At 28.2% G+C, this 69243-nt stretch overlaps 1 protein-coding gene, 1 long non-coding RNA gene and 1 other non-coding gene across 3 annotated transcripts; 2 read left to right on the top strand and 1 right to left on the bottom strand.

Moving 5' to 3' along the window:
• Positions 1 to 16599: 16599 nt before the first annotated feature.
• Positions 16600 to 17039, bottom strand: LOC124816301 (uncharacterized). The gene is made up of 3 exons (XR_010641422.1): positions 16908 to 17039; positions 16720 to 16772; positions 16600 to 16643 (listed from the first exon to the last, which is right to left on the bottom strand). It is a non-coding gene; the product is annotated as an uncharacterized LOC124816301 (transcript).
• Positions 17040 to 26837: 9798 nt separating this feature from the next.
• Positions 26838 to 27277, top strand: LOC136086556 (uncharacterized). Its single transcript, XR_010641421.1, has 3 exons — positions 26838 to 26969; positions 27105 to 27157; positions 27234 to 27277. It is a non-coding gene; the product is annotated as an uncharacterized LOC136086556 (long non-coding RNA).
• A 184-nt stretch (positions 27278 to 27461) lies between these two features.
• LOC136086272 (uncharacterized) lies at positions 27462 to 46580 on the top strand. Its single transcript, XM_065808563.1, has 8 exons — positions 27462 to 27520; positions 28090 to 28161; positions 28252 to 28314; positions 28490 to 28707; positions 28808 to 28830; positions 44206 to 44258; positions 44495 to 44672; positions 46488 to 46580. Exons 1-8 carry the CDS (start codon positions 27462 to 27464, stop codon positions 46578 to 46580), a joined length of 759 nt encoding a protein of 252 aa, XP_065664635.1.
• Positions 46581 to 69243: the final 22663 nt, after the last annotated feature.

Genomic DNA, 69243 nt, shown 5'->3' with positions numbered 1-69243 from the left:
GAACGCTCTGTAGGTTCAAGGTTTTATTATTATAAAAGATAAAGACAAATAAAATATTTTGGTTAGAACTTTCTATTGGCCTCTATCAAACTACAACATAAATGCAGGTATAGAAGTCAGGTATATTCAACACACCTCAAACTATGATATACATATACATTTTTTTTTAGGATACGCAATGAACAATCATTAGAAATATTTTATAATTTTTAACTTTTATAATTATTCATATTTTATAGATGTTTTTTTCATATTCTCATACACTTATATTTTCAATTCTTAAAATTTTTTCTGAAAAAATACGAGTATTATAGTTATGGCAAAATGATAATGAAAATCTTTTCACCTTTCTTTCATCGTTCTTAAATTAAGTTGAATAAGCTTTTTGATTGTAAAATAATAGAGGTTATCAAGTCACTTCTTTTTTACTATCATCGCGAGGGGACGTTTTTTTTCAAACGACTTTGTTAAAGCTAAATTTGTTTATATTTATTTTTCTAAAGAAAATAAATAATTTTTTACAATATGGCAGTTACATTATTAGAAATAACAAAGTTGTTTGAAGATTACAAAAAAGAATTTGAACTGATGTTAAAGCAACAAGAAAAAGTTCTTATTAGTATTATTAATGGAAACTTAAAAATATTTAATGACAGATTAGAAAAAGTAGAAAAAGACATCGACGATTTAAAACTTAGTTTGAATTTTCAAGAACAACTAATTGATAAAAAAGTTATGAAAGCAAAAGTTTGCAGTAAAGAAAACAATTCAGAAATATACGCATACAAAAAAAATTAAGGGAGATAGAAGATCGGTCGAGACGTAATAATTTAAGAGTAGATGGAATTGATGAAAATGAAGGTGAAAGCTCGGAGGAAAGCGAAATAAAGCTAAAAAAAGTTTTTGAAGATATCTTATCTGTTAATAATGTCAAAATTGAGCGGGCCCATAGAACTGGCAGCAAAGAATTTAAAAAGCCAAAAACAATAGTAATAAAACTTTTAGATTAAGTCGAAATTTTGAGGAAGTCGAGTAAACCAAAAGGGAAAAATGTTTATATAAACGAAGACTTCTGTTTCGAAACGACACAAATCCGGAAAGATTTAAGGGAAAAAAAGAAAATCGAAAGAGCGGCTGGTAAGTTTGCCTTCATATCTTACGATAAATTGATAATTCGCGATTGGGATGCAAAAAAAAAGCAGTAAGTTTTATAATAGTTGTCAATAATTAACGCAATTTTATTTTCATTATTACTTTCCATATTTAATTTAAACCGTTTTAAAAATGGAGGAAAATTTCATATTTAAATCTTCAAATGAAAATGACATCATCGATGATAACGGCACTGATTCAAATTATTTTAGTCACAAAATGCTAGAAAGTCAATACTATTCAGTTTCTGAATCATCACAATATCTAAGAAAAACTAAAAACACCTTTTCAATTTTAAATATCAATATTCGAAGTTTAAATAAAAACTTTGAAAATTTAAAAATATTATTGGATACAATTAAACACGATTTTAAAATTATTTGTCTGACAGAAACTTGGTGTAAATGCGGTGAAACAAATTATGAATTTGAACTAATTAATTACACATCAATTCATCAAGCACGTGAAGTAAATGCAGGTGGGGGCGTTTGTATTTATATCAACAATTCAATAAATTTTGTCTTACGTAACAATCTCTGCGTCAATGAAACAGATTGTCAGTCTTTGTGCATTGAATTAGTAAATAATGCAGAAAGAAACACAATTATAAATACTACTTATAGACCGCCATCTGGAAACTTAAAAAAATTTAAAACTCATCTTAAAACATTTCTAAACAAAATTATAAATTAAAAAAAAAACATATTTATATGGTCGGAGATTTTAACATCAACCTGATTAACTATGCCTCAAATATTAATGCTTAGAATTTTATAAACACTCTTCTACAAAATAACCTTATCCCAACAATAAACAAATCTACAAGAATAATAAATAGGTCTTCTACTCTTCTTTGATAACATCATAACTAACAACTTTCATAATAACCCTCTTTACACAGGTATAATACAGACCGGATCATTTCCTACATTTTTAGCTACAAATAACCTTTTAATAAACAATATTTCGGATCATTTTCCTACATTTTTAGCTACAAATAACCTTTTAATAAACAATATTTCCACAAAATCCACCTTAATTTGGCGACAGATCAATGAAAACTCCTTAAAAAAATTTAAAAACTGTTTACAAAACTGCGTTGATTGGGATCTAGTACTGCAATCAAATGATGCTAATAATGCATATGAATTGTTTCTTTATCAATTTTGCAAACAATATGAAATAGCGTTTCCAAAAATAAAAAAAATTATAAATAATAAGTCGCACTAAACTCCCTGGATGTCTAAAGGTTTACTAAAATCTTCAAAAAAGAAAGAAAAATTATATATGAAATATCTTAAAAAAAATCTTATAAAAATAAAATAATTTACAAAGATTATAAAAATATATTTGAAAAAACCAAAAAATACTCAAAAAAACTTTATTATGCTCAGTTATTAGATAAACCCAAAGGAAACACTAAAAAAATATGGAATGTAATTAAGGATTTAATTGGAAGAAATAATTACAACAAAAGCATGCTGCCAAAAAATCTTTTAATTAATGGAAAGTTAGTTTATGAAAAATCAATTATAGCTGAAGAACTAAACAATTACTTTGTTAATATTGGTCCAAATTTGGCCTCTAAAATTCCTAATAATTCCATTCCATTCGATTCATACTTAAAAAATTATGATACATTTATGGATGAAACTGATTTAAAACTGAGTGAGTTGAGAACTGCTTTAAGCAGTCTCAAAAGTAAAAAAAGTGAAGATTTTGATAAAATTAGTGTCGATAATGCAAAATCAGTATTTGACGTCATTGAACCTTCTTTATTTCACATTTTCAATCTCTCATTAAAGTCAGGTATTGTTCCTGATAAGTTAAAAATTGCCCGTATTACACCAATTTTTAAGTCTGGAGATAAGTCAAATGTTTTAAATTACAGGCCTATATCAATATTACCATGTTTCTCAAAATTGCTAGAGAGAATAATGTATCACAGACTTTATAATCATCTAACTGAGAATGATATCTTGTATTGCAAACAATTTGGTTTTAAAAATAAACATTCTACTGAACACGCAGTAGTTGAAATTTCCAATCAAATATCTAACGCCTTAGATAATGACTGTTTTACATTAGGAGTTTTTATAGATCTGTCCAAAGCTTTTGATACCGTAAATCACTATATTCTAATAAAAAAACTCAAAAACTACGGAGTGAAAAATAAAAACTTACTTTGGTTCAAAGATTATCTGACAAACAGAAAGCAATTTTTATACTATGATCAAACAAATAAAATTCCATACTCCATAACTTGCGGGGTTCCTCAGGAATCCATCTTAGGACCCCTTTTATTCCTGTTGTACATAAACGACTTATACTTATCAACAAATCTTTTAGAAGTAATTTTGTTTGCTGATGATTCTAATCTTTTTTTTTTTTCTCACTGAGATGTTAAATCACTTTTTAAAATAGTTAACGAACAGCTATGTAAAGTTAGTGAGTGGTTTGAAAGTAATAAACTTTCACTAAATGCGGATAAAACAAAATATATACTTTTTCATAAAGTAAGTAAATCTGAAAATATTCCTCTTAAATTACCAGATCTTAAAATTAATAACACTTTTATTAAAAGAGAATCATTCATAAATTTTTTAGGAGTAAAATTGGATGAAAATTTACAGTGGTATTCACATATAAATAGTATTGAAAAAAAATCTCAAAAAATATTGCTATGATGTTTAGGGCTAAACCTTTTCTAAATACATCATCCCTGAAAAAATTTTATTTTGCCTTAATCCATAGTTATTTGTCTTATTGTAATATTGTGTGGGGTAGTACTAATCATACAAAGTTAAAAAAACTCTACAACAAACAAAAACATGCGTGCAGAATAGTATTTGGAGCCAACAGAAGGGTTCCTTGCGAACCACTTCTACGTGTGCTCAGTGTTTTAAATGTGTATAAACTTAAATTACACCAAGTTTTATTATTTATGTTTAAAACAAAAAATGGATTATCTCCAAAAATACTTCAATCTTATTTTAATAAAATTAAATACTCAACAAAGTTTTCAGATAACAATTTTATTGTTCCAAAATATAAATTAAAATTAACTTCCTATTCAATTAAATACCGCGGACCTAATCTGTGGAAAAAGTTTCCAGATGTTGTTAACAACAATCAGACTACATTAGAGCAATTTATGGACGAATCAAAATGATTATTATTATTCATGGATATATCCATACATATACTTTAAATGTTTATTTTAAACTAAAAACAATCATATAAAAAATAGATTTAATTGTATCAGTGATTAATATAAATTAATACAAAATATTTAAAATAAAAAAATATATATATAAAATATCACTGATGATGTTCATAATTTATCTAGTGATTATATTAATTATGAAATTTCATTTCTTGTTGTCTTTTATCCTCAAGAAATTTTATTTTTTTGACTTTTTATTTTTTATTTCGAATTATTATATGACTTTTTATAGAAGCAAAAGAACTACGATCAAAGGGTAAGTTTGCCAAAGTCATTTATAATAAACTAGTTTCACGAGATTTTTAAATTTAAACAGAAATTCTTTTTTTTAAATATTTTTATGCTAATAATACTTTTAAAATGGATTCAAACAATTTTGAATCAAAATTTTTTAATTTTTCTCATACAAATAATTTTGAAACTAACGAAAAATTTGATCAAGATCTAAACAATTTTTTTAATACAGGTGCTCAACAAAGCAACCCTTTTTATTTTTATAACAATAAAATAAAAGAATTTCTGGAGCGGGATCGTATTAATGTTATTCATTTCAATATAAGAAGCTTAAAAAAAAACTTTGAAACATTTTGCAATAACTTGGAGGAAACTTCAAATATTTTTAACATAATATGTGTGACAGAAACGTGGTGCAGTTCTGATGATGCTACGTCAAACGCAAATCTCCACCTTTCAGGCTTTAATATGATCCCACTCGCTCGTAAAACAAATAAACGAGGCGGTGGTGTTCTTATTTATTTAACCACAAGCTTGCAATTTATTATCAGGTCTGACATGAGTATTTCCGATGGCGATAAAGAGGTTTTAACGATTGAAATTACAACCAAAAATAATAAAAATATACTTTTGAGTTGTTGTTATCGCCCACCTTTAGGCGTAATTGAACAATTTAATAGTTTTTTAATTACTGATATAATAAAAAAAGGTTTTCAAGAAAAGAAATTAAATTACATAATTGGTGAAATGAATTTAGATTGTTTTGAATATCACTCAAATAAAAATATTAAAAAGTTTTATAATGACTTGTTTGAAAATGGAGCAATTCCTTTAATAAATAGACCAACAAGGGTAACTGCAACATCTGCCTTGTTAATAGACAATATCATAACAACTGACACATCTTATAATTTACTAAAAACAGGAATAATTAAAAGTGATACCTCGGATCATTTTCCTATTTTTTTATCTATAAATATTAATACAGATTCGATATTACATGAAAAACAGGTCATTATCAAACGCTATATTAATGATAAAAATATTTTATCATTTAAGGAACAATTATCCTTAATAAACTGGAATTCAGTAAGTAATTTGTCAGAGGCAAATAATATGTATAATGCATTTTTTAAAGTTTTTTATGAAGTTTATGATGTAAATTTCCCAAAGTGTAAAATTAATAAAACAAAAAAAAGTTTAAAATCACCATGGGTAACAAAAGACCTTAGAAAATCCTCAAAAATAAAACAAAAACTATATATTAAATACCTTAAAGCAAAAACAATTGAAAGCAAAACACTCTATAAAACCTTTACCAAACTATTTGAAAATAAAAAAAAAACCTTAAAAGAAATTATTACAGCGACTTATTTGATAAATATAAAAACGACTATAAGCGAAAATGGCAACTTGTTAATGAAATCACTTGTAACAATAAAATGAAAATATGCTCTTTGCCAAAGGCAATTAAAATAAATACTGAAGTTTTTTATAACCCTACCATACTAGCAAACGAAATAAACAAGTTCTTTGTATCAGTTGGACCAAACTTAGCCAAAAACATCCCCATAATTAATAATTCAATCAATTCAAAAAAATATTTGACTTCCCCTGAAATATCTTCTCTAAACAAATTTAAAGTATCTTTTGATGAATTTGAGACTGCTTTCAAAATGCTTAAGACTAATAAAGCAATTGGTCCAGACGATGTAAACGGAAATATTGTTATTGGTTCATATGACATAATTAAAAATATTCTCTTTAGGGTCTTTACGTGCTCAATAAACTAAGCAGTATTTCCCGACAAACTCAAAATAGCTAGAGTTACCCCAATTTTCAAAGGAGGAGAACTTACAAACCTCAGTCATTATCGCCCAATATCAGGTCTCCCAGTTTTTTCAAAAATTCTAGAAAGAATATTATATAATAAAATTTTTAACCACTTATCAGAAAACAAAATATTATATAATAACCAATATGGATTTAAAAAAAATAATTCTGCAGAACATGCAATACTTCAACTAACAAGAAATATTGGTGATTCATTTGAAACATCGAAATACACATTGGGTATTTTCATAGATCTATCGAAAGCTTTCGATACTATAGATCATGAAATTCTTTATAACAAACTAGAACATTATAGAATCACTGGAAATACTTTATTATTACTAAAGAACTATTTAACTAATCGTAAACAGTTTATTCAAATAGACTCATCATTATCATCAAATTTATTAAATATAACTTGTGGAGTGCCACAAGGCTCAATACTAGGCCCATTGCTGTTCCTGATATACATCAATGATCTCTACAAAGCCTCAAACTTAATGACAATTATGTTTGCGGATGACACTAATCTTTTTTTAACCAGCAATGATCTAACAACATTATTTAGAAATGTGAACACTGAGCTTATTAAAATCTCTGACTGGTTCAAATCAAACAAATTATCAATTAATATAGAAAAAACTAAATGGATGCTTTTTTACCCAAATTCAAAAAAAAAATTAATTCCAAGTATTACGCCACTTATTTTTGTTGACAATATTGAAATAAAGCGAACAAAAATTACAAAATTTTTAGGCATTTATATTGATGAAAATCTTAAATGGAAACACCACGTTAACAACCTAAATAACAAAATTGCTAGAACTATAGGAATATTATATAAATCAAGAAGTTTCTTAAATAAACATACTTTAACTCAATTATATTATTCCTTTATTCACTGCCATATTAACTACGCTAACATTGCTTGGGGTAATGTGAACAAAAGTATACTAAAACCTCTTTATCGTCAACAGAAACACATTGCACGTCTTATAAACTTTAAAGACCGTTTTACTCATGCCAGGCCTCTCTTACTTGAAATGAATATTTTAAATATATATCAGTTAAACGTTGATAATATTTTATGTTTTATGTATAAATGTAAAACCAACGATTCCCCTTCTTCCTTTCATAACCTATACTCAATAAAAGAAAAAAACAAGTACAATCTACGAAATGATAATTCTATTCGACTACAATTTTCGCATACAAATTTTGGTAAATCTTGTGTTTCTTTCCGAGGAGCCTTTCTTTGGAATAAAATAGTTTTGAAACATTTTGACTTTTCTCATGAATGGACTTATACCTCTTATAAAAGGAAACTTAAGAAAATCATTTTTTCTATTGATAATATACTTTTATACTTTTAATAGGAAATTTATTTGAAAATTTCTATTTTTTATTTAAATTATGTTTTTTTTTCTAATATTGTTAAACACAGTTTTTTTTTTATTTATTTTAAAATATGTAACACGTAAATTTGTAACGAATTTGCAGCGGTTCTCGACGACAAGACCTTAAGGTCTTCTACGAGTCTCCGCATTCTTTTTTTTTTATTATTTATAGTAAAAATCCTTACTTGTAATTGTTTATATTATTATATCTTAACTTGTAATTTTATAAATATTGAACAAATGTAAAAAATAAAAAAAAAAAAAAAAAAAAAAATTATATTAATTATTTTCGGTTTTCATTTCTATTTGTTATTTTATATATATTTTTACGTTAGGGTAAAGTAGAATTTATTGCTATTATTTTTTTTAAATGGGGCTCGGCGATAAGGCTATATACGCCTTCTTCTTGCTCCAGCCATAGTTTATATAAATGTTCTTCTTCTTGCTCCAGCCAATAGTTTATATAAATGTTCTTCTTCTTGCTCCAGCCAATAGTTTATATAAATGTATTTGCAATGTAAACATTTTTAAACTGCAAAATAAATAATTACAAAAAAAAAAAAAAGTTGTTGAATTACATTAATATCACTGATAAACAAATTAAATTTTTGTGTGGAAATCTTGTTAGCTAGGTGGTTTTTTAAGACAAATTAAATATGCTGATTTCAAATATGCAAACCATTTCTTTCTATCACTCTCAGTTTTTGAGATATAGGGCATAACGCATTTATGCATGTTAAATCAATTTTAATATGATATAATACATGGAAATCTTTATATATAAAGATTTCCATGTATTATATCATATTAAAATTGATTTAACATGCACTATAGTGACATATGTAATATGTCACTATAGTGACATGTAATATGTCACTATAGTGACATATTACTATAATGATTTACATGTATAATTTAATATAATTTTAAGCAATTTAAGTTATTAATATATCATTATTTTAATATTATATTTTATTTTTTAAAAATTACGTAAAATATTATAATTGTTTTAAATAATTTATTTAACTTCGTGATTATAAATTTAAAACGTAGCTAGTTAAATCCTAAAAGTGGTTTTTTAACTATAATTGTGTTATATATAAACTTTTTTTTATTTTTAAATTTGATTAAAGACAAATAAAAACGCATTTTTTTTTATATTAAAAATAATTTTTAATATTAATAAATATTGTCTGGTTTAAATTTTTTGGCTTTGGATTTACACTTGTGACGAACATTCGGCAAATCGCATTGAAGTGTCCAGCAGTAATCCGCTAACATTGTTGCACTCCAACGACCTTGATAACGCGACTCCATTACCATTATATCGTGATGAAAGCGTTCACCATGTCGCTTACAGAAACAAGATTTTTTGGAAAGAAATTAGGGTGCGAACCAAGGCGATGAATTATGAGTAACATGTTGCATCCCATATCTCTATTGGCATTTATGCAATTTCTAACCACATCTTCAAAATTTGCAGACTTGTTATTTGCTTTATTAATTTAATGGACGTTTTTGTCATGCTCATTGTAATCAGAGTCTGAGCTAGACGGAAGACTTAATTTAAAATTCGTCTAACATTTCTACATTGATATTATATTCAGTAGGTGCAGTAGGTATTGGTAAAGCGGCAGGATTATGAAGTATTAGCTTTGAAACTGGTGCCACTTCAGGATATTTAACAGACAATCGAGTTCTATATGAAAAACCAGCAATATTTACAGAACAGAAATAACAATCCGTAGTATGGTTGCTAGACTCCCGCCATATCATTGGAACACAAATAAAAAATGATTGTTTTTTTTGCTTTTCTTATCCAACCACACAAGTTGCATGCACATGCTGAGCAGATAAAATTTGGTGCCCAAGCCTTATCCAAATTTACTTTTGAATCAAATATAATTCATACGCTTTTTTTAGAAATGATGTAAACGTTTTCCGATGGTTTTTTTTTGTTAGATATAACAAGACATAACAAAACATATCTTTTGAATTAATACAGCCTCTGAAAGCCATGATATTAACTTGTAATTCAATTTAAATTTAAATAATGATAAAAATATTTAAACCTTTTTAGAATATATATATAAACAAAAAAAAAAATAACAAAAAAAAAATATATATATTTCTACGCTTTGTAATAACATAGAAATACAATTTTACGAATATCTCGAAAACCTGACGCGATACAAAAAAATGGTTTTCATATTTGAAATCAGCACTAAAAACTGCATTAGAATATATAAACGACATATAAGATTTCCACAGCTTGTTTATCAGTGTATTTTTGTAAATTTCATTAAAGTTACAGTTATGGTCGGATAAAAGACCATTGGAGTTTTATGTGTGGAATTTTTCCATTGGGAAAAATGGGACCTTCGAAATAACTGACCATCGTTATTTGCTTTATTTTTTTAAATATTCTAGTTAAACAAGCTAACACTTCTTTGTTTGTTATTTTTATAACCGTGTTATAAATAAGCGTCTTTATTATAAGACGGGATATTTCACAGCGCGGGGTATAGTAACAATCATCCCAATAATGCATTTACCAGCATTATAATGAAAACTTTTTATGATAATTTTCAATTCTGAATCAAAAAACATTAAAAATGGCTCACAAAATTACGAAAAAATACTTATTTGCTAAATGATATTGTCCATTTAGTCAAAGACATTAGAACTAACTTCACGGAAAAAAAGTTTGGTTTTAAGAAAATTCTTAAACTTACATACGAAGTACTACACCCAGGAAATCATAAATATAATTATTAACACTTGAACATAAAAATAAAATTGTGGTTTGAAAAAGCTGTTATTATTTAAGCTAAAAAGATCTTTCAAAGTTTTTGACTATTTGTAATACTTGGAGGTCATTTGTTAATACTTTAAAAAAAATGCATATATTATTGTTGGAAATGCCATAGAAACAAATACATTATACATAGTACAAGGCAAGATTATTACATTCTACTTAGCTCTGGCTTATTGGATCGATCAGTGGACTTTTTTTTAGCTGCGTTCACCCTCATAATTCAAACTGCATCAGAACTTGTAGTCACTCTATATTCTCAAACATTGCTGATTTAGAAGCTCAAGAATGACAGGTATAACAATCTTACGATTCAGGCAAATAAGTATCAAAGGTTTCTAAAAAGTTTAAATTAAGCTTTAAATTAAAAAGAATCTTTTCATATCGTTTTTTGTTTGAAAAACATATCGCAAAGAACTTTAGAAGAAAACATTATCTTGTTTGCGTTTTTTAATTAATAACAACAAAAAAATAAAAGATAATCAGAGGATTATTAAAAAATAAACAAATAAATTACTTAAAAAAGAAAGAAGAGAAAGAAACAAAACTATAAAAACAGTTGTTGCAGGATCATTCATGTTTCGTAGACTATTAAAAATTTTTCCTCAAAAAATATTTAACTTGATATTTAAGTTAAAGTCAGTTTCAACCAAACATATTTTGTTTCTAATGAAATTAAGAGCACTTGTTGGGCTAACTTAAGGCCAAAAAAAGCATGCTTTAACCAACCTAAAAATCTATACAAAAATTTCAATCGACCTACATAAGCACTTTAAAGGGTTCACTGTAGTTTTGCTTATCGGCTACTTAGTAAACAATAGTGGCAGCCTCAATGTTCCATGTTTAAAGGTTGTCTAATGGCCACTACTGGCGGATCAAATGATCAACTAAGCAACCAATAAGCAAAACTCCGATGAACATGTTTGCTGGGTATACATTAGTATACCCAGCAAAATTTTTTAAGTAAATTTTTTTAAGTAAAACTTTTATAAAAGAAACGATTTAAAAAACACCATCAATTGTTTTAGAAACATTACACTGGTTTGAGAAATATACAATCATTACACATGTTTCATTAATGTAGAATCATTACACGTGTTTGATAAATATAGAATCATAACACATGTTTGATAAACACACTAACCCAAAAATATTATTTTAATTCTCCTCGTGCAAAGCTAGAAAGGTTGTAATGGGCTAAGCTGAAAAAAAAACTAAAAACGGACTAACGTAACAAATTAATTGGGTGTAAAAGCAAATAATATTAATAATAATAATAATAATAATAATAATAATAACAATAAAAACAATAATAATAATAGTAATAATAACAAATAGGGATACCAAAAAATCTTTGTCATTAAGAAAATATTTTCAATGCACGAGAATAGTAATCGAAACTATATGACTGATTCTAAATTAAGATGTGCCTTAGTTTTTCACTTTTTAAATTTTTTTTTTTTACTGTATTCACCGAAGACCAATGCGGTTAGTTAAACCCAAGACCAATGCGGTTGAGGGTGTTATCGAAAAAGATCTATAAGTTTTTGTTAAATTTCTAATTTAAAAGAAATTGTCATTATATTTGAATGAAAATCGCTAAAATTATATTATTACGATTTACTTTCTTGAATTCATGATCATATTTATAAAAGCTTATATTTTTTTTATTATATTATGAATGTAAATAGTATTTTTAACAATATTATTTTATTTAAGTCGTAAGGGACTCTATGAAAAAACTGTAGTAACTTTAGTCACCTGTACCATCTTTAAGCTCGTGCATTTTTTTTTTAATTATTCCAAAAAAAAAAAAGGTTTGCATTTCATAACTACATAATTAATAGTAAATAATAGTACATATTGTTAAATGTGTTTGTTTATGCGACACAATGGTCGCAAAAAGTGACCAACGGAGCCGTCCAGTCACGTAGACCTGGGAGATGTGAAAATAGAAGTAGATTGTAGATGATGTGATTGGGTTAGAATCATAAATGAATGTAAAGACTATTTTGTAGGAGGATGAAAATTTTAGGACTCAGGGATTAGGTGAACAATAACTCACGCTATAGTCATACTAAACAAATGTTAAAACAATGGTCTATGAGTAAACAAGTCAATATCGATCCGCTGGTTCATTAAAGGCAACCATGGCTAATATTATCGCACCATACAAAATCAATAAAATAAGTAGATAACAAAATATAAAGTAAAATGATAAAAAATATAAGTACGAGCAATATAAAAAGAAAAAATAAGCTAGTAAATGTGCTACTATATATGGTCTAAACTCTAGATAACTAACTGAAAACTGATAATCACCTGTGTGAGATAAAAGTATATAAATGTCGTACATAATAATAGTATATATTGTTAAATGTTAATATGTATATAATTGTATAGAACTTTTTAAAAACATATCAGGGTTTGCTGGGATCCTAATAAACCTCTCACTGCTTAGCAACTGCGGTCCCCTTGATACGCATTAGGTACTAAATTAAATTTATTACAAAATTTTCCAAAACTTTGATAAAAACACAAAGATAAGTAGAAAAAAAAAAGCTGCCTCGACTTGGGACAATGCGTCCCTTAAAAATATCACGATAAAATATTTTTGATTGAACTTACGTTAAAGTTCAGTTTATTGAAATAAAAAACTCCTCAAGAAATGTTGTTCATAAAAAATTAAAGTGTAAAAAACAAATGATTTAAAAATTTAAAAAACTTCTGAGTGATCAATACCTTATTTTACGGTGACAAGATTCAGGGATTAGGCTACAATATAAACAGATCTAAATCCTGCATTTAAATATATTACCTTCATAATAAAATCAACATTTTAAGAAAATTTAAATAAACTTTTCTAAACGGGAAAATTAAAACTGCATCATTTCGACGAAATATCAGATGAAAAACGAGGTCTTGGTGTTTTTATTGCTGTATTAGTGTGTAATTACAACATTTTGTTATGGTTCTACAAATTAAAAAACAGATCGCGCATACTCACTACCTTTCACTCTTGGGTAACAGTTATTAACTACATGCTATTAGGTAGCTAAGGTGCCAGCAAAAACAATCGCTTGGATCTCTTCACCGCCAAGAAGGTCTCATAACTCATTTTTTTCGAATATATCACTTGGACCTCTCGACCTTTAGCGTCCTATATATAAATTTCTGCTTTCTGCTATGTGATTATTTTTATTTACTAAATATTTTATTTCATGTTACTGCACAAACCACGTTAAAGAGAATGGCAATCATATTGTCTTATCAGTTATAAAGATCGATTTGCTTATGCCAAACCATTACTATTTCAAAAAAAAATTCTTAATATTTATCAGCTGAATATTTTTAGTATACTTTGTTTTATGTACAAATGAAACACCAACGCATCTCCTGTTCCTTTTCATAATCTATATACCTTAAAAGATAAAAACTTTTTATATTTTACCTTTTCTATAACTAATATTAAAAAGTCATGTATCTCATTTCGAGGAACTTTTCTTGGAAACAAAATAGTTTTGAAAAACTTTGATTTTTCCCATGAATGGAATTATCTTTCATTCAAGAAAAACTAAAAGAAATTATTTTATTTTTTGAAGACATTTTTTTATATTTTTAAATTCTTCTGAAAAATAATATGAAGCTTATTACATAAGGTAATATATAATTGTATATCTGATCCGCATCTTATGCATATATAAAAACAGCTCTTATTAAAATATTTTTGTATTTATATATAAAAGTATCATGAATTTCTATATGCCAACTTTATTTATAAATTCTTACGAAATTTATGCTCTCGCTAATTATTACTAGGACATTGTTTGTTTTTTAATTTTATCTTTCATATAATTTAGCGTATTTAATATTCTCGAGCAGTTCTTGATAATTAGATATGAAGGTCTACAGCATGTCTCCGCGTTCTTTTATTTGTTTTATATTTTTATACCTGTATATTTTGTTATATTTTTTTTATTGTATAACGATTTTAATCTTAACTATCTTATTGTATCAATTTATTGAATATTTAAGAAAAGAACGAAAAAGATCGTAAAAAAAAATCGTAAACTGGAAAAGACATGTTAAGAAAAAAGTTTTACCTTCTTAGTCTAAACTATCCGCCAAACGTTTTTATAATCTTTTTTCTAAAATTTAGCGGAATTGCTATTGTTTAAAGTTGATAACGAGTAAAAAACTTCAAAGTTTATACGTAATTCAAATCAAACTTTAAAAGGTATAACTTTTTGTAAAAACCTTGATTCGTAAAGAAGCAGAAAATACGTAACTCTTGGAAATCCTTATTCTAAGGCAATAATAAAGCAAAGTTTAATTTGAAAATTATATTATATAGAATAAGATTACAATTGTTTCTTGCAAAATAAACTTGAATGCTGTCTTCTTTCAACCCTAAAACAAAAAACGTTAAAAATATTAGAGAACTTACCGAAAGTTTAAATAACAAAAAAAATAAAGTTTTTAAATAAACATCGCTTACGTTATTATTTGCCTCTGCCTCTGCTTCTACTACCACCACCACCACCACCACCACCGCCTCCTCCTCCACTTCTGCTACCGCCACCACCGCCACCGCCACCGCCTCCACCACTTCTGCTACCTCCACCACCGCCACCACCGCCTCCACCACTTCTGCTACCGCCACCTCCGCCACCGCCACCGCCTCCACCACTTCTGCTACCACCTCCCCTAGGATCAGCTACTTCATTTCTAAATCACAAATAAAACTCAATTGTTGGATTCTTTTAATAACCCAATTATTACATAAAATATAGGTAAAAGTACAATACAAGGCAGCAAAGTACGTTCCAGCATTGTTCTTTAAATGTTATGTCGATATTATTACCAATAATATAAAATATAGCAGAATGTAATAAAAGCTTACATCTCTTTTTTTCCGTAACCATATCCACCTCCGTATCCGCCTCCGTATCCCCCATCTCGTTCTCTATAATAAGGTAAAAAAAAAAAAAAAAATATGCGTTACTTATAGTTTCATTCTTCCTAAGAATTAGTCAAAAAAAAGTTCTCAAATTCTTACGTTTGTCTTTTTCCGTAACCATATCCACCATATCCTCCATATCCACCTTCACTTTTATCTTCGTCTTCATTTCTAGATCAAAGATATAAAGACGGTTTAATTTTTGAAATAATAAAATACATACAATTCCGTGTTATATAAATAATATATACATGACCGTAGCAAAAAGAAGACAATATTTGGTTTTTCACTATGCCCCGTTTGCTGTAACGTGCTACCATTGTAACAAGTCATCAAGTGTTTCTTACAAATAATTAAAATGTAAAAAAAAAGTTATTTTGTTCAAAACTTGAAAATTAAAGTTACGTTAAAAGAAAAAGAAAAAATAACTTTTCAGTTTGTTTTTAATAAAGCGAAATTTCTGATGGCAACAGAAAACTCGGTAACCAATTAATGTATTTTAGGTTGTTAATAATTGCAATTTGACAATCTTATAAGGTAAATGTAACTAATTTTATTGAAAAGTGTGTTAAATATTCTAGGAATTAGTTTATTACGAAGTTGATACATAAAAATAAGAATTTGATATAAATTTAACTGAAAAATATTGAGGGTGATGAACTTTTAATAGATTTTTTTTTAAACTTTTTTATTATACTTAATTTAGAATAACAAACATGTAAACTTAAAAGAATAAAACCTACATCTCTTTTTTACCATAACCATATCCGCCACCGTATCCTCCATATCCTCCACCATAATCACTCAATTTGTTTGAAAATAAATCCTTGTTTTCCTAAATTGAAAAACTCATTTATACTTCCTAACTAGTCTATTTGAAAATAAAAATAAAATAAAAATTTAACTAAAATTAAAAGCAATAAAAACGTTTGAAAAATAAGAAATAAGTCATATGAAAAAAGAAATAATAAAAAAATAAAAGTTACTTTGCGATTAGATTCATCTTCGTCATCATTGTCTCTATTTCTAAAAGAGATAATAGAATTAGAAATTTTGCAAATTTTGAAATACCAAGACTTTTAAAGTAAAGGATAATATTCACTTTGCATCGGCAATAATATCTTTTGCATGCTTGAAAGGAGCTGCTTCGCCTAGCTAAACAATAAGCCACATATATTTCAAAAGTAACTTATTATTAAATACGCGTAGCGTTACATTATTTAAAAAACTATTATGTTTTACAATAATATAAATATATAAATATATAACATAATCGTTAATTTTACTCACAAAAACTTGAAAAGAAATCAGGAACGTAACAAAAATACAAAGATAAACCATTCTCTCTGAACTTCAACTAACTTTGTTCAATGTTGATTTTTCACCCTTTTTATACAATCTACTAACTAATTACAAAAACACCCTGAAAGTATTTATGAAACCAAGAACTCGCGTCATTCGGAAAATGATAATTTGCAAACAAAAGAAAGTTACCAGTTTTAATTATATACGAGTAGGGAGTAATTAAAACACCTACAAAATACATCACTATTCAAATACGTATTTAGGGTTGAGTGCGACGTATTACGGCAATTTAGTTTTATGCATTTAATAGCATGGTAATTAATTTAAAAAAACATGATTTACTGAAAATCGCCCAACTGTTCAATGTTTTGGGATAAGGAAATTTCAAACAAACGAAGTTTCAGTTTTTTGGTCTTTTTAAATTTGCCAGGTTTTAAGAAGCAATGCGCAGAGAACTCAAACATAAAAATTAATAATTTTCTCAAACACAGTGAAATACACTAAAAGTCTGCATGTAACATAAATACATTTATGTTGCATGCAGACTTTTAGTGCAACTTTTTCTACATGCAGACTGAAAATTCATGAAGACAGTTAATCATTTAAAACGATATCTTTTAAAACAAAACAAAATTGTGGGGGTTGATAGTATTAGTATTAATGTAATGAAAAAGTTGATAAAATACAAAACAATTGTTCTTTTACATCTTTTTAAGCCCTATTTAAAATAAAGTGTTTATCCTAAGTAACTTAGAATTGCGAGGGTCATACCTATTTTCTAATCAGGAGACATTTCTAATCCTGTAAATAACAGATTAGTTTCAACTCTCCCTTATTTCTCTAAACTCATATTGCAATATATTTATAATCGAAAGGTAATTTTTCTTTGTTTTAATAATATTCTATACAATAAACGATTTGTATTTCACCCAGGTAATTTAACTGACAATGCTTTTAATAAGCTTGTTCGTGATATTTTTAAAGCATTAGACGAGAATAAAAATAAATAATAAATGTTTTGCACTTTTCTCAACTTTTCTATATTTTTATAGATATTTATCGATAAATTGTTAGTTTTATAGAATTACCTCTCAACGTTTTTAAATAATGATTATATAAAATTTAAAAATTTATATGATCATAATTTTTGAACGCTGAGAGATAGTACAATGAAACTAAAAATTTATTAATGAATATAAGTCTAGTTGAGAATTTAAAAAAATTTTTTTATCGACTTGTTGCCCCTCACGTTTGGGAAGGGAGGGGAGGGAAGTTCTCAAAGGGCTTTTTAGTTCCTTGCCTCCAAATAATGCAACTTTTTGCCTAGCCTCATAAATTGACGTATGTATAAATATAAAAACGTTTGCAGTTTGCTCCATGTCTGAAAGTTTGCTATCTCAAACACCAAAAAATCCTCGATTCGTCACTGTCGTCATTGGTTGACTTTTAAAGACGACATACAAAAAGTGTTCTGATCACATTTCTGTCAAAAACGATTTTTAATAAAGTCATTGATGCAATAACAACATCATTAACAAGCATGATTGTAATATAGATTAGAGAAGCTGGTTTGTTTAGTGTTTTTTTAATTATTATTTTTTTAGGTGCCCCAAGAAGGCAAAACGGTCTTGTCACAGAGCACCGCGAAAGTACATTTATCCAGGAGGTTCACGCCTCCTTCCTTACCGTGACGCGAAATATGCCAGAGCTTGTTTGGAACCTGGATTTCCTGCTTATAAAGCAAGCGCTATAACCACTGCGCCACGGGCGCTATGTTCAAATTGATACCACATAAGACAATAATGTACAAGATCAGTGTTCTAATGTAGTTCAATATGTAATAAAAGCTGTACATAAAAGTGTAATATCGATAGTCATTTGCACATCAACAACTGTAAAATAAATGTTTGATTCGGTTTTTGGCGTTTTTGAAATATAAGTAGTTAAGTTGATATAAGTAAATGTATCAGCAATGCCCCCGATGGAGCTTTTAACATGGAAGGATTCAATATCTGGTTAAATATAGTTTCCTCGGGTTTGATTCATGTATTGTAATATGCCTATGTCTCAAATTTGGTAATGGTTGACATTACCAGAAAAGCGGTTGAAATTGTTACTTTATTTGGCGTTTTGAACACATGTGCAGTATTTTTACTGGAATCATATTTACGGTTCAAAGTTTAGCATGAATTTAGCAAATTAAAATATATATCTGTAATAAGTAAAACCCGTTCGTTGGCAAAACATAGAGCTCTTACTAAAATATTTGGAAACTTCTTTATTCAAACTTCCGATCAAGAAACACAAAGTAATTATTTTTTTTGCTTTGACATGTTACAAACATTTGATGATACATCAATCAAATTCAATGATGTCTGTTACTGAGCAAAAGCTCTTTTAGGTTCCTTGATAAGCTTTAAATTTATTTTGACAGCATAATTGTTTTTGAAAGTGTTTGGGCTCACAACCCCATTATCTAAATATTTGAAGACAACGAGAATGGATATACTTCGAGCCTACACGTAGAATATAAGTTCTAGTTATCTTCAAATAATCAGATATTGGGGTTTTATAGATTATACATAGATGGATGGATGGATATACATAGATGAAAGAGATAAGAATTAGAGCCAACCAACTACTTAAAAGTGCGAAAGATAAACTTCGTTTCAATCTTGAAAATATTGTAATAAATCAAGAAACCAGAAGTTTAAATTATATCTGAGCATGGTAGTCAATATGCTAATTTATCTTATTTAAATTAAAAAAATTTTGCAGAATTTTGCAAAAAATGCTTAGAATCGCATTGCAGCACTTCAGTGAACTGCTCAGAAAGTTTGATGTCAGCCCAACAAAAGACCAGCTTCAAACTTTGCTAGGAAATGGAAAAGTTTTGAAAGAATTCTTGAAAATGAGTATAATTTGCTAATGGACACGGAAGTATCTGACTCTGTCTCTGAGAACATCCGACATTCTAAATCCATAGAATTTGAAACTATCTTTCCAACCCCAGCGGTAAAAAAGAGCTAAAGTCACAGAAATAAATGCTAATCTCGCAAAACAATGTATTGCTTCTTGTTATTTTCTTCTCTAAAAGTTCAATTTGTATAGTCTTGCGTATTCAAACTTGTTTATGGCGTACAAATTTGTGATGAAGTTTTCCTCATCACAAGTTGCTTGTGAAAGATCATTCTCAAAATCGAAATTTATTTTGAACAGATTAAAAAATTTGATGAGCCAATCAAGTTTACAATCATTCATGCTGATTTCTTTTTGAAAGGATACTCTTCCAAAAATTGATAAGAATGCATTTGTTGATGTTTTGTCATCGACTAGTCAAACGATGAAAAAGTTGCTATACTAGTCAATAGTGAATAGCGATTGTGTCTACTATTTCGAAACTTCAACTTACAGCAGTGTTTTATAAATATATATTTTTTATCAATATTTAGGCTGGAAAGTTTAAAATTTCTTTTTTATACATAAAATAAGAATCAATACTCAAGAAGGCAACTAAAAACAAAAAGTTTTTTTATACTATGTTTCATATAAATATATATTAAATATTTATATGGAACAAAAGATGAAGTGGGCTGCGATGACCAAAACCCGGGCCGTTTTTACAAGCCAGTCCAACCCTAAGCCCATTTCATATATAAAATCTCGAATCATTTTATTTATATTAAAAGGATATACTTTTGCTTATTTATTTGGTGATAAAATTTATTTTGTTATTATATTTATCATTATTATTTTTTTATTTATTTATTATTATTATTATTATAGGCATTGTTATTATAACAAATGTAATAAATTAAAGTCATTAATTTATATAATATTATACATTATTCACTTTATTTGCATCATTCCGTCAAAAAAGTCCTTTTTCATTGTCCCTTCAAAATTGTTCATTTGCATTTTCCGCTCATAAAATTAGTATTGAAATAGTTTTACTATATTATAAACAGTATTTTTTTGTTGGTAAATTATATTGATTGATTTATATTTCAGCTTATGAAACTGCCAATGATGATTACTAGGAGACGGGGCTCCAGAAAATATGTACATTATTCTCAAAAAAAAGCTCAAACAGTACCTTTCTGCTATTAATGAATGCCAAATGAGTCAGAGAGTAGCATCTAACATTTTGGCATATGTAGAACTACTATCCAATTTAAATTAAAGCCAAAACACAATCGCAGCAACATTTACTGCTTTGGAAGAATCTTTTTTAGTTTTCCATATGTTGGCAGTGTCTGAGTTTGGATTCTCTGTGGATAAAATAGATTTTAGGTTCATTTTAAAGGTTACCTTTCTTTTCAAAACAAAACTATTCCACAGTTTAGAATTAAATTTCCAGGGCTAGAATGGTGTAAATTATTTTTAAAAAGACATCCTATGCTCACTTTGCAATTTTAGTTTTTATTTTTTTATTTTGTTTAGGTGCCTCAAAAAGTCCGTACGCTCTTATCACAGAGCACCACCGAAGAGCATTTGAAAGGAAGTCTACACCTCCTTCTTTACCAATGGAATAAAACTTACCCAATAGTGGCATTCAACTACGGATCTCTAGCGTCTAAGGCTTTAACCACTGTGCTACAGCCGCTGTTGCCGAAAAAACTAGAGCTAGTTTATTTAAAGTTTTACTCAAGTAGTTACAAATGTGTGGTTACAAATTGCACAGAACGTAGATGGTTAGAAAGCGTCACATTTGAGGATTGGTTTTTGCTCACCTGCTTCCTATATTGAAAAAAAGTTCTCATTGGGAGATAATTTGTTATCATACATTAGTCAGAATGTTTTTAAACTGTGTCAAGTAAAAAAAAGTCTTTTAAAATAAATTGTATTTGTGTGTTTACCACCTAACTCATCACATTTGACACCACCTCAAAATGTTGCCTATTTTAGGCCATTAAAATGTAAGTGGAAAACCGTTTTGTCTTTCTGGAAAGAATCACCTGGAAGTAAAATATCCTCATCATTTTCAAAAGACACTTTCCACTACTAAAAAATGTGCCGGAAATAATAAAATACATTTTGTGAAAATATCCGATTTTACTCAGTGTTTAATTTTTTCTTGCGATAAAGAATCGCTTGCCACTGCAAGATCGATTATCTGTTGATCTAAGTCATATTTCTAAAGCATTTATCAGTCATTTGAATGACAATTGTGCAGACCTTCAATATTAAAGTGATAATTAAATATTCCATCAGGGAAAGGAATCTGTCCTGACTCAGAAGAATCAGATGTTATACCAATCAAAAAGATAACATTAGGCCAAGTTTTGAAGAAAGTAAAAAGTATTTCTGTTTTTAATCTGTTTTATAAATCAATTAGCTTGAATTGAAAATATCATTATCAATAATTTGAATAAAATTTTTTTTTTCACAGTTTGAATAGAGCAAGCCTGATTGTTAAAACTAAAAATCGCATTAAAGTGGATTAAAGTAACCCCATGTTACGGTACATATTATATGAAGAAAGAAAATGACTATAAATTGCGAAGTTCCACAAGCTTTAATTTTGGCTCCCTTTTTGATTCTTGTTTATGTAAATGATTTTCATAAGTTTTCAAACATTTTAAACTCAGTTCTATTTGCAAATAACATGAATTTATTTTTGGAGATGGAACATTTTATTGGAGATATTAACATTTTATTTAAAATAGTAAATTAGGATTTTTTAAATCTAGCGGAAAGCAGGGGCGGATTCAGACCATCTACTCAGGGAGACGATTTTTATTATTTTTGGTTTTTTTGGTGCATTTAGGCAATTTATGAAAGAATAAGGGGGAGTTTTTTTTTCTTTCATTTATTTTGGTGTTTGTTAAAAGCTGCAAAAAAAAATTACAATCATAGAAAATTCTGGCCGAAGCAAGAAGAAGACAGACTTGTTTTATCATCGAGCCCCCGTATCGGTGTTTTTAAACGTTTTTAAAAATTTACATAACTAATAATTGTTAAATAAAACAGTTTAAGTACATACAAAACTTCAGCAAAAAATTAAAAAAGAGATAATGTACCTGACAGCCCAAATACAGTTGTTTGCGAAAGACACTTTCTACCTAGATATCCAACAGTTACCAAATTTGGCCATAAAAGGCCTCGCGTTTCTCTATGAGTTTTTACATGTGTCAAGTCTAGTTTGATATCTACTTTTCCACCACTATTAAAAACAACTTTTAAAGCATTTTCATCTGTCCGGAACATTATAGCCGATGAATTTGATATGTTTTTAGCTGCTGATAAGATTTCATGTTTTAAATCATTACATCAGAAGCTACGAAATAAAGAAATTGATTTTGGTGTAGTTGATGTAACTTGGTATTTTGCTGGTGAACATTTGCTAATCAAGCATTCAACAGACTTTGAAGAAAGCTCTTTGATTGTCAGGTTTATGCTTAAGATTAGGAATGATCTTATTTTTGAGGGATACTTTTGTGGAGTTAAGTATAAAATTGCATCTCTATCTCAAAATAGGATTTTCATAATTGACTCTTGCTTGAAATTACAAGAAGCTATTAATTTTTTGAATAACTTAACAAAAGGCAGAAAAATTACGAATCTTTTGCAGCTCATCCGTGACATGAGCTCTACTACAATTGGGAAGAAAAAATACAGCGCAGAAATTATTGTTAGAGCATTTAATTATTTTGCGATTTCAAGATCATTATATGAAAGATTAAAGTAAGATTTTGAACTTCCAAGTATTTCCCTCTTAACAAAGCTAACTTCAAAACTGGATTCTGCAATGGACAATATAGAGTTTTTAAACTCGGTTTTTTCAAAGCTTGACAATGAAATGCAAAAAAAGTGTATACTTTTAATTGAAGACCTGAGATCAAGAACGTCCTAAGTCCAAAATAATCGAAAATTGAGATAATGTACAATAATGTTGATAGACATGTTACGCATATTGTCTTATAATAACTTTTTATAAAATTAATGTTGGAAGCAGTGAAATTAGCACTTTAAGAACAATAACGTCCTGAGACCAAGAATGTCCTAAGTCCAAAATAATCGAAAATGGAGATAATGTGCAAAAATGTTGATAAGCAAGTTACAAATATTGCCTTATAATAATTTTTCATAAATAATAATTATTTAATTAGCACTAATATAATATAATATAATTATTTATTATTTCAACCTTTCTTTAAGAAAATGATTATGGCTAATAAAGAAAAATTCGCAGTGAGTAATTATTTTATTTTTGAATATTCCAATTTGCACAAAGATATGGTTGCAGTTTTGTTATTGAAAAACCTAATGTCAATACCTCATTGCCAACCGTCTCGATGTACACTGCCAGTTTGCTAACTAAATCTGCCAAATTCAAAGATTTGCAAAAACTAAACAAAGTTATTAGTGATGAGGCTAAATCGTTTTATCAGTCGTTACTTTCCATCCAAAATAGTGAAGGTAAAGACTCCAATGATGAGATTGAGTTGGAAAAATAATCATTTTGATAGTCTAAACATTTTTAACAACAGTTTCTTAGCTGATATTGTGTTAATATTCTACCAGCTTTTATTACATTTTTTTATTCTTCTTTATATTACATTGCTATTGAGCTGATTTATATGTTTTGTAGACATTTATTTCTTATTTTTCGTTCCCCCTTGACATATGAGATCAAGAACGTCCTAAGTACCGCATTGTTTATTAGCCTTCACTGAACAAGCTTCAATGGTTTATCCTCTAGAAAATCTTTTATCTCTCTAGACTCACTTAATTAAATTAGAAATTTCCATTTGTATATTTTTTTGAATAACTTAAAAAAATAAATTATTTTTTGTTTTTTTAATCTCCTGAAAAATGTTTATTTTTTGACGTTCTTGATCTCAGGTCTTCAATTGATGAAGTCTATGTTAAATCATCGCTTATTTATCATGCTGGCCTCAGTCTTTAGTAAAGCAGTAAATAAACCAGACCCAACAGCAACAACTGTTTCAAGTTTAGTCTCACTTTATGGGGGCCGCAATATCTGTGCAGAATTTTACTAGTTTGTGAGCTTGATTCTGAATTTCTTTTCGAACAAACTCAATTTGTCTTAGAGCGCTGGAAGAGTACCTGTAGCCCTAATATGCGACAATAATCGATCAAACCAAGCACTATTTAAAAAGTTTGATTGTGTTGATCCATGGTTGACTAAAGACAACATATTCTTGTTATATGACTTTTTGCATTTACTTAAATCTGTTCGTAATAACTGGATCACAGAAAAAAGTCAAAAGTTATATTATGAATATGATGGGAAAACGAAATATGTATGCTGGTCTAGTATTTTAAGCTTGTTCAAACTCGAAGGAAATAGCATTGTAAAATTGTCTAAACTTAGAAGTGTGCCTTTTGCACCAAAACCTATTCAGAGACAAAAAGTGTCTACTTGCCTACAGGTGTTTTGTGATAAAACTGCAACTGCTCTAAAATCCAACAGTAGCATAAAAGAAGCAAACGATACCATTACTTTAATTAAAATATTTGTAAGATTCTGGAAAATCGTCAATACAAAAGGATCTTATGCTGATATTCAATATAAAGATCCAGACAGAGCAGTTATATCAACTTCAGAAGATGCTAGACTGGCATTTTTACTTTCTCTTGCAACAATGGCAGAATAAATGTCCAGCAAACAGGGAAACAGACAATTTCAGTTGACTGAGATACAGGTGCAACTTTAGTTTATACCTGTCGTGGTTTAGTAGCCATTACTAAATTTTTGTTACAATATCCTTTTAAGTATGTAATACTGGGAAAATTTACAACTGATCCACTATAAAAAATGTTTGGAAAACTTCGACTAGGATCTGGAGGCACATATTTTATCAATTTGCAAAATGTCATAGAAAAAGTTAAAAATCAAAGAGCAAAATTAAGTCTCCATATTGGTATAGATATTGATTCTTTATCTGCAGAAAGTGGACATAACTGCCAAAAATGTGGATACTTTCTTAGCAGTAATGCTATTGATATATTTGACAATTTGTCTGAGTTAGAAAAGAGTTTGCAAATAGATACAAAGCAGGATTAGTATATATTGCTGGATATATTGTGCGAAATGAAGTGGAGGAGAAAAAAGAAGCTAAATTTTACTATGGAGAATTTGGTGATTATACTGCAGAAATAAATCGTGGAGGTTTGAAGATACCAAATGACATAGTTTGTCAGTAGACTATTTTCTCTTATATATTATTTCATGAAACTGTTGGTAAAGTCTGCCGAAAGTCACTCTGCAATGTACTAATTTTGATATCGGAGTCTTTTAACTTTAATATGGAAAGAAAACATGCTATTTCACTTTCAAACATTTTTTTAAAAAACTATGTTAATTTATATGCACCAAGGTCGTATAAAGAGCCACAACAAAATATTTTAAAACTTTAAAAGTAAACCTATCGATTTTTTAACAACTTTCATGTTACATAAATGTTTTGTGTATTTTCTACTTAATATGTGATTTTGGTAAAATACTGTATTTGAGATAATTTTAGTGTATTTTGATAAAATACTGTATTTGAGATAATTTTAGTGTATTTCACTGTATTTGAGAAAATTATTAATTTTTATGTTTGAGTTCTCTGCGCATTGCTTCTTAAAACCTGGCAAATTTAAAAAGACCAAAAAACTGAAACTTCGTTTGTTTGAAATTTCCTTATCCCAAAACATTGAACAGTTGGGCGATTTTCAGTAAATCATGTTTTTTTAAATTAATTACCATGCTATTAAATGCATAAAACTAAATTGCCGTAATACGTCGCACTCAACCCTAAATACGTATTTGAATAGTGATGTATTTTGTAGGTGTTTTAATTACTCCCTACTCGTATATAATTAAAACTGGTAACTTTCTTTTGTTTGCAAATTATCATTTTCCGAATGACGCGAGTTCTTGGTTTCATAAATACTTTCAGGGTGTTTTTGTAATTAGTTAGTAGATTGTATAAAAAGGGTGAAAAATCAACATTGAACAAAGTTAGTTGAAGTTCAGAGAGAATGGTTTATCTTTGTATTTTTGTTACGTTCCTGATTTCTTTTCAAGTTTTTGTGAGTAAAATTAACGATTATGTTATATATTTATATATTTATATTATTGTAAAACATAATAGTTTTTTAAATAATGTAACGCTACGCGTATTTAATAATAAGTTACTTTTGAAATATATGTGGCTTATTGTTTAGCTAGGCGAAGCAGCTCCTTTCAAGCATGCAAAAGATATTATTGCCGATGCAAAGTGAATATTATCCTTTACTTTAAAAGTCTTGGTATTTCAAAATTTGCAAAATTTCTAATTCTATTATCTCTTTTAGAAATAGAGACAATGATGACGAAGATGAATCTAATCGCAAAGTAACTTTTATTTTTTTATTATTTCTTTTTTCATATGACTTATTTCTTATTTTTCAAACGTTTTTATTGCTTTTAATTTTAGTTAAATTTTTATTTTATTTTTATTTTCAAATAGACTAGTTAGGAAGTATAAATGAGTTTTTCAATTTAGGAAAACAAGGATTTATTTTCAAACAAATTGAGTGATTATGGTGGAGGATATGGAGGATACGGTGGCGGATATGGTTATGGTAAAAAAGAGATGTAGGTTTTATTCTTTTAAGTTTACATGTTTGTTATTCTAAATTAAGTATAATAAAAAAGTTTAAAAAAAAATCTATTAAAAGTTCATCACCCTCAATATTTTTCAGTTAAATTTATATCAAATTCTTATTTTTATGTATCAACTTCGTAATAAACTAATTCCTAGAATATTTAACACACTTTTCAATAAAATTAGTTACATTTACCTTATAAGATTGTCAAATTGCAATTATTAACAACCTAAAATACATTAATTGGTTACCGAGTTTTCTGTTGCCATCAGAAATTTCGCTTTATTAAAAACAAACTGAAAAGTTATTTTTTCTTTTTCTTTTAACGTAACTTTAATTTTCAAGTTTTGAACAAAATAACTTTTTTTTTACATTTTAATTATTTGTAAGAAACACTTGATGACTTGTTACAATGGTAGCACGTTACAGCAAACGGGGCATAGTGAAAAACCAAATATTGTCTTCTTTTTGCTACGGTCATGTATATATTATTTATATAACACGGAATTGTATGTTATTTTATTATTTCAAAAATTAAACCGTCTTTATACCTTTGATCTAGAAATGAAGACGAAGATAAAAGTGAAGGTGGATATGGAGGATATGGTGGATATGGTTACGGAAAAAGACAAACGTAAGAATTTGAGAACTTTTTTTTGACTAATTCTTAGGAAGAATGAAACTATAAGTAACGCATATTTTTTTTTTTTTTACCTTATTATAGAGAACGAGATGGGGGATACGGAGGCGGATACGGAGGTGGATATGGTTACGGAAAAAAAGAGATGTAAGCTTTTATTACATTCTGCTATATTTTATATTATTGGTAATAATATCGACATAACATTTAAAGAACAATGCTGGAACGTACTTTGCTGCCTTGTATTGTACTTTTACCTATATTTTATGTAATAATTGGGTTATTAAAAGAATCCAACAATTGAGTTTTATTTGTGATTTAGAAATGAAGTAGCTGATCCTAGGGGAGGTGGTAGCAGAAGTGGTGGAGGCGGTGGCGGTGGCGGAGGTGGCGGTAGCAGAAGTGGTGGAGGCGGTGGTGGCGGTGGTGGAGGTAGCAGAAGTGGTGGAGGCGGTGGCGGTGGCGGTGGTGGCGGTAGCAGAAGTGGAGGAGGAGGCGGTGGTGGTGGTGGTGGTGGTGGTAGTAGAAGCAGAGGCAGAGGCAAATAATAACGTAAGCGATGTTTATTTAAAAACTTTATTTTTTTTGTTATTTAAACTTTCGGTAAGTTCTCTAATATTTTTAACGTTTTTTGTTTTAGGGTTGAAAGAAGACAGCATTCAAGTTTATTTTGCAAGAAACAATTGTAATCTTATTCTATATAATATAATTTTCAAATTAAACTTTGCTTTATTATTGCCTTAGAATAAGGATTTCCAAGAGTTACGTATTTTCTGCTTCTTTACGAATCAAGGTTTTTACAAAAAGTTATACCTTTTAAAGTTTGATTTGAATTACGTATAAACTTTGAAGTTTTTTACTCGTTATCAACTTTAAACAATAGCAATTCCGCTAAATTTTAGAAAAAAGATTATAAAAACGTTTCGCGATAGTTTAGACTAAGAAGGTAAAACTTTTTTCTTAACATGTCTTTTCCAGTTTACGATTTTTTTTTACGATCTTTTTTTCGTTCTTTTCTTAAATATTCAATAAATTGATACAATAAGATAGTTAAGATTAAAATCGTTATACAATAAAAAAAATATAACAAAATATACAGGTATAAAAATATAAAACAAATAAAAGAACGCGGAGACATGCTGTAGACCTTCATATCTAATTATCAAGAACTGCTCGAGAATATTAAATACGCTAAATTATATGAAAGATAAAATTAAAAAACAAACAATGTCCTAGTAATAATTAGCGAGAGCATAAATTTCGTAAGAATTTATAAATAAAGTTGGCATATAGAAATTCATGATACTTTTATATATAAATACAAAAATATTTTAATAAGAGCTGTTTTTATATATGCATAAGATGCGGATCAGATATACAATTATATATTACCTTATGTAATAAGCTTCATATTATTTTTCAGAAGAATTTAAAAATATAAAAAAATGTCTTCAAAAAATAAAATAATTTCTTTTAGTTTTTCTTGAATGAAAGATAATTCCATTCATGGGAAAAATCAAAGTTTTTCAAAACTATTTTGTTTCCAAGAAAAGTTCCTCGAAATGAGATACATGACTTTTTAATATTAGTTATAGAAAAGGTAAAATATAAAAAGTTTTTATCTTTTAAGGTATATAGATTATGAAAAGGAACAGGAGATGCGTTGGTGTTTCATTTGTACATAAAACAAAGTATACTAAAAATATTCAGCTGATAAATATTAAGAATTTTTTTTTGAAATAGTAATGGTTTGGCATAAGCAAATCGATCTTTATAACTGATAAGACAATATGATTGCCATTCTCTTTAACGTGGTTTGTGCAGTAACATGAAATAAAATATTTAGTAAATAAAAATAATCACATAGCAGAAAGCAGAAATTTATATATAGGACGCTAAAGGTCAGAGGTCCAAGTGATATATTCGAAAAAAATGAGTTATGAGACCTTCTTGGCGGTGAAGAGATCCAAGCGATTGTTTTTGCTGGCACCTTCGCTACCTAATAGCATGTAGTTAATAACTGTTACCCAAGAGTGAAAGGTAGTGAGTATGCGCGATCTGTTTTTTAATTTGTAGAACCATAACAAAATGTTGTAATTACACACTAATACAGCAATAAAAACACCAAGACCTCGTTTTTCATCTGATATTTCGTCGAAATGATGCAGTTTTAATTTTCCCGTTTAGAAAAGTTTATTTAAATTTTCTTAAAATGTTGATTTTATTATGAAGGTAATATATTTAAATGCAGGATTTAGATCTGTTTATATTGTAGCCTAATCCCTGAATCTTGTCACCGTAAAATAAGGTATTGATCACTCAGAAGTTTTTTAAATTTTTAAATCATTTGTTTTTTACACTTTAATTTTTTATGAACAACATTTCTTGAGGAGTTTTTTATTTCAATAAACTGAACTTTAACGTAAGTTCAATCAAAAATATTTTATCGTGATATTTTTAAGGGACGCATTGTCCCAAGTCGAGGCAGCTTTTTTTTTCTACTTATCTTTGTGTTTTTATCAAAGTTTTGGAAAATTTTGTAATAAATTTAATTTAGTACCTAATGCGTATCAAGGGGACCGCAGTTGCTAAGCAGTGAGAGGTTTATTAGGATCCCAGCAAACCCTGATATGTTTTTAAAAAGTTCTATACAATTATATACATATTAACATTTAACAATATATACTATTATTATGTACGACATTTATATACTTTTATCTCGTAATAGGAAAAGTTTTCAGTTAGTTATCTAGAGTTTAGACCATATATAGTAGCACATTACTAGCTTATTTTTTCTTTTTATATTGCTCGTACTTATATTTTTTATCATTTTACTTTATATTTTGTTATCTACTTATTTTATTGATTTTGTATGGTGCGATAATATTAGCCATGGTTGCCTTTAATGAACCAGCGGATCGATATTGACTTGTTTACTCATAGACCATTGTTTTAACATTTGTTTAGTATGACTATAGCGTGAGTTATTGTTCACCTAATCCCTGAGTCCTAAAATTTTCATCCTCCTACAAAATAGTCTTTACATTCATTTATGATTCTAACCCAATCACATCATCTACAATCTACTTCTATACACATCTCCAGGTCTACGTGACTGGACGGCTCCGTTGGTCACTTTTTGCGACCATTGTGTCGCATAAACAAACACATTTAACAATATGTACTATTATTTACTATTAATTATGTAGTTATGAAATGCAAACCTTTTTTTTTTGGAATAATTAAAAAAAAAATGCACGAGCTTAAAGATGGTACAGGTGACTAAAGTTACTACAGTTTTTTCATAGAGTCCCTTACGACTTAAATAAAATAATATTGTTAAAAATACTATTTACATTCATAATATAATAAAAAAAATATAAGCTTTTATAAATATGATCATGAATTCAAGAAAGTAAATCGTAATAATATAATTTTAGCGATTTTCATTCAAATATAATGACAATTTCTTTTAAATTAGAAATTTAACAAAAACTTATAGATCTTTTTCGATAACACCCTCAACCGCATTGGTCTTGGGTTTAACTAACCGCATTGGTCTTCGGTGAATACAGTAAAAAAAAAAAAAATTTAAAAAGTGAAAAACTAAGGCACATCTTAATTTAGAATCAGTCATATAGTTTCAATTACTATTCTCGTGCATTGAAAATATTTTCTTAATGACAAAGATTTTTTGGTATCCCTATTTGTTATTATTACTATTATTATTATTGTTTTTATTGTTATTATTATTATTATTATTATTATTATTATTAATATTATTTGCTTTTACACCCAATTAATTTGTTACGTTAGTCCGTTTTTAGTTTTTTTTTCAGCTTAGCACATTCCAACCTTTCTAGCTTTGCACGAGGAGAATTAAAATAATATTTTTGGGTTAGTGTGTTTATCAAACATGTGTTATGATTCTATATTTATCAAACACGTGTAATGATTCTACATTAATGAAACATGTGTAATGATTGTATATTTCTCAAACCAGTGTAATGTTTCTAAAACAATTGATGGTGTTTTTTAAATCGTTTCTTTTATAAAAGTTTTACTTAAAAAAATTTACTTAAAAAATTTTGCTGGGTATACTAATGTATACCCAGCAAACATGTTCATCGGAGTTTTGCTTATTGGTTGCTTAGTTGATCATTTGATCCGCCAGTAGTGGCCATTAGACAACCTTTAAACATGGAACATTGAGGCTGCCACTATTGTTTACTAAGTAGCCGATAAGCAAAACTACAGTGAACCCTTTAAAGTGCTTATGTAGGTCGATTGAAATTTTTGTATAGATTTTTAGGTTGGTTAAAGCATGCTTTTTTTGGCCTTAAGTTAGCCCAACAAGTGCTCTTAATTTCATTAGAAACAAAATATGTTTGGTTGAAACTGACTTTAACTTAAATATCAAGTTAAATATTTTTGAGGAAAAATTTTTAATAGTCTACGAAACATGAATGATCCTGCAACAACTGTTTTTATAGTTTTGTTTCTTTCTCTTCTTTCTTTTTTAAGTAATTTATTTGTTTATTTTTTAATAATCCTCTGATTATCTTTTATTTTTTTGTTGTTATTAATTAAAAAACGCAAACAAGATAATGTTTTCTTCTAAAGTTTATTTGCGATATGTTTTTCAAACAAAAAACGATATGAAAAGATTCTTTTTAATTTAAAGCTTAATTTAAACTTTTTAGAAACCTTTGATACTTATTTGCCTGAATCGTAAGATTGTTATACCTGTCATTCTTGAGCTTCTAAATCAGCAATGTTTCAATATAGAGTGACTACAAGTTCTGATGCAGTTTGATTCTGAGGGTGAACGCAGCTAAAAAAAAGTCCACTGATCGATCCAATAAGCCAGAGCTAAGTAGAATGTAATAATCTTGCCTTGTACTATGTATAATGTATTTGTTTCTATGGCATTTCCAACAATAATATATGCATTTTTTTTAAAGTATTAACAAATGACCTCCAAGTATTACAAATAGTCAAAAACTTTGAAAGATCTTTTTAGCTTAAATAATAACAGCTTTTTCAAACCACAATTTTATTTTTATGTTCAAGTGTTAATAATTATATTTATGATTTCCTGGGTGTAGTACTTGGTATGTAAGTTTAAGAATTTTCTTAAAACCAAACTTTTTTTCCGTGAAGTTAGTTCTAATGTCTTCGACTAAATGGACAATATCATTTAGCAAATAAGTATTTTTTCGTAATTTTGTGAGCCATTTTTAATGTTTTTTGATTCAGAATTGAAAATTATCATAAAAAGTTTTCATTATAATGCTGGTAAATGCATTATTGGGATGATTGTTACTATACCCCGCGCTGTGAAATATCCCGTCTTATAATAAAGACGCTTATTTATAACACGGTTATAAAAATAACAAACAAAGAAGTGTTAGCTTGTTTAACTAGAATATTTAAAAAAATAAAGCAAATAACGATGGTCAGTTATTTCGAAGGTCCCATTTTTCCCAATGGAAAAATTCCACACATAAAACTCCAATGGTCTTTTATCCGACCATAACTGTAACTTTAATGAAATTTACAAAAATACACTGATAAACAAGCTGTGGAAATCTTATATGTCGTTTATATATTCTAATGCAGTTTTTAGTGCTGATTTCAAATATGAAAACCATTTTTTTGTATCGCGTCAGGTTTTCGAGATATTCGTAAAATTGTATTTCTATGTTATTACAAAGCGTAGAAATATATATATTTTTTTTTTGTTATTTTTTTTTTGTTTATATATATATTCTAAAAAGGTTTAAATATTTTTATCATTATTTAAATTTAAATTGAATTACAAGTTAATATCATGGCTTTCAGAGGCTGTATTAATTCAAAAGATATGTTTTGTTATGTCTTGTTATATCTAACAAAAAAAAACCATCGGAAAACATTACATCATTTCTAAAAAAAGCGTATGAATTATATTTGATTCAAAAGTAAATTTGGATAAGGCTTGGGCACCAAATTTTATCTGCTCAGCATGTGCATGCAACTTGTGTGGTTGGATAAGAAAAGCAAAAAAAACAATCATTTTTTATTTGTGTTCCAATGATATGGCGGGAGTCTAGCAACCATACTACGGATTGTTATTTCTGTTCTGTAAATATTGCTGGTTTTTCATATAGAACTCGATTGTCTGTTAAATATCCTGAAGTGGCACAGACTTTTCAAAGCTAATACTTCATAATCCTGCCGCTTTACCAATACCTACTGCACCTACTGAATATAATATCAATGTAGAAATGTTAGACGAATTTTAAATTAAGTCTTCCGTCTAGCTCAGACTCTGATTACAATGAGCATGACAAAAACATTTCAATTTTACTTTAATGAAATCTCTCATAAATATTCTACTAAATTTTCAGTGAACAACCTTGTCATTCCCATGAACCATCTTAAATAAAGCTCGTACCAAGTTTAATATCGGGGATACCTTTTGCTTGCAAAAAATTTCTTTATATTTTTAAAGAAAAATATAAAGAAAATTTTTCAAAACGGCATTTACAAATAATGGTGATTCAAAAACGGCATTTACTAACAATAGACTTCGATATACTAGGTTTTAAATATCTTTTTTAAAAACAATTTAAAAGGATTTGAATAAAATAAATAGTTTGAAAATAATTTTGCTTTTTTTTACTAATTATTTTCGTTTTTAAGTTTTAGGTTTTTGTTGATATTTATTAATCAATCCTAAATACTTATTAATATTGCATTATTTTTAATAAAACATAACGCATTTATTTATGATTGATAACTTTCACGATTATCTCACTTTTGTCTTATTCTATTTTTTTAAAATTTTTCCGCTAAAGGATTGTTTGCAAATATTTAATTTGTTGCTGAAGTTTTGTATGTACTTAAACTATTTTATTTAACAATTATTAGGTATGTAAATATTTAAAAACGTTTAAAAACACTAATACGGGGCTCGGTGATAAGACAAGTCTGTCTTCTTCTTGCATCGGCCAGAATTTTCTATGATTGTAATTTCTTTTTTGTAGTTTTTAACAAACAGCAAAATAAATGGAAGAAAAAAAACTCCGTCCCCCCTCATTCTTACATAAATTGCCTAAATGCACGAAAAAAACCCAAAAATAATAAAAATCGTCTCCCTTATTAGTTGGTCTGAATCCGCCCCTGCTTTCCGCTAGATTTAAAAAATCCTAATTCACTATTTTAAATAAAATGTTGATATCTCCATTAGAGAAAAATAAATTCGTGTTATTTGCAAATAGAACTGAGTTTATAATGTTTGAAAACATATGAAAATCATTTACATAAACAAGAATCAAAAGGGGAGCCAAAATTAAAGCTTGTGGAACATCGCAATTTATAGTCACATTTTCTTTCTTCATATAATATGTACCGTAACATGGGGTTACTTTAATCCACTTTAATGCGATTTTTAGTTTTAACAATCAGGCTTGCTCTATTCACACTGTGAAAAAAAAATTTTTATTCAAATTATTGATAAAGATAACTTCAATTCAAGCTAATTGATTTATAAAACACATTAAAAACAGAAATACTTTTTACTTTCTTCAAAACTTGGCCTAATGTTATCTTTTTGACTGGTATAACATCTGATTCTTCTGAGTCAGGACAGATTCCTTTTCCTGATGGAACATTTAATTATCACTTTAATATTGAAGGTCTGCACAATTGTCATTCAAATGACTGATAAATGCTTTAGAAATATGACTTAGATCAACAGATGATCGATCTTGCAGTGGCAGACGATTCTTTATCGCAAGGAAAATGTCAACACTGAGCAAAATCGGATATTCTCACAAAATGTATTTTATTATTTCCAGCACATTTTTTAGTAGTGGAAAGTGTCTTTTGAAAATGTTGTGGATATTTCACCTGAAAGTGATTCTTTCCACAATGACAAAACGGTTTTCCACTTACATTTTAATGGCCTAAAATAGGCAACATCTAAAGGTTGTATTAAATGTGACGAGTTAGGTGGCAAACGCACAAATACGTTGTATTTTAAAAGATTTTTTTTCTTACTTGACACAGTTTTAAAACATTCTGACCGATGTATGATAAAAAAGTATCCTCCAATGAGGACTTTCAGTTCCGTCTGTTTTTTCAATATAGGAAGCAGGTGAGCAGTAAACCACTCTTCAAATGTGACACTTTCTAACCATCTATGTTCTGTGCGATTTGTAACCGCACATTTGTAACTACTTGGGTAAGATTTTCAATAAACTTGCTTAAGGTTTTCTGTTAATAGCAGGTGTAGCACAGTGAAAATGAACGGAAAATGCAAATGAACCATTGTGACGGGACAATGAAAAAGGACTTTTGTGAAGGGACGGTGCAAATAAAGTGATTAATATATAACATTATATAAATTAATGATTTTACTTTAATATATTTGCTAGCATAACAATGTTGTTTATAATTAAAAAAATAATGATAATAAATATAACAATAAATAATAATAATAAATATAATAACCAAAATAAATAAGCGAAAGAATATTTATTTAATATAAATAAAATGATTTGAGATTTTATTTATGAAATAGGGTTAGAGTTGGACTATCTTAAAAAAACGTCCCCAGAAATTGGTCATCGCGGACCACTTCATCTTATGTTTCATATAAATATTTAATATATATTTATATGAAACATAAGATGAAAAACTTTCTTGTTTTTAGATGCCTTCTTAAGTATTATTTAAGTCTTGTTTTATGTATAAAAAAGAAATTTTAATTTCCCCAGTCTAAATATTGATAAAAAAAAAAATACTTATATAACACTGCTGTATATTGGAGTCTAGAAATAGTAGACATAATCCCTATTCATTATTGACTAGTTTAGCGACTTTTTCATCGTTTGATCACTCGATGCCAATACATCAATGAATTAATTCATTGTTGTATTGGCATTGTTATTAATTCTTAAAAGAAGGTCCTTTCCAAAAGACATTAGCACGAATGATTGTAAACTTGACTGGCTCATCAAATTTTTTAATATGTTCAAAATATATTTCAATTTCGAGAAAGACCTTTCACAAGCAACTTGTAATGAGAATAATGTCGGACATATTTGTAAGCCATAAACAAGTTTGTATAGGCAAGACTAGTTTGAATAATGTCGAGACAAATATGTAAGCCATAATGCAATTTGTAAGCGATAATGTCGAGACAAACTTGTAAGCCATAAACAAGTTTGAATAGGCGAGACTATGAAAATTGAAGTTTTGGAGAACAAAATAACAAGAAGCAATACATTTTTTGCATGATTTGCATTTATTTTGGTGGCTTTCGCTCTCTCTTACTACTGGGATTGGAAAGATAGTTTTTAAAACTCTACGGATTAAGATTTTCGGATGTTGTCCGAGACAGAGTCAGATACTTCCGTGTCAAATAGTCCCGTTTGAAGATGGTTTTTTGCTACACTGACATCAAATATTCTGACCAACTCACTGAAGTGCTGCAATGCGTTTCTCCGTATTTTTTGCAAAACTTCTGCAAAATTTCTTGGATCTAAACAAGATAAATTAGCATATAGACTACCATGCTTAGAGAATCTCTACTTTAAACTATTGGTTATTTGATCCATTACCATGTTTTGAAGATTGACGCGAAGTTTATCTTTTGCACTTTCAAGTAGTTGGGTGGCTCTAATTCTTTTCTCTTTCAAACGTCTGAATTTCAAAGTCTGAATTTCAATGTCTAGGTTCTTTTTTTCTAGTTCACTATTTGCAAGCTTCTAAAAAATTTCTAGCTGTTTGAAAAATAAAATCAAAACTGCTCAATTCATTGATACTACCTTGAATCATCTGATAGGCTCGTAGTATATCCGTTCTAGTTGTTTTCAAATATTCAGAAAATGGGGTTGTGAGCCCAAACACTTTCAAAAAAAATTATGTTGTCAAAATAAATTCAAAGCTTGTCAAGAAAAAAGAGCATTTGCTCAGCAACGGACATTATTGAATTTGATTGATATATCATGAAGTGTTTTTAACATGTCAATGCGCAAAAAGTCAATAACTTGTGTTTTTTGATATATATTTCATTTTGCTAAATTCACACCAAGCATTGAAGCATCAATATGATATCTGTAAAAATACAGCACATGTGTTCAAAACGCCAAACAAAGTAACAACTTCAACCGCTTTTCTGGTAATGTCAACCATTACCAAATTTGAGACATAGGCATGACACATAGATCAGACCCGAGGAAACTGTATTTAACCAGATATTGAATCCTTGCATGTTGAAGGCTCCATCAGGGCGTTGCTGGTACATTTACTTATATCAACTTAACTACTTATATTTGAAAAACGCCAAAACCCAAATCACACATTCCTTTTGCAGTTGTTGATGGGCAATTGACTATCTATATATTACACGTTCATGTACAGCTTTTATTACATATCGAACTACATTAGAACACTGATCCTGTACACTACTGCTTTATGTGGTATCAATTTGAACACTAAACATACCAGCTTCTCTAATCTCTTTTACCATCATGCTTGTTAATGATGTTGTTATTGCACCAATGACTTTATTAACAGTCATTTTTGACAGAAATGTGACCGAAACAATATTTGTGTGTTTTGTTTAAATGTCAGCCAGTCACGACAGCGACGACTCCAGGATTTTTTCGTGTTTGGAGTTTGCTCCATGTCTGGAAACTTCCAGACATGGAGCAAACTCCAAACGTTTGTATATTTATACTTATGTCAAATAATGTGGCTATGCAAAAATTTGTAATAATTAGAGGGTGGGAATGAAAAAGCCCTTCGTAACTTAACTTCGTCTCACACTTCCCTTCCCCCTCTCCCTAAACGTGAGGGGCAACAAGTTGATAAAATAGTTTTCGTACAATTCTTAACTAGACTTATATTCATCAATAAATTTTTAGTTTCATAGTATTATCTCTCAGCGTTCAAAAAGCATGACCATATAAAGTTTCAAATTTTATTTGGTCATAATTTTTGAACGCTGAGAGATAATACTATGAAACTTAAAATTTATCGATAAATATAAGTCTAGTTGAGTATAGTACAAAATATTCATTATTTATTTTTATTATCGTCAAATGCTTTAAATATATCAAGAACAATCTTATTAACAGCATCGTCAGCTGAACTACCTGGCTGAAATCCAAATTGTTTGTTGTATAGAATATTATTGAAACGTAGAAAAGTTAAAATTCGATTATAAATAATTTGCTCTAAGATTTTAAAGAAGCAAGTTAAAATTGAAGTTGTTCTGCAATTTACAGGATTAGAAATATGTCCTGATTTGAAAATAGGTATGACCCTATTCGCAATTTTAAGTTATTCAGGATAAACGCTTTGTTTTAAATAGAGCTTAAAAATATGTAAAAGAGGGATTGTTTTTTATTACATTACTACTAATATTATCAACTCTCACATTTTTATTTTGTTTTAAAAGATATTGCTTTAAATGATTAATTGTCTTCATGAATTTTTAGTCTTTATGTAGAAAAACTTACACCACAAATTAAAATGTAAAAGTCATAAAATTAGCATCTTGTCACGTGATTAAGCCAAGATCACTTACTTACTATGTCCTTCACGTTTTTAAATGACATTAAAAACACCGCAATACTTTAAATTGTTGTCGTTAATACTTTTAAATACTGCGTTAATGTGATTTTATGCGCTTAATTTGTTTTACTATAAAAAAAATGTTACAGTTTGGGTTATTGCTAATGAGAGGTATCGTAAGTTTTCTTCGCGGTTTACTTTATAGAGAAATTTTTTTGCGGCGCTTGATTTATTTGCGAAGCGTGATTTTTTTGCGACGCGTGATTTTTTTGCGACGCTTGAATTTTTTGCGATATTATCTAAAGGTAAAGTAATTAGTTTTCTTTAAAAACTTTGTAAATTTGAAGAAAATTCATAGAAAGTTATCTTGTTCCGATCACGTGAAAGAGTGGCAATATTATGAACTTTACATTTTAGTTTTTAGTACAAAATTTTCTACTTGCAGACTTAAAATTCATTCAGGCAAAAATTGAAAATTTGAAAAGTGTTTTTGCACAACTGTCTATTAAGACGCAAAAGAATTTTCATAAAGCAATAGTCAGTGTGTTTGTTTTGTTATAATGATTAATTATTATAACAAAACAAACATACTGACTATTGCTTCATGAAAAATCTTTTGCTTCTTAATAGAAACAACTCTATTTAAATTTTAACTTACCCCGTCTTACCCTACCGTATTAAATATTTAAGGCAACAATATATAAAATATATAAACCTATATATATATATATATATATATATTATATATATATATATATATATATATATATATATGTATATATATATACATATATATATATATATATATATATTTATATATATATATATATATATATATATATATATATATATATATATATATATATATATATATATATATATATATATATATGTATATATATATATATATATATATATATATATATATATATATATATATATATATATATATATATATATATATATATATATATATATATATATTATCATTTGCCTCACTTTGACATTAAAATATTATTGAAACTGTGATTTCGCATCGTGCGTGTTTATTCAATTAAAATTGGTAACTTTCGTTTGCTTGCAAATTACCGTTATCCAAATGATGCGAGTTTAAGGTTTAATAAATACCTTTGGTGTGTTACTTAAATGAGTGATTAAACATATTACAAAACTAACTATGTAATAACGTCTTAACCTAAAATATGTTTTAGATTTGAGGATTGGTGCGTCAAAGTTGCTTCTAAAAAATTTTATTATTCGAGTTTAAATTAGAAAAATTAATTACTAAAATCATTGTTCCTACTAATGTTAATAAAGGCAAATTGAACAAATCAAATATAGTTAACATGTTTATGTCATTTGACATGTTTTTGATTTTTTTTATAGCCTAAATTATCTTGTAAACAAGAGCAAAATATTTGTTAAAGCAAAATATATCGCTAACTCATTACATAATAAATAAATATTAACTATTGTATATATATTTCAACAAAGATAATATTTCAATCCAATGATCCGAAACCGAGATGTATTTTTATATATATAGATATATATATATATATATATATATATATATATATATATATATATATATAAATATATATATATATATATATATATATATATATATATTTATATATGCAGTCCCTGGCCACAATATTATGATCACTTACAATTTTTGTGTTTTTTTAACTTTAAGGGCTTGTAAAAAGTATAAAAAAAACACAATTGCAATATTGGTTGTGTTTTATTGATAAAACACGTTTCCATTATAATAAATTAATATTTCAAAATCAATATACACATATTTTAGCAGACAGTTTCTCTCTTCAATTGCAAGTCATAAAAAATAATAATATTTTGTCATTTTTCCTATTAACGAAATGACTTTACCTATTCGGTCTTGCACACTTTTAATACTGTTTATTGTTGCTGTTCTAATTTTTTTATTGTTGTGCCAATGATAGAGTAATTTTTTAATCTAATTCCTTTTGTTTGTTGAAACCTCTGAAAAGATTTCCTTCTTAAGAATGTTTCACAAATTCTCAATCGGGTTAAGGTCAGGAGATTTCCTTGGCTAATCTAAATCGGGGATATTTTTTATTTTAAGAAAGTTTGCGATCATTTTAGCTTTATGGCATGGAGCACTATCATGCATAAACGTAAATGTATTGTTATTTGGAAAGCATTATTGTATTTGGGATATAAGTGGGCTCTCCATAACCTCCTAATAATGTATTTGGTTTGTCATCCCATTGACAATATATAGTCTTCCTGTGCCTTTATCACTGATAATTGACCACACCATAACTTTAGTTGGATGTTTAATAGTGTGTACAATGCAATCTGGATGATATTTTTTGTTTGGTCTTCTTCGGACGAAGGTTACTCTGTCCAACAAGATCTCAATACTTAATTCGTCCGAAAAACACACCTGAAAAAATCATCATAGTGTGGTTGTATTTAAGTTTTTGTCTACATTTAAACGCTTTTTGAGCAATATTTCATTCAAAATTGGTAAATTTACACGACCCAAATCTTCAATAGTCATATACTTATAAATTCTTGTTCATTGAAATCTCTTATTTATCATTGCTGGAATTAGCCTTGGTTTTTTAGCCGGTTCGTCTGATTTTAAACCAACGTCAGTCAGTCTCCTCACTGTGCGCTCCGAAACTTGTATTCCAGACTCTTGAACAAGTTTTGACAGCAAGAGGGATGATTTTTTTTCTATTTTTCAGACAAATATCTCTTATAATTCTGTCTGCCCTAAGAATGTTTTTACGTTTTGACCCACTTCATCCTTTTCTTTTTGAAGAAAGAGTGGTCGTTTTTCATTTTGTGTTTGATTTTATTGGTTGCGAAAACCTTACACATTTTAGCGATTTCCCGTTGTGAACACTCTGAATGTTGTAAAAGTGCTTTTACTTCTAAAATTTTGCTTGGACTTATGTCTTTACCCTAACCCGTGATTATTATTTATTGAAGTTTTCAATTACAACTTATTACACTAAAGATTTAATAAAATAGTATTATATATTAATTCTTGCTATTTACAGTATCTTTATAATATGTATTAAAAATAATAAAACACTTTTCACTCAAAAAAAAACTGTTCAAATATAAAAAAAATGTATGTGACAGACCATACAAAACGAACCTAACTTGACATTGGTCACGATTATAAAAAAGTTTTCTATTCTATTTTATTCGTTAGATGTCAGTATTGTATAATAAGTTAGTAATAATAATATATTCAACTTAAAAATACTTTAAAATAACTTTGAAAACTAAATATGTGGAAAAACTGAGATTATCATAATATTGTGGCCAAGGACTGTATATATATATATATATATATATATATATATATATATATATATATATATATATATATATATATATATTTATATAAATATATATATTTATAAATATTTATATATATGTATATATATATATACATATATATAAGTATATATATATATGTACATATGTTATATATATATATATATATATATATATATATATATATATATATATATATTTATATAAATATATATATTTATATATATTTATATATATGTATATATATATATACATATATATAAGTATATATATATATGTACATATGTATATATATATATATATATATATATATATATATATATATATATATATATATATATATATATATATATATATATATGTATATATATATATATATATATATATATATATATATATATATATATATGTATACAAGCACTGTCTTTTTTGGCCCGAAAAAAAACTTTATTTGTTGCTTCAATTTCACTGTATTTGAGATAATTATTAGTTTTTGTATTTGAGTTCTCTGCGCATTGCTTCTTAAAAACTAGCAAATCAAAAAAGACCAATAAACTGTTTCTTCGTTTGTTTAAAATTTCCATACTCCGAAACCTTTAACAATTGAGCGATTTTACGTAAATCATGTTTTTTTTTAATATTTACCAATCTATTTAATGCATAAAATTAAATTGCGGTAATACGTCCCGCTCAACCCTAAAAACGTATTTGAATAGTGATGTATTTTGTAGATGTTTTAACTACTTTAATAATTCCTTACTCGTATACATTTAAAATTGGTAACTTTCTTTTGTTTGCAAACTATCGTTTTCCGAATGACGCGAGTTCTTGGTTTCATTAATACTCTCAGGGTGTTTTTGTAATTCGTTAGTAGATATGTATAAAAAGGGTAAAAAGTTAATATTTAACAAAGTTAACTAAAGTACAGAGAGAATGGTTTATCCTTTTATTTTTGTTACGTTCCTGATTTCTTTTCAAGTTTTTGTTAGTAAAGTTAACGATTATCTTATATATTTATATATTTATGTTATTGTAGAACATAATAGTTTTTTATTTTATAATTTAACACTATACGTATTAAATATTAGGTTATTTTTGAAATATATGCGACTTGTTGTTTAGCATGGCGAAGCAGCTCCTTTTAAGCATGCAAAAGATATTATTGCCGATACAAAGTAAGTATCCTCTATTTTAAAAGTTTTGGTATTTCAAAATTTGCAAACTTTTATTTTCTTTTTGAATTCTTTTTTCATATGACTTATTTCTTATTTTTCAAACGTTTTTATCGCGTTTAATTTTAGTTAAATTTAAACGTACTTAACTGCTTTGTATTGTACTTTTACCTATATTTTATGTAATTATTAGGTTATTAAACAAAAAAAATTAACAATTGAGTTTTATTGTGATTTAGAAATGAAGTAGCTGATCCTAGGGGAGGTGGTAGCAGAAGTGGTGGAGGTGGTGGTGGCAGTGGCGGCGGAGATTGCAGAAGTGGCGGAGGCGGTGGTGGCTGCGGTGGCGGTAGCAGAAGCGGAGGAGGTGGTGGTGGTGGTGGTGGTAGTAGAGCAGAGGCAGAGGCAAATCATAACGTAAGTGATGTTTATTTAAAAACTTTACTTTTTTTTCTTATTTAAACTTTTAGTAAGTTCGCTAATATTTTAACGTTTTTTTTTTTGGGTTGAAAGAAAACAGCATTCAAGTTTAATCTGCAAGAAACAATTGTAATCTTTTTCTATATAATATATTTTTCAAATTAAACTTTGCTTTGTTAATGCCTAAGAATACAGGTTTCCAAGAGTTACGTACAGTTATACCTTTTAAAGTTTGATATGACTTGTGTAGAAACTTTGTAGTCTTTTTCTCGTTACCGACTTAAAGCAATAGCAATTCTGCTGAATTTTAGAAAAAGGATTTTAAAAACGTTTAACGAATTATAAAATAGTTTAGACTAAGAAGATAGAAACTATTTCTTAACATGTCTTTTCCAGTTTACGATTATTTTTTTTTTTCACTTTTTTTTTTTTTCCTTAAATATTCAATAAATTGATAAGTTAAGATTAAAATCGTTATACATTAAAAAAGATATAACAAAATATACAGGTATAAAAATAAAAACAAAAAAAAGAACGCGGAGACTTGCAGAAGACTTTTGGGTCTTATCATCAAGCACCGCTCGAGAATATCAAGTACAATAAATTAACATGAAATATAAAATAAAAAAACAAAACAATGTCGTAGTAATAATTTACGAGAACATAAAGTTCCTAAGAATATATAAATAAAATTGGCATATAGAAATTCCTGATACTTTTATATATAAATACAAAAATATTTCAAAATGTGCTGTTTTCATAAACACATAAGATGTGTATCAGATATACAATTATATATTACCTTATGTAATAAGCTTCATATTCATTTTCAGAAGAATTTAAATATATAAAAACCTGTCGTCAAAATTAAAATAATTTCCAGTTTTGTCTTGAATGAATGATAATTCCATTCATGGGAAATATCAAAATTTTTCAAAGCTATTTTATCCCACAGAAAAGCTCCTCGAAATGAAATACATGACTTTTCAAAATTAAGATGAGAAAAAGTTGCTGTATTAGATTTTCATTTCTTTAGTTATATTTATTTTTATCTTTTAATGTATTTCGATATTTTCATGTACAAATGTAAAACCAACGCTTCTCCTGTTTCGAAAAGAAACAGGAGATGCGTTGGTTTTACATTTGTACATAAAAAGTATACTAAAAATATTCAGCTGATAAATATTTACTAATATTTATCAGCTTATATATATTGGTAAATAAGAATTTTTATTTGAAATAATAATGGTTTGGCATGAGCAAATCGATCTTTATATTTGATGAGACAATACGCTTGCCATTCTCTTTAACGTGGCTTGTGCAGTAACATGAAATAAAATTTTTAGTAAATAAAAATAATCTGTCAGCAGAAAGCAAAAATTTATATATAGGACGGTAGAGGTTGAGAGGTCCTGATGATATTTTCGAAAAAAATGAGTTATGTAACTTTTTTGGCCGTGAAGAGATTCAAGTGATTGTTTTCGCAGCCACCTCAGCCACCTAATAGTATGTAGTTCAACACTGTGACACAAGAGTGAATGGCAGAGAGTATGCGCGATCAGTTTTTTCGTTTGTAGAATTATAACCAAATATTGTAATTACACACTAAATTAGCAATAAAAACACAAAGACCTCGTTTATCTTCTGATATTTTGCCGAAATGATGCAGCTTTAGTTTGCCCGTTTAGAGAAATTTATTTGATTTTTTTCAAAATGTTAATTTTACTACTTCATCTTCTTGATAGAGATCAAGATGACTGATTAACTGGTTTTCTAATATACCTTTAATATATTTATGTATTATATTTATAGATCTGTCAAAGGCATTTGACCACTCTATATTCTTACCATACTATATTCTTGACCACTCTTGACTCTATATTCTTGACCACTCTATATTCTTGACCACTCTACATTCTTACCACTCTATATTCTTGACCACTCTATACTCTATATTCTTGACCACTCTATATTCTCAAAAACAGATGACCACTCTATATTCTTAGAAAAAATTATTTATTATGGTGTAACAAACAAAATATTTTCTCGGATAAAATTCTACCTTAATGAAAGAAAATATCATGTGATTATTTAGGATTCTGGTACATCAAATATTCTGTGTGGAGTACCACAAGGTTCAATTTTCGCCCGTCTCCTTCTTTTAATATATATAAACGACTTCTGTAATGTGTCTGCAAATTTAAATTCAGTTATGTATGCTGATGACGCTAATTTTTTTATGTCCAATAGTGATATTATTCAGCTAAATGGTGAAATGAATATTGTTTATGTCCAATAGTGATATATTTCAGCTATATGGTGAAATGAATATTGTTTATGTCCAATAGTGATATGTATCAGCTGTATGGTGAAATGAATATTGAGCTGCTAAAAGTAAATAAATGGTTCAGAGCAAATAAACTCTCAATAAACGTAGACAAAACTCAATATACATTATTTTTTTCAAAAAACGCAGAAAGAAAACCTGCACTTTAATTACCATTTCTTTCTATAAATAGTAAACAAATTAAAAAACACGAATGTTTAAAGTACCAAGGAGTCTATGTAGATAAAAACTTATCTTGGCTTTCCCACATAAAATACATCGAATCAAAAAAATTAAAAAAGCTATTGGTGTAATGTATAGAGCTAGTCTTATAATTAATACTCAAAGTCTTAAATTAATATACTTCAGCCTAATTCATAGCTATATTATTTATGGTAACATTGCGTCTGCAAGCACACAGCCCTCGAAACTTAAAAGAATATTTAGTGTACAAAAACATGCTTGCAGAATTATACACAGAAAAAACAAATTTGAGCATGCAAAACCGTTAATGATGGAAACGAAGATGATGCAAGTATACGAGATAAATACATTTCAACACATGATCTTTATGTATTATCATTTAAAACATCTCACGCCGAAAATCTTTGAAACAAAATTTAAGATAAATCAAAGCAATAACTATTCTCTGAGATCAAACGAGAGGCTCACATACACACTACTTCGTAAACTAACTAAATACAAAGAATATAGTATAACATATCGAGGACCTAAGATATGGAACAGTTTCAAAAATAACCACATCAACGTGGTGAAAACAATAAATTCATTTGTGTTTTATATAAAAAAAAAGAAATTTTGAAAATAAATGACAGCTTTGAAACTTAACATATATCACTATCGTTTTTTTTAATATACACTATCGTTTTTTAACCTAATTTTTTGATATATTCAAAGGAATTTGTTCCTCTTATTGTCTTATTTTCTTTGTTTTTATTTATTAATTTTTTTTACGGAGTTTTGTTATTTTTTTAAAAATATTAACGAAGTGTTTTTTTTTATTTTAATTTTTATTTTATTATTATAACTTTATTTTCTTTGCACTTATTAAAGCTCACATAGGGGCTCAATGAAAAGATTGTGGTGACTCTGGTCATCCACATCTTCTTTGAGCCCATGTCTGTTTATATAAATATATATATATATACATTCTATTTTTATGGAATAAATTTTTTATATTATTGTATGAACAGCAAAATATATAAAATTGAAAAAAAAAAAAATTAAAATGCAGGATTTAAATTTGTTTATATTGAAGTCAAGTTCGCGAATCTTGTCACCGTAAAATAAGGTATTGATCACTCAGATGTTTTCTACCTTCATAAATATTTTGTTTTTTACACTTTAATTGTTTATTAACAACATTCTTAAGGAATTTGTTATTTCAACAAACTGTACTTCAACATAAGTTTAATCAAAAATATTTTTTCGTGATTTTTTTAGGGGACGCATTGTCCCAAATCGAGGCTGTAAACCTAAGGTACTCGATCGTCTCAGCGTCCTGCCATAAAACTCATCAAAGAAAGCTGTTTTTTTTTTTATTTTAAGTTTTGTGTTTTTATCAAAGTGTGTTTGTTGAGAATTTTGTAATAAATTTAGTTTACTACCTAATGCGTAGTAAGGGGTCAACAGCCGGGGTCAACAGCCGCATGGGAGGAAGAGAGTTTATCGGGTCCCAGCAATATTTTCAAAAAGTTGTATAAAAGTACATGTATACCAACATTAAACTATTTGTGCTATTATTACGTAGCTATGAAATGGATTTTTTTTTTTTTAATTTATAAAAAACATAAATGATCTCAGAGAAGATTTGGATGACTAAAGTCAATACAACTTTTTCATTGAGCCCCTATGCAGGTTTCACGACTTTAAAATATAATAAGATTGTTAAAAATGATGTTTACATTACTTATATAATAAAAAAAAAAAACTTTCATAAAAATTTCTATTAAATAAAGAAAGTAAATAGTATAATTATAATTTTAATGATAGTCATTCAAACGTACCAATTCTTTTAAATTAAAAAATAAGAGTCAATCAGACATGAAAATAACTACGAATAATAAAGTTCGATGTTTATTTAAAAAAAAAATTATTTTTTATCTACTTTTAAAATCGATTTTTTATTTGTAACTCTTTGTTTTAAAAAAGTGTTCCTTAGTTTTGGTCAACGGTATGCTTTTCCGTATTCAAAATACTTGCTACTAATTCTCTGCAATTTATAAGTATTTTAATGGTTTGTTTTAAGAGAATACTTTTTTTTTTTTTTTTCGTTAATCCGTAACTTTTTTTAAATCATGCTGTTATTATATTTAGACATAAAAATTACCTTGTTTTTGTCTTTCATTCTTGCTCTTTTTTTTTTTTTTTTTTTTTATCTCTTTATGTTTGCATATATGTTGTTTTTTAACCTCTTTATGTTTGCATAACTTTTTTTTTTTTACCTTTCTTTGTCTGCATGTATGTTTTTTTTTTAACCTCTATATGTTTGCATAACCGTTTTTTTTTTACCTCTATATGTCTGCATGTATATTTTTTATTTACCTCTATATGTCTGCATACATGCTTTTTTTTTTAACCTCTTTATGTTTGCATATATGTTTTTTTTACCTCTTTATGTCTGCATATATGTTTTTAAAGGGAAAAAAAAATGTTTAAGTTTTGTTCGTTGAGTAGTAGCCCATGTACTGTAAGTTCTAATCCGTGTAGTATTTGAATAGTAAATAAAAGAATGTATTAGACGAAAATAAACAAGTTTCAAACTTTCTGATGTTTACAAACGGGTGAATTCGGTACATCAAACCAATTGTTTTACTAGTTTTTGATTGAATACAATTTATGTGGGAAAGCCATGATAAATTTTAATTAATAAGAATTCATAAGAATCTTAAAGACTCGATTTTCTGATTAGACCATCATCTGAAAAACAAATCAGGTATTTTTAAAATAAGGGGTTGATTTTGTAATTTTTTATGGAATAATTTTTTTTTTTATAGCCATTATTTACATAAAAAAGGCCTCCAAAAAAACAGCCCCGGGCTCCGAAAACTCTTAATCATTAAAATTTTTATACAAATATATAGAAAGTTAAAAAGTTTACAATTGAAGATTATGTTAAAATATTGTTAGAAATTAAATAAAAATAAAGAACGCGGAAACGCAATGACTCAAGACTCAGCCCTACGGGCATTTATTTTTCAAAGTTACGTTCTAAATGTCTTTTAAACGTTTTTTAAACGTCTTTTAAACGTTCTTTTCGTGAGAATATTTAGAAGACGTTTAAAAGACATTTAGAACGTAACTTTGAATAAGAAATGCCCGCTGGGAGAGGTCTTGTCAAAAGAACCGCTAAAGTTTGACGCGTCAATGAAAGTTAAGGTAAACTCATGCAAATAGTTTCTTGGTAATAAAAATATTATTTAAAGTTTTCCTTAAATTAAATTGAAATATGGTAGGCTTCACTAGAATCATTATTCATTGGATTTTTTTTTTCTGCATCTTATTTTCAGCATAGCTCAATTTTCTTGACGAACTTTTAATTTTTCTTCAAAATTGATATTTTAACCATTGAAAAACACTTCTGGAAAAGCATTACTGAATAAATTAAGTCAATGAATTTATTTTTTAAGTATATCATGATTGTCTTTGTAGAATACTGGTTCGTATATCACGATTGTCTTGTCGAAATTTTAATCAAAAAGATTTTTATTGTAATATGATGAAAATTTTGCACTTGATAATTTTTAATAGTTCTTCTCTGACCCACGTGTTGCAACTTTGAACGAATGTAGCCGTTTTTCGGCAAGTTTAGTTTTGAAGGTAATACTAGTTACTTACGTGTACATACATACATACATTTATACATACATACATACATACATATATACATACATACATACATACATACATACATACATACATACATACATACATACATACATACATACATACATACATACATACATACATTCATACATACATACATACTTACATACATACATACATACATACATACATACATACATACATACATACATACATACATACATACATACATACATACATACATACATACATACATACATACATACATACATACATACATACATACATACATACATACATACATACATACATACATACATACATACATACAAACATACATTCATACATACATACATACATACTTACATACATACATACATACATACATACATACATACATACATACATACATACATACATACATACATACATACATACATACATACATACATACTTACATACATACATACATACTTACTTACATACATACATACATACATACATACATACATACATACATACATACATACATACATACATACATACATACATACATACATACATACATACATACATACATACATACATACGTATTAACATACATACATACATACATTCAAAAATGCATATATACACACATACATATACACACAAATATATACATACGCATACACACGTAAATATATATATAGGTGTCTATATATATATATATATATATATATATATATATATATATATATATATATATATATATATATATATATATATATATATATATATATATATATACATATACATATACATATACATGAATAGGTATACACAGGCGCAAACACACATAATTATATATATACATACACATAAATATGCACACTCATACACAATATATTTTACAAATATATTTCATTAAATTGTTTGTAACATTATTTAAGAAAAAGTTTACAGAATTAGGTCATAAGAACACAGTATGTGTTTACAATATATTATAACTTTAACAATAAAGTATTTTACTGGAAAAATAAAAAGAAAACTTAAAATCAACATTTTAAAAAAATGTTGATATTTCATCAATTGAAAGTATAATATTTTTTAGTTTTTGTTCAAAGGAGGGATAACTACAGTTTCAAAAAATGTCAAAATTTTTTGAAATTAATATATTCCACAGAAACAAAAAATTTTTGAAGTTATTTAATTCACAGTTTTGTTTGCCTGAAACAGCTTTTTAATCAATCACATGTTTTATTTATTACTCCGCAGTGTTTCATTTTTCTAAAAGAATGAGATGATCAACTATATCAAAAGCTTTTGATAGGTCGATAAATAGTTCTAGAGTAGATTATTTTCAAGTCCTTTAGTAATTTGGTCTATTATTTCAATTATTGCGTGTTCAAAGGAATGGTTCTTTTCGAAAACCATTCAGTTGAACTGTTTTGTGTAAAATAAATTATTTTCTTGAAAATGGTTATAAATTTATTTATAAATAACACGTTCAAATATTTTTGAAAATACAGAAAGTACTCAATTAAGTCTATAGAGATTTCTGATTGATCGTTATTTCTATAAACTGGGCATACTTTTGCCAACTTTCATGCTTCCGTGAAAATCCCATAATTTATTGAAAGTTTTATAATATGAATCAAAAGTTTGGAAATGTGCTTTTTTATTTGAGATAACTAAATTAATAGAAACGTCATCATAGCCAGGTGATTATTTCAGAGTATTCTTTCTTTTTTTTTTAAAGAAAAGGCCTATTCTTCTTTTTTATTCTTATTTCATATTCTTTAAGAGAAAAATGTTTAAGATATATTTGAATATGGTGAAATGAATTTAGTGTGGTTATAATTTTGTTGCTAAGTTTTGGCCAATGTTTGTATAATATTTATTTAACTCATTCGAAAATATGTAAGGGACAATAAATATCAGTTTTATTGATATTTATTCTTTAACGAAGTGTATCCGTCTTTAATTTGCTTTTTTTAATTATATCGTTATTACATTATATTTTAATTAAATTATTTAATGTGTCTGTCTTCAAATTTTAAAATACATGCAACATTTTTAAATTTTTGCGTTTTACCATAATTTTTTCAAAATACCAGATATAGAATTAAATGTTTTTTAATTACAGTCAAACCATGATTGTCTATTAAACTAAAAAAATTGTGCTTTTAAATTTGTTTTTTGTTTTTCTTGGTGATTTAGTTTTTTCCTCCGTACTTACTTTTGTAGTTGTGCAGGAATAAAAGCGAATCTTGTCTCTTCTCTCTCACAGTTTGTAGATTTTTGACCTAACCCCAACGAAAACACCCGGAAAAATCCTTTTGAGGGATGATAGTACATACCAATAGGAGTTCATAGCAATAAATCTTAAAATCATGGATTACCGTCCGTGAGACTTTTTTGCGTTTAAAGTTCTAAATTAGAGTGAAAGTTAGTTTTCTTTATTTTCCGAATTCAATAATTAGTTTTACAAAAAACTTTATAAAACAAAAAATGTTCTACATAAAATTCTAAACTATTTTATTCATATTTTCCAAAATTTGATTAGTTTTCCTTGAAAAAACATTTTTCTATAAGTTCGAATATTCTTCTTCAACTTCATTGGGTTTGGCTCGCTCTCACTTGATTCTTTGACATTTTTGTTCTTTCTTGTTACCTTTCCTTTAGTTCTAGAGGAAACTGAAAAAAAAGCTTTGGATTATACTTTGAAATCATTTTTGATCTGGGTTTTCCCCCAAATTTACGTTTTTTTTTAAGATACAACTAAGCAATCTGTAGCTATAACTTACCATTGACTTGCTGAGACTAGATTTTTTTGCTATTATATTCAATGACACAAGAGAGGAGATGCTTGGAAAAATCAGGATTCTCTGGATTTCTTTTGTATCTGTCCCAGAAGGGCTTGAAATTTGAGTGAAGAGCCTCAGTTGCTTGTTCGCTGAAAAGTCCTACTCACATATTTTTTCTCTTGATGAACTGAGGAACATGATGAAAGACAGCATGTACTTTGGGAGTAATAGAGACTGGAAGATTAATGTAGCTCTGTTTAAAGATTTCAATTTTTGCTTCAAAATCAGGATCCAAAGTGGTTCCAAAACAAGATGTAACAACATCTTTGAACAGAGACAAAGTTTGAATAAATCCATCGGCCTGTTTGAAGTGCTTTTGCTCTGCAATTTGCTTCAGGCAATCTAATCTTCTCAGCAGCTTAAGGCAATCATTTCCATTAAAATGGCCCCCATGGAATGGTTGAATAGAAAGGTGCAGTGTGGTTGGCCATTGCTTTGCATCTGGCCAAAGATTGCAGAGGTTTTTGAAGAGATGGTTGATAACACCAAGAAGTAGATGAAGCTCCATAGGTGGGATGGCTTCCAGCACAAGCATGTCATCATGAAAATCAAGCAAGGGCAAATGAACAACATTTTTGAATTCTCTCGACTTGCGAATGTCACCGCCTGATTTCATGAACTTTGCGAATTACTTCCGAATTTAAGCGAAGGTTCTTGGATGGCCACATCTGATGAGGTTTGTGTTCTCTGCCTCACACCAGCAGCAAGGGTGTTTGCTACTATGTGATTGAATTCCACAGAGAATGTTAGCAAGCTTCAAATCACAGGAAATAACCAAAGAGTCTAGCAAAGACTTCTCATGGATTTTGATGAGACCAAAAATCTGCTTGACATTCTGGTAAGTTTCAGGTGTGTCTTGAGAGAGAACAACAAGCATTTGCTGCTTGACACTTGTTGCTTTGGCTGAAAGTGGAGAAGTTAGTTTCATTTTTTTTTGAACAGGACTTTGTGGCTCCAACTCATTCTTTTCCAGTTCAATGTGAGTGAAACTGACCTTCAAAAATGATCCACCTCCATCTATTCCTAGCTTTAAGATGACTGAATCTCCCAAGTTTCTTGAAACTTGTACGTTGACACTGAGGTCAATGAGACTATGGCAGTGCACAACCTCCCTGGTCTGGTTCTTCTGACAGGTTTATGCTGCTAATTGTAAAGTGGTCTGCTACTATTTGTCCTGCCTGAGCAAATTTCAGTTGAAAGTTGGGTTCTACCAACCGTAAGGGACTGATTTGATTCAAAGTGGAGCCAATCTTTCGCAAACCATTATTGGAGAATCCAGTGTTTTGCTGAATGTGAACCATATCCTGAGTAGAAAGCGGGGTTTTGAACAGTTGTTGTGCTACTGATGCCCCTCTTTGCAGTGGAATGGCTTTGCCTCCGGCTTGTTGAGTTAGAATTGTTCCATTAGGAGATGAATCTTTTGAAGCAATAACTGCTGAACGAATTGTTCCATTAGGAGATGAATCTTTTGAAGCAATAACTGCTTGAAGAAGCTAATAGCTCTGCGCCCTTTCCATCAGCTTCAGCAATTTTTTTCAAATTTTCATGGCGAGTCCCCGGTGTGCAGTTGTGAGGGGGTCCACGACCAATTAATGAAAGACATTTGGTGCATCTCTTTCCAACGCTTGATTGATTTTTCAGAGGATTCCTCAAGTTTGTTCAGAGGATGTTGCTCCTTTCCTCTCAGTTTACCTATTTGGCAGATCAAACAATCACAAATAATTAATGAGCGAGTTGAAGGCTTTTTTGAGATGTTCTGAAAGTTGAAAATTGTTGGAACTTTTTTCATGGAGCCATCCAATTTTCCAAGTTGAAATCTGCAGTTGACACAAATTCCTAATGGAACCCTGTCATTATTGAAGTCTGAATTAGGTTTAATGAATTGAAGAATCTTTTCCTTTGCTGCAACTGTCAGTTCTCTATCACTTTTTTTCATGCACACAACACATGCAGATTTTTCTGCATTCATCATGTGTTTTTGATGCATTAGGCATTTTGGTCGTAATGAGTCAAAAACTAAAGCTTAGTCAAGCTTTTCAAGTGCCATTTCCAAAAACAAAGCGTTGTTTTTCCGTGAGACTAGATGAGATCGTCAAAAAAATCGTTTTTCCGTGTGACACGATGGTTGTAAAAGATATTTTTTCAGCGAGACATTATGGTAGACAAAATGCCGATTTTTTGTCTCGAATTTTGAAGGTTAAAAACGCGTTTTTGTGAAAATATGAATAAGATAAGAGTTGTTTAGAATTTTATGTAGAACATTTTTTGTTTTATAAATTTTTTTTGTATAACTAATTATTGAATTGGGAAAATAAAACTTTCACTCTAATTTAGAACTTTAAACGCAAAAAAGTCCCACGGACGGTAATCCCTGATTTTAAGATTTATTGCTATGAACTCCTATTGGTATGTACTATCATCCCTCAAAAGGATTTTTCCGATAAATTCAGTATCTTCACAAATACCAAAAAAGAAAATATGGGAAAGTACAAGGAAATCGATTTAAAATTATTTTTACGCGGTTTTCGTATTAATATTTTACAATAAAAAATATTGTTCAAGAAAATGATGTTGAATTCAATAACCATACAAAAAAATTTATTTCATTTATTGACTTGAGGAAATGATTGCTGTTTACCTTGCTTAACTTTATCTTATTTACCTTGCATTAACTTCAAGGCTAAAAGTAGTTCTTCATGATGATGCTGCATCTTTGAAAGCGGCCATTCCATTTTTTGACAGATCTAGCAAATTTACCCACTTGAAAGAACATAACAATAAACCATCAACTAGTAATATTGTAAGTTTTCTATAAAGTTGTTGGAATACTTAAACCCATATTCAATGACCATGAGAAACAAAGTTAGCCCCTATTGCATAGTAAATTTCTTTCACCCACACTACAGAGGCATTCTCCTCAAGGAGTAAAAGATATACTCCTTGAGGAGCCCAGTTTGTCAACAAGTTGGTTATTAAGCAACCTATAACTCAAGCATTCTATAAAGAAAGATATGTCTTAGTTAGCCTGTTTGATGAAGTGTTCTATGTTGATGCTAATAGTTTTTTGCAGGAGGTGGAGTCCTTGTGGTAAGCGCAAGAACCAAAAAACATAAGGTAATTAAGGGATTTTGTTCAAAAATGTTATTAGAAAGCAACAATTTTTACAGGAATGAAACCTTCATTTTGTTAAACGATTAATCAACACTGATAAAATCAACAACAATGCGATTACTTATGGTCTTTCAATCAAGCGTTGTTTAGTTTTTATTTTGCCAACTGAGTTTAATTTCCTTAGTATTGATGAGTCTGATAAAATGTACCAATTATTATACAAATATAGGAAGAAAAAAAGGTTTTTAAAAAAAGTCTTCAATCTTTAAAAATCGAAGTTCAATCTTCAAAAAATAAAGTTCAAGCTTTGAAAAACTTTTCAAATGCAACTGCCTCGAGCTACACCAAAAATTAAAACCAGCAGATGCAGAGGATTTTTTTTTTAAGTGCCTCGGTCTTATCACAGAGAACTGAGAAAAAGTTCTCAGTTCTCTGTGATAAGAACGTTCTTACGGTCTTATCACAGAGAACTGAGAAAAAGCATTTAATAGGAAATTAACGCCTCCTTCCCAACAGATATTACAAAACTTGCCTAGAGGTAGGGTTTGAACCACGGATGTTTCGTTTTTGAGGCAAGTGTGTCTATTATATATAAATAGGAATCAAGGGTTACGTCTGCTATATATAAATAGAAGTCAGAGGTTAAGTATTCATGTTTACCAATTAAAGTCTTAAGAATAAAAATAATGTAAAACAACTGGAGAAAATCTATATGCCGGTATTAAAGTTTGAAACTAAAAATATGGATTTGAATTCTAAAAATAAGTCACTATACAAACGTTGTAACACTTTAAGTTCTCGACAAGAGACTACAAGTGGACTAGGTATGACTATGACTGATGACTATGAGTATAAGGCTAAAACAGGAGGAGTTCTTCTAACTTAAAATAAAAATCTTAAAATGACTTAAAGTAGATTTGCATCTGCTTGTGTTAAAAATACAAGATTGCTATAAAAAAATTAACTTCAAAAATATATTGCAAAGGTTCGTGGTATAAAACAGCACAGTTGTCAAGTTTGCAAATGTTTTGTTAGCAGTAATAAAGATTTAATTGTTGTGGATTCTTATTCAGACTTTAATATAATTGGTTTTTCTAAATTGTTTTGTGGATTTAAGTTAAGAAAACCCCATACTACATCAGTCGAATGTCCATTATTTGATAAAAAACGTATTTATATTAAGTTAAGTTGTGATAAACGTTAATTTCAGTTAAGCAGACGTAGTGTAGCTAGACAGTCTAAAGTTACCTTTACATTTCTTTAATTGTTAACTAGTTCAATTTAAGAAATGACTTGTCTATGCTGTTTTGTGATGTTCTTATATATTTTGATGCATATTCTGATATATACTATTATTTTAATTTTTTTTTTAATTTTTCTTAGAGTAACTCACTAATGTGTGTGAAAGAGAAGGAGTGCGCTGATAAACTTCAGTTCTCATAATAACTGAAATAACAAATAACACTATGCACAAAATTTTTTTCCTGGCTTTTAAGTTTTATATTTCAATTGCTTAAGTCTAAAGTATGTGGAAAAATGACTTCATTAAGCACAGACTTTGCTAACACGACAACAGCACAAAGAAAACTCCTTTTTTTGTGAAAATAGAGCAATTTTTTTTAATTTTCGTCATTATGATCAGGTAAAAACAAAAATTGCGCAAGAAAACAACTACACATAGTTTTCAGCTTATTTATTACATAGGGAGCCCTGAACAACTGCAACAAAATTGCTCCATACCGGTTTCTCTTGCCAAGAACAATGGCTAGTTGCTTAACAAGGCATAACTTGATGTGTAGCGATGGCATACGCACTTTGTGAGGTATATCAAACTCGGTCCGTTGTGGCAAGTCCATTATGTAATAATGCGTCTTAATGTCATGGCTGTCCCACAGGAACAAAGAAATTTCTTGAAACCTCCTTGAAGACCCATGAGGAATAATACCATTTTTAAGTCACCGATAACCTCCCATCCGTAGCTGTCAAAACATTAACTCAAAACAAAAATTAATTTAAACTTTACCAAAATTTAACACTGGTTTAGTCCTCTTTGAGATGAACAGAGTGGGCCATCTGGAGAGTTGGGTATTTGTTTCCATTGTAAAGAAACACGGCCTTGTGGCTCCGGGATAAACTGTCTTTGAATAGGCGCCATTCAAAAGGATTATGTGCAATACCTATAGCCTGAAATAGACAGGCAACATTATTCCAGAAGCACATTACGTTGACTAAAGAAGTTGAAGAACCTTTGATGCTGCTTCCTTTAATCTGTAACTTGTACGCTATACCATTAATTTAAACCCTTATCATCAAACAAATTCCACATTTTGAGCATGAATATTAGACGCTCAGCATTCGATTTTGTAAATCCGTGGTCCCTAATTAAATCGTTCACGTCTTTCTGGTTAGGGAAGTACGATTTCAATCCGCAACTTTATCTGCGGAATCTTACTTAATATCTCCAGTATCTGCATTGCTATCCAACTTGGTGATGTCTCCACTAGATTGCCGATGTCGCCTAGGAGGAGTCGGAACAGACAGTTCGGGGCTTTGTGGTATTGGTACAATGGAAAAAGGTATGTTCGAAACAATCTGAGTGGTATTTTTGCTCGTGCGACAATTTTTGAATAATACCATGCAGATGGAGCAGTTGCTTGAGTGAACCGTCGGCTCTTGCCAAAGTCGCGGGATAGCAAAGTTGATGGCTCACTTTTCTCTTCGGTACCAATCTGTTACAAAGCACTTACTAATACATAAGAATTATAATAATTTGAGGTCAGGAAATTTCAAAATATGAAACGACTTCAAGATGGAACGTATTTGCCCACAGTACACAACTTATGACAAAACTTTGTAAATTACAAATACTTGAAATGACCTAATTACTAAGGGTCTGCGTCTTGAAATAAAAAGCCTTGTTAAACTCATTTGAGCAAGACAAGACAATACCAAGACAAGACGAGATAAGACCATTTCAGTCTTGTCTTGAAAAGTCTTGAATGAATCAAAACCAACCTTATAAAAATAACTAGTAATTCAAGATATAACAAGACTTTTCTTGGTATTTTTTAAATCAAGACTAGACTAATCAACCTGAAAGACTTCTATGATGAGTTCACAAATTTAACCTTGTGCTAAGGGGTCATCATTAAAATAAAAATAAATTGCTTCCAAAAATTTAATTGAACTGTCATAGCAAAAAAAGTTTGATTAAAAAAATCAATTCAGGTTTTATTTAATTTTCAGCCTAAGTAAATCAGGTTAAAACCGATGAAGAAGAAGATCCCTTAAAGACATTTGCTCTCACAAGAACTTCAAGAATCTCAGATACAGCCCATCGTGGTCAAATCTTCAATTTAGACTGAATAGGATGAGTACAAATCCATGCCAAAACCAACAAAAGTTGATGGCTTAAACAACATTTTAAACTGGTGGAAAGCAAATGAGTTGAAGCTTCTACTTCTTTCAGCTGTTGCTAGGCATTGGATTTGCATTCCAGCATCATCATCTTCTTTCGAACGGGCTTTTTCTTCATGTGGAAACATTGTTTGGTGCAAGAGAACTAGACTTCAGCCTGAAAAAGTTGATAAACTTCTTTATATTTAGCAAAATTTTGACCGTGTTGAAACTCGTCAATGGAAGCTTATCTCCAAAGATAAGTTTGATGAAGCTATGCATCTCCATGAAAATAATGTCATCCCTGGTTCAAGTACTGATTCATCAACCATTAATCAGTGATAAGAATGTTAATTAGTTCAAGTTAAAACTAAACATTTACATACTGAACACAGTTCTATGATTTTTTTGTGAAAAAATATGGTAAATAAATATTTTGAGAAAAAAACTAATTGCTTTCCAAATTTTTAAAAGAAAAAAGCAGTTGAAGTCTTGTAGAATAATTTCAAGACTTGATTTTTGGTCTTGAAAAGTCTTTTTTGAAATTATTTTTATGTAACAAGGCCACTTTGAAAAAGTATTGATATGTCTTGAATCATTTCGAGACTATAATGGAATTGTCTTGGTATTGGTATTGAAATAAATTTTTTACGAGACGCAGACCTTTACAAAGTACATCTCCTTAAAATGAATCTAAAGCATTGAAATTTTATGAAAATTAAGTAAAACACATCTAAGCGAAAAGCAACTGTTTAGTTTACCCTCAAGTGTTTTCTTGCAATAGTAACAGGTGAAATGCTGTGAGCAAGATTTTACTTGGTCCCCGAACGGCACGCCGAAATATGCACTGTAGGCCTCACATGTTACACGGCTTACTTTCAGGGAATACTTTTTCGCTCTTGTCTTAATAAATTGTCTACACACGTAGCAGAATGAATCAGCTGGATGCAAACAACCTCTTAATGTATCTTAATATATCTCTTAATATAACCTCATATCTACGTCTGTGCGATATATATAAATTTCTACAACTACAATCCTTTCAGTCTGCAATAGCACAAATTAAAGTCTTGGTTTGAGACACCTGTGCTTTTATACTGAACAGCTACTTTTGAAACGTTCAAAAACGTTCTAGAAAGTTCTGAGAGTGTCTTAAAAGTTCTGGAGTGTTTAGGAGAACTGTAGAAATATCTGGACTACTCTAGTTGTTTTGGAACATTATAGGAGGAAGCTCGGCATTGAAAGCAAATCGAGAATTTACTCAAAAACAAGCGATTTTCCAAATTTCATTGTTCCGGTCTCAAAAGTTTTTCTGGAATAACAGTGATTTCCTTTCAATTCCAGACCTTACAGGTTCGGAAAACTCACTTTCAACCCTGAAACAGAACTAAAGTGAAAATTAGTTATATAGTGTAATTATACAAATACATTTTGTTTAACTATTTGTTTTGTATAATTATTTCAATGTGCAGAAATAAAAGTTGTTTTTGAATTATATATATATTTTTTTTCCATAAATCTATTTTCAAAATATCTAAATTGAAATTTAAAAATATAAATTTTCAGAAATTGTTTTTTTTTTAATATATCCAAACGCAAACCAATGTACATAAATGATTAATGCACATTAATTCACGTTTAGATATTTTTAAAAAAAGATTTCTAAAAATTTTAATTTAAAATTCAAGTTTGAATATTTTTAGAAAAGATTTCTGAAAAAAAAATTATTTCACAAACATTTTTATTTTAGTACAATGAAATTGTGATACAAAATAATTATACATAAGTGGTTATTTGGGGTCCAATTCTTTTAATGGTCGATTAAATTGAAAAAATATTTAACTTAACAAAAAATTTCGAATTATTATTAGTTTGTAATGTTAAATTATTGAGAATAAATAAAATAAGCCTATAGCTATATTTCTAAGTCATTGCATCTGTTGACGCAGAATATTTAAAGGCAGATATGAAAACACGTTAATCGGTCCCTTAATCTCTATTAAGAAGAAAAAGTAATAAAATCAATATTTTGAGAAAATTCTAATAAATTTTTCTAAACGGGAAAATTGAAATTGCATCTTTTCGACGAAATATCAGATGAAAAACAAGGTCTTTATGCTTTTATTGCTATATTAGTGTGTAATTACAACATTTTGTTATGGTTCTACAAATTAAAAAACAGATCGCGCATACTCACTACCTTTCACTCTTGGGTAACAGTTATTAACTTCATGCTATTAGGTAGCTAAGGTGCCAGCAAAAACAATCACTTGGATCTCTTCACCGCCAAGAAGGTCTCATAACTCATTTTTTTCGAATATATCACTTGGACCTCTCGACCTTTAGCGTCCTATATATAAATTTCTGCTTTCTGCTATGTGATTATTTTTATTTACTAAATATTTTATTTCATGTTACTGCACAAACCACGTTAAAGAGAATGGCAATCATATTGTCTTATCAGTTATAAAGATCGATTTGCTTATGCCAAACCATTACTATTTCAAAAAAAAATTCTTAATATTTATCAGCTGAATATTTTTAGTATACTTTGTTTTATGTACAAATGAAACACCAACGCATCTCCTGTTCCTTTTCATAATCTATATACCTTAAAAGATAAAAACTTTTTATATTTTACCTTTTCTATAACTAATATTAAAAAGTCATGTATCTCATTTCGAGGAACTTTTCTTGGAAACAAAATAGTTTTGAAAAACTTTGATTTTTCCCATGAATGGAATTATCTTTCATTCAAGAAAAACTAAAAGAAATTATTTTATTTTTTGAAGACATTTTTTTATATTTTTAAATTCTTCTGAAAAATAATATGAAGCTTATTACATAAGGTAATATATAATTGTATATCTGATCCGCATCTTATGCATATATAAAAACAGCTCTTATTAAAATATTTTTGTATTTATATATAAAAGTATCATGAATTTCTATATGCCAACTTTATTTATAAATTCTTACGAAATTTATGCTCTCGCTAATTATTACTAGGACATTGTTTGTTTTTTAATTTTATCTTTCATATAATTTAGCGTATTTAATATTCTCGAGCAGTTCTTGATAATTAGATATGAAGGTCTACAGCATGTCTCCGCGTTCTTTTATTTGTTTTATATTTTTATACCTGTATATTTTGTTATATTTTTTTTATTGTATAACGATTTTAATCTTAACTATCTTATTGTATCAATTTATTGAATATTTAAGAAAAGAACGAAAAAGATCGTAAAAAAAAATCGTAAACTGGAAAAGACATGTTAAGAAAAAAGTTTTACCTTCTTAGTCTAAACTATCCGCCAAACGTTTTTATAATCTTTTTTCTAAAATTTAGCGGAATTGCTATTGTTTAAAGTTGATAACGAGTAAAAAACTTCAAAGTTTATACGTAATTCAAATCAAACTTTAAAAGGTATAACTTTTTGTAAAAACCTTGATTCGTAAAGAAGCAGAAAATACGTAACTCTTGGAAATCCTTATTCTAAGGCAATAATAAAGCAAAGTTTAATTTGAAAATTATATTATATAGAATAAGATTACAATTGTTTCTTGCAAAATAAACTTGAATGCTGTCTTCTTTCAACCCTAAAACAAAAAACGTTAAAAATATTAGAGAACTTACCGAAAGTTTAAATAACAAAAAAAATAAAGTTTTTAAATAAACATCGCTTACGTTATTATTTGCCTCTGCCTCTGCTTCTACTACCACCACCACCACCACCACCACCGCCTCCTCCTCCACTTCTGCTACCGCCACCACCGCCACCGCCACCGCCTCCACCACTTCTGCTACCGCCACCTCCGCCACCGCCACCGCCTCCACCACTTCTGCTACCACCTCCCCTAGGATCAGCTACTTCATTTCTAAATCACAAATAAAACTCAATTGTTGGATTCTTTTAATAACCCAATTATTACATAAAATATAGGTAAAAGTACAATACAAGGCAGCAAAGTACGTTCCAGCATTGTTCTTTAAATGTTATGTCGATATTATTACCAATAATATAAAATATAGCAGAATGTAATAAAAGCTTACATCTCTTTTTTTCCGTAACCATATCCACCTCCGTATCCGCCTCCGTATCCCCCATCTCGTTCTCTATAATAAGGTAAAAAAAAAAAAAAAATATGCGTTACTTATAGTTTCATTCTTCCTAAGAATTAGTCAAAAAAAAGTTCTCAAATTCTTACGTTTGTCTTTTTCCGTAACCATATCCACCATATCCTCCATATCCACCTTCACTTTTATCTTCGTCTTCATTTCTAGATCAAAGATATAAAGACGGTTTAATTTTTGAAATAATAAAATATACTTTTATACTTTTAATAGGAAATTTATTTGAAAATTTCTATTTTTTATTTAAATTATGTTTTTTTTTCTAATATTGTTAAACACAGTTTTTTTTTTATTTATTTTAAAATATGTAACACGTAAATTTGTAACGAATTTGCAGCGGTTCTCGACGACAAGACCTTAAGGTCTTCTACGAGTCTCCGCATTCTTTTTTTTTTATTATTTATAGTAAAAATCCTTACTTGTAATTGTTTATATTATTATATCTTAACTTGTAATTTTATAAATATTGAAGAAATGTAAAAAAGAAAAAAAAAAAAAAAAAAAAAAAATTATATTAATTATTTTCGGTTTTCATTTCTATTTGTTATTTTATATATATTTTTACGTTAGGGTAAAGTAGAATTTATTGCTATTATTTTTTTTAAATGGGGCTCGGCGATAAGGCTATATACGCCTTCTTCTTGCTCCAGCCATAGTTTATATAAATGTTCTTCTTCTTGCTCCAGCCAATAGTTTATATAAATGTTCTTCTTCTTGCTCCAGCCAATAGTTTATATAAATGTATTTGCAATGTAAACATTTTTAAACTGCAAAATAAATAATTACAAAAAAAAAAAAAAGTTGTTGAATTACATTAATATCACTGATAAACAAATTAAATTTTTGTGTGGAAATCTTGTTAGCTAGGTGGTTTTTTAAGACAAATTAAATATGCTGATTTCAAATATGCAAACCATTTCTTTCTATCACTCTCAGTTTTTGAGATATAGGGCATAACGCATTTATGCATGTTAAATCAATTTTAATATGATATAATACATGGAAATCTTTATATATAAAGATTTCCATGTATTATATCATATTAAAATTGATTTAACATGCACTATAGTGACATATGTAATATGTCACTATAGTGACATGTAATATGTCACTATAGTGACATATTACTATAATGATTTACATGTATAATTTAATATAATTTTAAGCAATTTAAGTTATTAATATATCATTATTTTAATATTATATTTTATTTTTTAAAAATTACGTAAAATATTATAATTGTTTTAAATAATTTATTTAACTTCGTGATTATAAATTTAAAACGTAGCTAGTTAAATCCTAAAAGTGGTTTTTTAACTATAATTGTGTTATATATAAACTTTTTTTTATTTTTAAATTTGATTAAAGACAAATAAAAACGCATTTTTTTTTATATTAAAAATAATTTTTAATATTAATAAATATTGTCTGGTTTAAATTTTTTGGCTTTGGATTTACACTTGTGACGAACATTCGGCAAATCGCATTGAAGTGTCCAGCAGTAATCCGCTAACATTGTTGCACTCCAACGACCTTGATAACGCGACTCCATTACCATTATATCGTGATGAAAGCGTTCACCATGTCGCTTACAGAAACAAGATTTTTTGGAAAGAAATTAGGGTGCGAACCAAGGCGATGAATTATGAGTAACATGTTGCATCCCATATCTCTATTGGCATTTATGCAATTTCTAACCACATCTTCAAAATTTGCAGACTTGTTATTTGCTTTATTAATTTAATGGACGTTTTTGTCATGCTCATTGTAATCAGAGTCTGAGCTAGACGGAAGACTTAATTTAAAATTCGTCTAACATTTCTACATTGATATTATATTCAGTAGGTGCAGTAGGTATTGGTAAAGCGGCAGGATTATGAAGTATTAGCTTTGAAACTGGTGCCACTTCAGGATATTTAACAGACAATCGAGTTCTATATGAAAAACCAGCAATATTTACAGAACAGAAATAACAATCCGTAGTATGGTTGCTAGACTCCCGCCATATCATTGGAACACAAATAAAAAATGATTGTTTTTTTTGCTTTTCTTATCCAACCACACAAGTTGCATGCACATGCTGAGCAGATAAAATTTGGTGCCCAAGCCTTATCCAAATTTACTTTTGAATCAAATATAATTCATACGCTTTTTTTAGAAATGATGTAAACGTTTTCCGATGGTTTTTTTTTGTTAGATATAACAAGACATAACAAAACATATCTTTTGAATTAATACAGCCTCTGAAAGCCATGATATTAACTTGTAATTCAATTTAAATTTAAATAATGATAAAAATATTTAAACCTTTTTAGAATATATATATAAACAAAAAAAAAAATAACAAAAAAAAAATATATATATTTCTACGCTTTGTAATAACATAGAAATACAATTTTACGAATATCTCGAAAACCTGACGCGATACAAAAAAATGGTTTTCATATTTGAAATCAGCACTAAAAACTGCATTAGAATATATAAACGACATATAAGATTTCCACAGCTTGTTTATCAGTGTATTTTTGTAAATTTCATTAAAGTTACAGTTATGGTCGGATAAAAGACCATTGGAGTTTTATGTGTGGAATTTTTCCATTGGGAAAAATGGGACCTTCGAAATAACTGACCATCGTTATTTGCTTTATTTTTTTAAATATTCTAGTTAAACAAGCTAACACTTCTTTGTTTGTTATTTTTATAACCGTGTTATAAATAAGCGTCTTTATTATAAGACGGGATATTTCACAGCGCGGGGTATAGTAACAATCATCCCAATAATGCATTTACCAGCATTATAATGAAAACTTTTTATGATAATTTTCAATTCTGAATCAAAAAACATTAAAAATGGCTCACAAAATTACGAAAAAATACTTATTTGCTAAATGATATTGTCCATTTAGTCAAAGACATTAGAACTAACTTCACGGAAAAAAAGTTTGGTTTTAAGAAAATTCTTAAACTTACATACGAAGTACTACACCCAGGAAATCATAAATATAATTATTAACACTTGAACATAAAAATAAAATTGTGGTTTGAAAAAGCTGTTATTATTTAAGCTAAAAAGATCTTTCAAAGTTTTTGACTATTTGTAATACTTGGAGGTCATTTGTTAATACTTTAAAAAAAATGCATATATTATTGTTGGAAATGCCATAGAAACAAATACATTATACATAGTACAAGGCAAGATTATTACATTCTACTTAGCTCTGGCTTATTGGATCGATCAGTGGACTTTTTTTTAGCTGCGTTCACCCTCATAATTCAAACTGCATCAGAACTTGTAGTCACTCTATATTCTCAAACATTGCTGATTTAGAAGCTCAAGAATGACAGGTATAACAATCTTACGATTCAGGCAAATAAGTATCAAAGGTTTCTAAAAAGTTTAAATTAAGCTTTAAATTAAAAAGAATCTTTTCATATCGTTTTTTGTTTGAAAAACATATCGCAAAGAACTTTAGAAGAAAACATTATCTTGTTTGCGTTTTTTAATTAATAACAACAAAAAAATAAAAGATAATCAGAGGATTATTAAAAAATAAACAAATAAATTACTTAAAAAAGAAAGAAGAGAAAGAAACAAAACTATAAAAACAGTTGTTGCAGGATCATTCATGTTTCGTAGACTATTAAAAATTTTTCCTCAAAAAATATTTAACTTGATATTTAAGTTAAAGTCAGTTTCAACCAAACATATTTTGTTTCTAATGAAATTAAGAGCACTTGTTGGGCTAACTTAAGGCCAAAAAAAGCATGCTTTAACCAACCTAAAAATCTATACAAAAATTTCAATCGACCTACATAAGCACTTTAAAGGGTTCACTGTAGTTTTGCTTATCGGCTACTTAGTAAACAATAGTGGCAGCCTCAATGTTCCATGTTTAAAGGTTGTCTAATGGCCACTACTGGCGGATCAAATGATCAACTAAGCAACCAATAAGCAAAACTCCGATGAACATGTTTGCTGGGTATACATTAGTATACCCAGCAAAATTTTTTAAGTAAATTTTTTTAAGTAAAACTTTTATAAAAGAAACGATTTAAAAAACACCATCAATTGTTTTAGAAACATTACACTGGTTTGAGAAATATACAATCATTACACATGTTTCATTAATGTAGAATCATTACACGTGTTTGATAAATATAGAATCATAACACATGTTTGATAAACACACTAACCCAAAAATATTATTTTAATTCTCCTCGTGCAAAGCTAGAAAGGTTGTAATGGGCTAAGCTGAAAAAAAAACTAAAAACGGACTAACGTAACAAATTAATTGGGTGTAAAAGCAAATAATATTAATAATAATAATAATAATAATAATAATAATAACAATAAAAACAATAATAATAATAGTAATAATAACAAATAGGGATACCAAAAAATCTTTGTCATTAAGAAAATATTTTCAATGCACGAGAATAGTAATCGAAACTATATGACTGATTCTAAATTAAGATGTGCCTTAGTTTTTCACTTTTTAAATTTTTTTTTTTTACTGTATTCACCGAAGACCAATGCGGTTAGTTAAACCCAAGACCAATGCGGTTGAGGGTGTTATCGAAAAAGATCTATAAGTTTTTGTTAAATTTCTAATTTAAAAGAAATTGTCATTATATTTGAATGAAAATCGCTAAAATTATATTATTACGATTTACTTTCTTGAATTCATGATCATATTTATAAAAGCTTATATTTTTTTTATTATATTATGAATGTAAATAGTATTTTTAACAATATTATTTTATTTAAGTCGTAAGGGACTCTATGAAAAAACTGTAGTAACTTTAGTCACCTGTACCATCTTTAAGCTCGTGCATTTTTTTTTTAATTATTCCAAAAAAAAAAAAGGTTTGCATTTCATAACTACATAATTAATAGTAAATAAT

The sequence above is a fragment of the Hydra vulgaris genome, chromosome 10 (assembly GCF_038396675.1).
Source record: "Hydra vulgaris chromosome 10, alternate assembly HydraT2T_AEP".
NCBI lineage: Eukaryota > Metazoa > Cnidaria > Hydrozoa > Anthoathecata > Hydridae > Hydra > Hydra vulgaris.
Note: the sequence above shows the minus strand (reverse complement) of the source record. Positions and strands in the feature narration are given on the sequence as shown.

Excerpts from the sequence above, each read along its gene's own strand:
- LOC136086272 (XM_065808563.1), top strand. The coding sequence starts at position 27,462 with ATGGTGGAGGATATGGAGGATACGGTGGCGGATATGGTTATGGTAAAA. Across the intron at positions 28,162-28,251 it reads GGTTACGGAAAAAGACAAAC|AGAACGAGATGGGGGATACG; the intron begins GTAAGAATTTGA and ends ACCTTATTATAG. Across the intron at positions 28,315-28,489 it reads GGTTACGGAAAAAAAGAGAT|AAATGAAGTAGCTGATCCTA; the intron begins GTAAGCTTTTAT and ends TTTGTGATTTAG.